At 37.1% G+C, this 72,089-nt stretch overlaps 1 protein-coding gene and 1 long non-coding RNA gene across 4 annotated transcripts in view; one reads left to right on the top strand and one right to left on the bottom strand.

Moving 5' to 3' along the window:
- Positions 1–33,922, top strand: part of LOC148677887 (uncharacterized) — a 35,206-nt gene extending 1,284 nt beyond the window's left edge. The window contains exons 2-3 of the long non-coding RNA XR_015935730.1: positions 29,795–29,847; positions 30,931–33,922. This is a non-coding gene — a long non-coding RNA (uncharacterized LOC148677887). The remainder of the gene's footprint in view (positions 1–29,794; positions 29,848–30,930) is intronic.
- Positions 33,923–43,263: 9,341 nt separating this feature from the next.
- rell1 (RELT like 1) lies at positions 43,264–71,798 on the bottom strand. 3 transcript variants are annotated; one of them, XM_088627860.1, is made up of 8 exons: positions 71,423–71,796; positions 67,781–67,978; positions 61,722–61,796; positions 56,471–56,525; positions 51,365–51,583; positions 46,654–46,810; positions 46,216–46,264; positions 43,264–46,063 (listed from the first exon to the last, which is right to left on the bottom strand). In XM_088627860.1, the coding sequence occupies exons 1-7, from the start codon at positions 71,565–71,567 to the stop codon at positions 46,238–46,240; spliced, it is 876 nt and encodes a 291-aa protein (XP_088483986.1). In that variant the 5' UTR covers positions 71,568–71,796; the 3' UTR covers positions 43,264–46,063; positions 46,216–46,237. The 3 variants fall into 3 exon arrangements, with proteins under 3 accessions (XP_088483986.1, XP_088483976.1, XP_088483990.1); XM_088627850.1 differs by having other exon boundaries at positions 43,264–46,022; positions 71,423–71,795; XM_088627864.1 differs by lacking the exon at positions 61,722–61,796 and having other exon boundaries at positions 43,264–46,022; positions 71,423–71,798.
- Positions 71,799–72,089: the final 291 nt, after the last annotated feature.

Here is a 72,089-nt window from a genome sequence, read left to right as displayed (position 1 = left end):
TAAGGTGAACAGTAATTTTTAGATATTATCAGGAATTACAGTATATGGGACATCAAGGTAACATGCTAGAGTTAAAGTACTATAAATATTTTAATATCTGTTTTGATGACTTCATGTTTTGATAACTACACTATATATTCTTTTATCAAATGTTTAAAAATTCTGTTGTATTTGTAAAAATACAATTTGTACAGTTTGTGTCAGATTTAGAGAAACACTAATGTAGGTGTAGCTAGTCTCTATATGGTATTGTAACGCATACGGCCTCCATTGCTTGCGAGGGCTGTCTTACCAGAGCGGTGACGTCACCGCCCTTCCCTGTGAATAGCAGGAACCGCTGCCGCTGGGCTATCGGGAGATTTCCCTTTGGCTCAAGAGGCTGGGTCCCTGTTGAGTGATGCCGGAGGCCTGGGTTTGAGTCCCTGACGGTGGGGGGCTGACCTGATGCGGCAGCAGCAAGGGTGCCCATGTGAACCCTGTAGCGTTACAGTATTATGGCCATCATAGTAAAACTATCTGTAAAGTCTTTGGCCCTCAACAATATAAGAAGGATGTGATTGTTCCTTGGAAGTGTCTTCACCTTATGTAAGTGACTTAGGGCCCTATTATGTCTGCTGTCTAGTCCCATGGTTCTCAAACTATGGTACATGTACCACTTGTGGTACTCGGAGCGCCCCCAGGTGGTACACCAGATGACCCTGGAAATTTGTTGTGTGCACTGAAAAATTGGGACGGGTTTTCATATTTTCTATTTTAATAAAATAATTTGTGTCAAATACGCAGCCTACGTACTACGATACATTGTACGCTAATACTTGAGTGGACACAAGAGCTACGAATGTAATGTGTGCTACGAATGTGTGCTATGAGTGTAAGTGACCAATTGTATTTTAAAAAAGCAAAGAGAGGTAGGAGAATGTGCGTGATTTTGGAACAATGCCGATCTTGTAAGCACAGGAAAGCGTGATAGATAACAGAAAAATATTTAAGGACTGTTCTAAGTTAATTTGAGAAAAATACAACAAGCGTCTCTGTGTTTTGCTCCCATGCGCATTAACTAAAAACTTATTTTAACTTCTGAGATGGACTTCTGAAACAGGGAAAAATGCAAGCTTGCAGATTGCTTGCAGATTGCTAAAGCAGGTAAGCCCCACACTACTTGTGAAGAACTTTGTTCAACGTTGGCAAAAGAGCTGACACGTATTATGTGTGGAGAAAAAGCTGCGAAGCTGCGAAGATCGACACAGTCAATCGTAGAATTATTGATATGGCGGATGATGTCAAAAGTATGCTGATAGAGCGCGTTAAGATGAGCAGATGCTTTTCACTGCAATTAGATAAGTCTGTAGATGCCTTTGATTTGGCCAATTTTCTCGTATACGTTAGATACGAGTTTGAGGGTATGTCCCATGAGGACTTTCTGTTCTGTAAGCCCCTATCAACAGGAAAGCACATATTTCAGCTCCTGAATGAATGTATCAAAGAGAATGGCATCGACTGAATAAAATGCGTCGGAGTTTGTACAGACGGTGCTAGAGCGATGACAAGCCGACACAGCTGTATATTTGCACGGATTATAGTGATTGCTCCAGATATGAAGTAGATGCACTGCAGCATCCAAGGCGAGGCCTTGGCCGTCAAGAAAATGCCTGAGGATTTAAAATCTGTTAGACTCTGTTGTGAGTTGTATCAAAGCTCGACCAATGAATTCACATCTGCTTTGCTTGACTAAACAGGCTCACCCATCTCACTGAAATGGTGCTTTTTATTGTTTATTTTTAAGTGTTGGTGTTCCTGTTGTCATTCTGTAAAGCGCTTCGAGAAGCCACCTTTAAAGGCGCTATATCAAATAAAGTTTTTTTATTACTATATTTATTATATGTGTGTGTGTGCGCACACGCTCATGTTGGTCATTGAGATTTTCTGTGGTTTTATGAGAAGATGACTTGTAGGTGGTACTAGGATGCTTTGGTTTGATCAGGGGTGGTACTTGGTCAAAAAAGTTTGAGAACCGCTGGTCTATTCTAAAGGAGGCTACACTTTTTAAATGTCAAAACCTCACAAGCATGCCAATAAAATTTTGAAACCTTGTTTCAGTGATCAATTGCAAAAGTTGAGGTTGCTAAACAAAAATATATTTCAATATTTTAAAAATATTAACACGCAGAGCATAGAAGAGAAATGCACAATGCCACATACTCAAAGTAGTACACTTTCTCATGAGTAGAGCTTTAGTGCTGTAGCAGAAGTACTCAGCCATTACTGATGGTTACATTCAATCATTCATTCTGTCTTTATAAAGCTTTGCTTTTGCAACACTGTTGCAAAGTGCTTTACTGAAAAAAAAACACGTTGAGTGAAAGACAAAATGAATAATTAAATTTATATTGGTGTTATACTGTGTGTTTAGTACTGTGTTCAATAATATCTGAATTCCCTGATCATTTAGTGATCTTTGGTATTTGTGTAAGGTGTTTGTATGGGATCTATATGACTGGTAAAGGTCATATAGTTTGTTGGGGTCGTAAAGTGTATTGGTTTGGTCTTTTGATGTATATTGGATCTACTTATGACTTGTTATGATCTTGTTGTGGCCTGACAGTACATTCACAAAAAATGTCCAGAGTGGAGGTACAAATGTGCCTTCTCAAAGAGTACTCACTGCCACTCACTTACCGACTGCAGCTATATCACTCTGCAACTTACAACTGGCAACCCATTGAAACCAAGCAGTTGTGAGCCTGGTCAGTACCTGGATAGGAGACCTCCTGGGAAATATTAAGGTTTCTGCTGGAAGAGGTGTTAGTGGGGCCAGCAGGGGGTGCTCACCCTGCGGTCCATGTGGATCCTAATTCCCCACTATGAATTGGCTTCATTACTCTGCTCTCCTCCCCACTGATAGCTGATGTATGGTGAGCGTTTTGGCGCACTATGGCTGCCGTTGCATCATCCAGGGGGATGCTGCACATTGGTGGTGGTGGAAGGAATTACCCCATTACCTGTAAAGCACTTTGAGTGGAGTGTCCAGAAAAGTGCTATATAAGTGTAAGCAATTATTATTATTATTGTTGATTTACAAACCCAACCCTTGATAGATCTGGAGTAGATCACGCCATTTTTTTGCTGTCCTCGGTGTCATTGCTACACCTGTGTGAGTTGTGTGAGCGGTATGTGTTGCAGAGTGGACTGGCTATATACTGTATATGAGGATTTCCCTAATTAGTGGTGAAGTCTGCCAGTGTACCTCTTCATGCAATGAGATCTCTGCAGAGCAGCACATTTCCGTGGATCTGGAAGTAGCAGATCTTCATGTGAAATTGTAGAGAATTTCTTTGCTGTGATATTGGGATTGTGTAATAGGAACATAACCTAAAGGCTGCACAGTTCATTTTGCTTGTATAATTGAAACCAGTGTTTGTGCTTCATTGGTTTTTGAGATGTTAGAGATTAACTTTTAAGAGAGTAATATTCTACCCCCACCTAACTTTATAGTTAAACTGAAGTGAAGGAGAAAATCTGATTGCAGGGATGCATATTTCATCCTATGGTATTTGTAGAATTATTAATAACCCCTGAGTAGTTAGAGCAAATTTAGCAGTCTTTTATCTAGTTTCTTTTTTATTTTTTACTTTACTTTGAAGAGGCATGGTACTGTTTCACTGTTGTATTTTTTCTTCACACAAAATACCATATTAGTAGGTCATCTTCTCCATTTGAAGAGAAGCTGTTTTCATTTTTATTAGTTTTTTTGGGTGCACATCCATGAGATTGAAAATACCACTAAAAAATACGAAAAAGTCATCATCAACATCCAGATCACTAAATTAAAATCTCTAAAGTTTATTTAAAATGTTGAATTTTCTTTATCATTACTGAAATGGTTTAAATTATTATTTTTGAAAAAGTGAGATTTGTAGTGAGATTTGATCGTTTTTACAAAGTGTGCCTTGGGTGGAAAAAGGTTGGAATTGTTGACTTAATAGTACACTGGAGCTGTTTGTGTTGCACAGACAAACAGATACTATGGTGAATCAAGGTTAACTATTAAACTGCTAGTATTATTGTTTTCATGTGCTAATCATATGCTAGCAACAAATAATTGGTCAAACATATGTACTTACATTATACTTTACATACAAACATACACTCATCATTTGAACGCAGAATGCGTTGCCTGTAATGCAGCATAGTACATTATGTGATTCACTGGCCAAAGATCGAGGTGGTGTGTTAGATGGTAGTGAAACGATTGTGTCATTGAATGTTTCTCTGCGTTGATCACCTTTAAATCCACTCAATATAAATTGTGGTAGTTGGCAAAAAAAATAACAGAAGCATAATGTCTCTGAACATCATAAACAATAATAATTTAGGAATATAAATATATTATACATACTGTATATGGCTGGGTAGTGGTAGATAAAATAGAAAAATACACAAAATGTTGATGTGCTCTTTCTGACTAAATTACGTTTATATACTTTATAAAAAGCTATAATATTTTAACCTTTTTTATGAATACTTGCTGTCGTTATTGCAGTACAAAAGTTACATTAGCTAGCCAATATGATAAAGAAATAAATGATTATTTTGTTTATTTCTCTTGCACATTTATTTGAACATTTCCATCGATTGTACAAGCACTTGGAAACTGTCCAATCCCAAGTTCATCAGTCATTTTCTTTTACGCTGCGGGCATTCTCCCGGTCTGGCGCCAGTCTGTGTCTTCTAGGATATAATGCCAGCGATTTTTTGTTAAATTTGGGTTTCCAGTAACGCCGCAGCAAACTCTTGTTTTTATGTCCACTATAACAGACAATCTCCTTTGCTTTTAACCAAGCGTTTAATAATTTCCTAAAATGAAAATGATTTACTTTATTTCCCTCATGGGATCAATAAAAGTATCTATCATCTATCTAAACTATGGGACAGAATTCTGGGGTCTCCCTATACCAGAGATTATGGTAGGGCTTCAGAATGGTGATTCTGGTGAATGGTGAATGGGGAAAAAAGACGTGTTGATCTGATATACATACTGTACAAGGAAGAGGATTTCTTTCAATTCGAAACATGTATTTTAAAAGTTTAATTAAGAAGTAAAAACCTTACAGCGTACATAGATTTCTAAACTGATCAGGAGGAAGAAAAATCACCTGTGTTTCGTGCATAAAAAGTGGTTATTAACTATCGAAACCTGTTTTATTTATTTTATTTTTATTTAGATTAAGAGTTCCCGTCACCCCCATTCCCATTTATATCACAAACCCGTGTTTAATTAAATGTCTTTTAACGGAAATCGTTATCTTTGTCTTCTGCATAATAATGTTCACCACTCTGTCCAGCAAATTAATAATAAACTTTATTTTATATAGCATTTTAAATGAATAAGTAATTAGATTGCTCATAAACCTAATCAATTAATTCTACATAAACACAGCGTAATTGCTCTCTGAAAATGCTTTTTCTTTTTATTTAGTCTCAGATTTCAACTATAGATCGTACACTAATTACTAGCAGTAAATACTAATGTTTTTCTCCCTCTAACCACAAAAATATTAAAAATAATGTATTGTAGCTGGGATGAACTTTTTTTCGAACGTGTTAAAGATGGCGACAATTCAGGCACCCAGAGATGGGGAGGCGTCTTTCTGCCTCCATAACTAAAATGCCAAATAGGAGTAGTTTTTAATTCAGTTTGAATTATAACCGTATGTACTGTCTTCGTATTTGGTAAAAGGGCTTTACGGAGACAAAATGTAGATAGATAGATAATACTTTATTAATCCCGTAGGGAAATTGATGATGTATTTACATTGGGTTGCTATAAGTGGAGCACTAATAAGCCCAAAGCTCTACTTATTATTTTACAAAAGAATGCACCTGACAAGCTGTATGGTATGCTTCTCAAAGCGCTTTACAGGATAACAATAACAACAACAATTTACAAGTTCTGGGAGGAAAAATATGATCAATATTAATAATAATAATGAAAATAATAAACTTTATTTTATATAGCGCCTTTAAAGGTGGCTCCTCAAAGCGCTTTACAGGATAACAACCGATGAAACAACATTGGTTGGGGGTTGAAAATACCTGTGTAACCGGTTTGTTCACAATGTACTGTAGACACAGAGTGTTACACCAAGGCATTAGCATGTTAAAGCGATTCCATTGAGGAGCCGGGCGCAATAATTGTTTTGTTCCTTGATACAGTATCTGATCTGCAAGGCCATTTGAAACAAAACAAAAACTAAAAAAAAGATATAATCTACAGACCTTTACAACATAAACATATCTTAAAACATTTACATATATTGTTAAATTATTACTTTAGATATATACTTTAGGTTACTGAAACAGCCAGTTAATAAAATCGTTGCAATTTTGTTCTTGTTTGGAGGTGGGGATATTCTGACAACAATTGATTTAAAGACAATCTGTCAAAGTGCAATGAAACAATAATTACGCTGGGTCAACGTTCCGAGGTCAAATTCTTCCGCGACAGGGGTACCTTTAAAGCGCAGACAACGGCACCCAAACATTTTGGCGCGCCCTCTCTTTAAAGCCCTGGCCAAATACGAAGACAGTACGTACAGTTATAATTCAAACTGAATTAAAAACTACTCCTGCAGAGAGTGATGAAAACCGTGCAGCGTCAGGCGAATGCACATTAATATGTTGGGCTTTTGGGTTCGGGTGGATTTGTGCCCTACAGTTCAACCTGCGGTACAGCTGTGAACTGTACATACAGTATGAACATGTGTTATTTTGAAATATAAAAAAATGTCATATACTTTAGGAGAAATTGAATATTGGTGTGTATTTTTTCTTTAAAATACCAATAACAGCAACATACAGTTTACATAAATGTTTATGTTTCTAAATTAATATAGTTTATGACCTTTATGACCTTCGTTATGCTCCTCTGCGTTTTATTCTTAGCTACTAAAATTTCCCTTTAGTGGTAAAATTCCATAAAAATATTCAATACTAAGCGGATTAAAATGTGCACAGTAAAGAGATTAAATTATTAAATCTTTTCACTAATGAACAATACACCACATTATCTTCCATGTCGCATTAACATTGGAATGTTTTTTTTTTACAAGTGTCAAAAGAAGCGATACACAACCCGTCTCCTCTATAACTGTTCAGTTTACAGAGAAATTCCGCCAGAGCCTCACAACATTGTCCAATAATACTCTTCTCGCGTCTAATTTTTAGTTAAGCAGGATTTGAGCTACAGACCATAACAGACCAAAAAACAGAATCCACCCGCGATTCGGTTGTTAACAAAACGTGTTTACAAAGAAAGTGAAATACAGTAATACTACCAGCTATATAGATACATAGATTTGGAAATTTAGATCCTTAAATGAATATCATGATTAATTTATTTAGATACGTGCTTACATATTCTCAATTATAAAACAGATAATTCCGGTCCTGGAATCTGACTGGTTGACACCTTTCTGAAGCGGTACCATAATCTCTGGTATACGGACGCCCCTGAAATTTGACTTGTTACTGTGTGATAAATTTTAAAGACGTAGATAAAAAAGTTTGGATTCTCATGTATCTGGTACAAGTATCTTTTAAAACAGTCTTGGTTGTGCTCTTGAGGATCCTTGTGATATTTTGAGCTCTGGTTGAATGATAAGTGTCGTAATTTAAATAATTTTCGTTGTTAGAAATTATGAACGCTCTGTTAAAAGCAAGGGAGTTTTTGTGTCTGTTATACTAAAAGAAAATGCCCGACGAACTAAGGATTGGACAGTTTTTCAGTGCTTGTACAATCGATGGAAATGTTCAAATAAATGTGCTAAAGAAATAAACAAAAAAAAGTAATGTATTCCTTTATCATATTGGCTAGCTAATGTCCTGTCCTTGTTAGTTAGATCAATGGAATGCTGTGTTGTTACTTTTTGTCGATGAAAAAATAAAGTCTTTTCATTTAAAATGACAAATAATTTGGACCAGCGTAATACTTTGAGTTTACAGCTTGTCCAAGGTCATTCATTATTAATAATATGAGTAATATCTTCGGTAAAGGCTTTGATGCATAAAATATTTCTGCATACTTAAAATATTTATGATAAAGTTAGGTTGTGTACTTTTGCCCAACTGAGCAATCTTGCTTTTATAAAATATACCAACTTTCTAATGACTGATGATTAACATGCTGTAATACACAGTTTAAATTTAAAAGCTCAAATGCTGTACATGAGAGTTTAAGCTTTATTGGCTCCTCCTGGCGGTTTTACAAGGTGATTCCGGATACTTTCCGGTATGACGTCAAATGACACGATACACCGCGTGATACTGCGTGATACTGCGTTTTGATGCGACACGCCCACCGGGGTATACTGCGAAATACCCCACCCATTTTGAATGGCTGCATCTGTATGCAAAACACCTGACCATATAAAGCAGAATAACACAAACTTGTTGGGTTCAACCACTCTTTAATTTGTGAAATTCTTTCTGTATTTTCGGTTTTTAGTCAGATAAGAATAAACTACATATGAAATTCTTTTGACTGGAGATGTTCTGTTCTTAATTGCTTTATCACCATAGCATGCATTATACTACATTTTTAATGTATCAGTTGAAGTGTTCTGAAGTTCCTTAAAACATAAAAATGTAACATAATACTGTATAGCAAGATGGGCAACTGATTCTTTTAATTTTGTAAAGAAAATCCAAAATAAGAAACACTGTGGCCCCGCCTAAATTAGACATTGTATGACTTTAAAATCCATTACAAAACGTGTGTTTTTATTTCTCATGATCATCTTAGAATCTTTGTGTATGCTGTAAGTCTTTTTTTTACCTTTTAATTAAACTTTTAAACACAAACACTTTAATTTTGTAAACACAACACGCTTTTCGGACAAAAATCATATTCTCCCCTCTTCCTGTGGTGTGAAGCAGATAGGCAGGTTTTTTAGGTCTTTTAGGTTATTCATTCAAATTAACCTTTCCAGGATGCTCTGAAAGAGCACAGGAGGGGTTGTTTTGTGCCAGCCAACTAGTGCATTATCACCTCACAGTTGGGTGGAAGGGAAACTGGGTGTGGGGTTTTATTTCACTCTCCAACAATACACATTCCCAATAGTCACTGATGCAGCTTTAGTAATTCCTGGTTTTAAGAGGACAATGTGATATTTTTTGTGTTTACATTGTTGTGTTGGCAAAATCATTTTAACTTATAGCATTCACAAAGATTCTAAGCTGATCATGAGGAAGAAAATTCACCCGCTTTTAGTGCATAATAAGTGGTGTTTAACTATCTAAAACCGGTTTTATAGCTTTTAAAGTCATACAATGTCTAAATTAGACATGTAATGTTTTCTTTTTTTATTTTTTTTAAAGTTTTTAAAAATCAGTTCCCCACTTTCACTTTGCTGTGACTATTGTGGGGATGTGGCATATTTGGGGTCTTGTTCAGGGTCTTTGATCTGTTTTGTGGAGCCAATATTTTTTTCTTGGTTAATGCGTGCACTTGGGGTCGTCTTAGTTTTTAGTGGTTCTTTGTATTATGGATATTACGGTTTGTATTACAGGTAATTGTGGTGCCTCTCATGGTTTAGAGGATTTTACTCTGCGCCCAACTTTGGAGCAGTTTGAAAAATGTTGTAAGGCAGATATTTTATCGATAGTGGGGTTTAGTCTCTCAGTTTACTGAAGACGTATCAGATGTTAAATTAGGGGTGGGAGACAACTTCATTCAAAAGGGTGCAGTGTGTTAACCCAAACTCTGCTAACAGCGTTAAATGAAAGCTACAGGACAGTCAGACAGATTTTAAATTCTTTAAACAAAATTAACTGTTAAAATCAGCTACTTTGCAAGCAGTTCATGACTTCTCTCATGCAAATGCATAAAAGGTTTATTTTTTATAATTTCGAAACTTGTACGATATGCCTCAGGGACTCATTCATAGTATAATGAAAACAAACCCTCTGCTGGATTACGTCCACACGCGAATCCCATGAAGTCAGATCCACAGATATACCAAAACAGTAGCGTACACGTCAATGAAATGCGGTTTGATCATATACCATAGAAATATACTGTATATACAGTATGATACCATATGGTTTTAAAGCCACTACAGTATAGTACAGTATGTGTGAAATGTTTTTAATAATCAAAATTTAAAGTGAATTTGCTGATTTCTCATTGCTGAAATTTATATTAAGACAAAATAAAGATTTTCTTAATGCGGATGTTAAACTGAAAGAGGCACAAAACAAGCTATAATAATAAACTATTTGTATATATCCTGCTAAGTAAAACATATAGTCAAAATAATTGCTCTAAAGGTTAATTTCAGGTTGAAAAGACAAGACTCATTTTGCCTCCTCTATAATTCTTCAGCTTACAGCTCGTTCTAGGTCATTTGTTATTAATATTATTAATAATATATTCTGGATTGCATTTAAATTGGAACATTTTTACAATTATAAGAAGCAATACATGCCTGTGCCTCCGCTATAACACTTCAGCTTACAGACAAATTCACCCAGAGCCACACAACATTGTCCATGCACTTCTTGTGTCTACTTTCCAGGGAGTAACCCTATAACAAAAAGGTACAGCGCATTGGTCCTTGATTATGGTTAAACAGTACATACAATGTCTGGTGGAGTTTCAACGTTCACTTGATGTCCCATCAGGGTTTGGTACCAATAAACAAGGGGAACTCCTCAGACCTGCTTGTTTGAACTAAACAATGCTCTAGCAAATAATGTACAGTATATCGCCTTCCGCAATGCTTCTAGTTCAGCAGGATTTACGCAATAACCACATTGTTTAAGTGAGGTGGCATTATCCACGTCTATATCGCTGTATGGCACAGGTTTGAGTTGGGGTGTCTGTTAATAAAACAGAGTGCCTTCCAATAATTGTAACTACGTTTTCTTTTTTCCACTTCAGCTAAATGAGGTGAATAGAAAGTCAAATCAGTCAGGATCTCTAAACGAGAGCTTTGGTCTAAAATGTTTCATGTAACAAGGGAGTAAGTCACTGGCTCACTTAAAGGTGTAACATGTCGGTCTTCACTGTCATGGTATGGTTTCAGCATATTGATAAGCTGTTTTCTAGTTACTGACAACTCTTTTATTTAACTTAAAGAATTCCGTGAAGAAATCCTTAATCACGAAACCATCTCTTATAATAATTCATCCAAATACACACATTCACGCTGGAGTTAATTTTGCCAGAAACAACCTCCCAGTGAGTCTTTGGACTGCACAGTACTGTACAGTACAATATATGGTTTAAAGTTTTAAATTTAAAGTGACACTGTTTGTTGATTACTGTTTGCTGAAATTTGGATTAAGACAAAATATAGATTGTTCAATCCAGATGTAAACCTGAAAGAGGGTCATGTCTTTCACAACAAGCTATAATAATAAACTATATATATTCGGCTATGTAAGAAACAAACAAAATGTAACACTATGATCGGGCTTTGAACCACCTGGGTGCAGCAAGCTACAGATGCAGCCATTGAAAATGCACGGTAAAACATCTACAGCCTACCACGTACATGAATGGCTGGTCAAAACGATTACCCAGCCTAACTGGGGCGTTTATAATATTGTGGCATTATTATATAGGATGGACACAGTGACTCAGGCACTTGTTGAATGAAAAACGGTGCTTTATTTTTCAGTACAGCTGAGTATCACAGACACACATTTAGATTTATTTTTCATATATAAGATATAATGATGTGTTCCTGCTTAGACATTGCACGACTTTAAAAGCTATAAAAACAAGTTTAAATAGTTAATAACCACTTTTTATGCGTGAAACAGGGGTGATTTTTCTTCCTCCTGATCAGCTTAGAAATCTGTGTACACTGTAAGGTTTTTACTTCTTAATTAAATGTTTAAAATACATGTTTCGAATAGAAAAAATCATATTCTATTGTCTTCCTGGTATATAGAACAGATCAGCAGGTCTTTTTTTCCCCAATCAGAGGCTCACCACAATTCACACTCAACCACATCACAGATCTGCCACACACATACGCCTCAGGACGGTGATGTCACTGCCTTTCATATAAATCCTTTCATATGGAAACATTTTGACACTGTGCTTAACAATCTTAGGAAGATCACAAAACAAGCCTGTTAGCCTGGTTTTTGCCTAAAAAAATCACGCCAGAGAAAGTGAAGTAGCATTAACTAGCAAAGGTGTTTTGCAGATGTAGGCATAGTACGTAATTCAGGCTTTATGGACTCTAATAATTAATAACCCTAATTAATTGAATCCCAGGTGTGAGTTCATAAAGCCTGAATTACTTACTATGCCTAGGTCTGTGAAACACCTGATCATCTACTCTAAAGATTTCAGTGCTTTGTGTATATTCTAATCGCAGTGTGGGCAGGGTGTGTGGGGACAGGTTTGGTTAAAATTGCATTGGGGATCTGCGTTCTTCACACCTCAAACATTTTCTCTGAAAGCGTTTTCTTCCCTGTTTAGCTGATCTTTTGCTGCCTACGCATGCTTACACAGCTCCTTACACAGGTAAATTAGCATACTTGACTGAAAAAGCTTTAGAGAACTTTTTTCACTTGAGTGTATGGAGGAGTGTCAGGTGTCAATGAGAGTAGACCCCCCCCCCCCCTTAGGCTGGGCAAATGATTTTTTTTTAATTTTTAAAAAAGAAATAAAAAATTAGATATAATTATATAAACATTTACTGCAATACATTAACTATGGTGGGTAGCCGCATCAGCCTGCAATGTTTCGGCTGAGAATCCTTCTTCAGTTCTTCAGGTGTGAGGGTCTTCAGCTCAAAATGAAACGCTTGGAGTTTGTAATGTAGGGGGCTCTGAATGAGTTAAACTTTAATGCAGGAAAAATGTATTTCCCAGAAACAATACTGATTCTTATGGAAACCCGTTTCTGCCAGGGAGTAAAAAAAAAATGCACTATGGTATTCTCTCCGATGCAGTGCAGTTAAAAAAATCTCTCTGATGCTGTTTCTATATTAATATTGTTTATGACCATCAGACACTTTATGCTCCTTTTCTTTTTTCCAATGGATTGAACAGTGTTGTAACAGAAAGAATAAGTTCTGGATCCCGAGATGAAGTTAAACAGATGAGTTTATTGCATGCAGGGAACAATAAAACCAAAGTCCTGTTCCCGCAAGGAACAGCAAAACCGAAGTATTGTTCAAACTGCCGGTACAAACTTTTAGTGTATATAGAATTTTCCTGCCGCTTCTGACATAGCTCAGTACTATGGTAAGGGGGGGGGTCATAGTGTTTGGCCAGTTTATATACCCTGGCCAAATGGTCAGTTAAATTACCTTCCCTGGGGGTTTCCTAGCTGGCATTTGGAATCCTTATCAGTTATCCCCTTTTCCTACCATAAACTCCAGCCTGTTGCTTAGAATTCCAGTCCTCATGCAGAAAGGACTTAGTTAACCCCTTCTTCACATCTTGTATCTTTCTTCATTCCCCCCTTATAAAATATGGGCATACGTCAGTGCAGCCTATTTTTTACACAAACAATGTCAGGGCAGATCTTTCCTTTCTAGGTGAACAGGCATGCATTGCCATAACATTGTGCATTCCACACTTATAACAAGATGTGATTAATGTCTTTGTGCAACTGATAGTTACAATTATACATTTAAACAATACTAATCCTACAAATAAAAACTTTAATAAAGTTCCACCCAAGGCCCCAAACACAGACTTTAACCAAGACCCAATTCCCCAGTTTTTGGAGTAATAGTCCTGATATTTCTGTCCCTCATTGTAAATGTGTTGGGCCAGATCTGAAATGTGCTCAGAATTATCAGGAATATATGTGCAGAATTCAGTGCCAATTACTGCACAAGTTCCTCCTTGGGCAGCCAGTACATAATCTAAGGCTAGTCGGTTCTGCATGGCTACTGTTCTGAGGGCTACCATCTCGTCATTAACAGTCTTCAGACTAGATGAGGTAGAATTTGCTAATTCCTCTAAAGTAGAGGCCATTTGAATTAATTCTCAATCTAGAAATTTCATGCTGGCCTGTGGAAATATTATACCTAAATAATACTCCCAATCAGCCAGTTTCCTTTGTGGTCTGTGGTTAGGTCCGAAGGGGCCGTGAGATTGAACACGGATATGAGGAACCACATATCCTAAATAACATGAGCCAGACCATTGGGCAGGCAACCATGGGTAGGCTCGCTTTCCACAAATGAAGTATGTTCCATTTGGCATTCCCCATGCCTCTGAAAATAAGAAGCTTATACCCAACTGTGGGGTGTGCTGATCCCATCTTGGAATTTGAATGGTAGAGGTTGATATATCTACAACGATGGTAAGGTTGCAACGACTCCATCCCACCATGTGCAATGCCATCAGTGTGCTGAAAACATGTTTCCCTCACATTCCTTATTTAGAGTAATGTATGGTGGTGTATGGCTTCTGTTATATTTAGGAGCATAAGAGCCTGTGAAGCTCGAGGGCTCTAAGCCTGTAGATATTGCAATGTTGTGCAGGTTAAAATTATGTTATGGCAACCTCCATAGTTTGTCATATTAAAATCCCTATGTCATCTCTCCAAATGATCATGCCTATGACCTCCTCGAGACGCCAAGGAATGGCCCCCGTAGGAAGTCCTCCCTGTACATATTTGGGTAATGCGGCACACACCCAGCAGGCACTTTGGTTAGTTTTCTTGGCTGTCAGATATGAGAGGCCTAAAAAGGAATTAACTCCATGTTCTCCTTTGTGGGAATGATGTTCATGAATCCCTGTGAAACATAGTCCTACAGAAACCATTAACATCATCAACAGTAATGATTTCATCCTGTGTCTGCAACTGGAGATGAGGCTCGTCAACAGTGCGAGGGGTGGATCCAGCGATCTTTCCCTTCTACTTGAACTGCAGAATCGGTCGTCAACAGGATCTGGTAGGGTCTGTCCCACCTTGGCTGAAGAACCTGTGAGGAAAATTTCCTGATCCACACCCACTCTCTTGGGATGAGGTCATGTCCTCCTTCAGGTGGCAGTCCCCACGCCTCCAGGACCTGCTCGCGGGCACCTTGGGTGGCTTCTGTCAGCAACTTGCAATACTGTAACAGAGAATCAGTTAGTATACTCAAGTCTACTCTGTCATGTCCTGGGGAGTCACTTAGTCTCATGGGGCTCCCCGTGATCACCTCAAATGGGCTCAGCCCCACATTTCAGTTTGTCCCCGCATGGATGCTATACAGTACCGCGGACAATGCATCCACCCAGGGGATTCCTCCCAGGTGGTACTTTGTCAATTCGTCTTTCAAAATTTGGTTCTCCCGTTCCACCATGCTGGAGGACTGCAGGTGATGAGGGAAATGCAGGTCCCATTTGATCCCCAGTAGGTCTGCCACCACCTGGCACACTTTTTCAGTAAAATGTGTGCCCTGGTCTGAGTCTATGTGACACGGGAGTCCCCATCGGGGAATTACTTCAGTTACAAGATATTTGGCAGTTGTCCGCACAGTCTCTTGTTTGACAGGGACAGCCTCCACCCATCTAGAAAACTGGTCCACCATCACCAGGAGGCCTGTCTTCCCTTTACAGGGTGGCATTTAACAATAGTCTATTTGCCAGTGTCTAAAGCCATCATCCAGGTGGATGCTGCACATCGGTGGTGGTGGAGGGGAGTCCCCATTACCTGTAAAGTGCTTTGAGTGGAGTGTCCAGAAAAGCGCTATATAAGTGTAAGGAATTATTATTATTATTAATTATTATGATTATTATTATTATTATGATTATTATTATTATTATCATTTTTATTATAAAGGGTCCCTCGGGTGCAGGACGTCGTAGATTAGGAGCCTGAACCGGTGGTGCTCCAGAGGCTTTCTGGCACTCTCCACAGCATCGCACCACATCAGCCGCGAAGGGTGCGAAGCCTGTCCCCACCCAGCTCTGAGCAAAGCGTTGAGTCATTTGGCTAATTCCTGGGTGCCCTGTGGAGTGTATTTGCTGTGCCAGGTAGGGCATTAGCTGCTTGGGGCAGGAGGGTCTGCTTGTTTGTTGGCACCTCCAGGTCCCATCCTTCTGCAGCCCCACATTGCGTTCCATCCAAGTCCGTTTCTCAGTCCTTGGGGTCTGGGCCTGGAGCTCGCTGAGCTGTTCCGCATAGAATGCCTGGATATTCACTGTGAAAACTGAAATAATCTGAAGAGGTCTTTCCATAAACCACTCCCTCCATTGCCCCCAGGGAGGCTCGACGTGCTGTCCAGTCTGCCAAATTATTGCCCCTGGCTTCGGGAGTGTTCTCTCTGCTGTGGCCCTTACATTTGATCACAACTACCTAATCAGCGTTCTTTACCGGAGTGCCAGCAGAGGTAAAAAAAATCCCTATTACTCCCTAACCTTCCAAAGTCATGGCATACTCCAAATGCATATCGTGAGTCTGTGTATATTGTGGTGGTCTTGCCTTTTTCCAATTTACAGGCTTCCACCAAAGCCTACCTCAAATCGCCCCCACATTGGATATCATGTTCCGTAGTCACAGCCCACCCAGCTTTTTTTTCCACAGTGGAATTTATGAATGAGGTTCCATGAAGAGGATGAGGTCTTCATTCCTGAGTGGTTGCTCAGCTAATTTGATGCCCTCATCCTCTCCCATTCTCCAAACATCACAGCTGTGTTCTAACAGATAGGCTCCTGAGGGGTCAGGTAACAACGTGGCTGGATTTAGAGCTCCTTTACGTTCAATAGCAATATTTGGAGCCTCTAACAAGACCTGCCACTTGCTCCATCGTACCGCATTAACCTGACTGACCCAATTCAGGGACATGAGGGTGTGTACCACATGTGGGCATCGACCAAGCAGTTGCTGATCTAGCACTGTGTTATTAACTGCCTGCACTGCTAGACAGACGACCTGAACGGCACGTAGACATGGTCCCCAGCCCCTTGCTACCTTGTCCAAGGATCCAGAGTAATACCCTACTGGGCGGTACCTACCCCAATCTTCCTGTGTTAGTACAGCTGTCCAAAATCTATTCTTTTCACTTACATAGAGGTAGAACGGTTGATCCGTCTGAGGAAACCCCAATGCAGAAGCCTGTAACAGAGCTTGATTTAAATAATTAAAAGCGTGTTCAGCTTCAAGGCTCCAAGTAATAGGATCAAGGGGCCTCCCTCCCCCTTTTAATAGGTCTGTGAGTGGTTTGGCCCTCTCAGAAAAAGCATCAACCCAATTTCTATTGAAATTGCACAGACCCAGAAATGATCGAAGCTCTCTCATAGTGTTGGGACTAGGGTGTATTCGGATTGCCTGGGCCCGATCTTCTGTCAATTCCCTCTTTCCCTGACTAATCTTCTGTCCCAAGTAAATTATGGTGTCTAGGCATAACTGTGCTTTGCCATAACTAGCCTTGTGCCCTTTTTTAACCAAATGGTTGAGAATAATTTGGAGGTCCTTCTTGTGGGTTTCCTCGTTGGGAGACGCGATTAAAATTCATCATCCACACATTAGATAACGACGAAGGACACCGGAGGCAACTCCCGGAGATGCCTCCGAAGTGCCATGTGATACACGGTGGGGCTGTTACAAAACCCGGTCCAAGTATATTGCCTTGAGCCAATAGTTTTTGTTTTACTGGTCGAACCCCTTCCTCTGCCTCTTTGTTGATTTTATATGGTTTTGTGTATGGTGGGGAATTCCCAGTAAATGTGGCGGGTTCCATATCCAGAAGCCCGCATTCGTCCTTATCCGTAGTCCAAATTGAATGGAATTATCTTTTAATTCCTGAAGCGCCCTCCAGGTTCGCTGCATTCCTAATTTCAGATGCGGCACTTCTCTAGCCCACCGGTCAATATCTTCCGGTTTTGGATTTGATCGTATTGGGGGGTCAGGGAAGGTAGGTGCGAGAGCGGACTCCCTCGACGAGGTGCTAGACAGAGTTAGAGTAGCGTTGTCATCACCAGCGCCAGCCCCTGCTACATCAAGTCCTTTCCCACTTCGGGTGAGAGTACAGATCTGCGGGCACCTTCCCTCTAATAGGGGAGACCCTGATCCGTCTTTATCACACTCATACCAAGTGTCATCCCAATCAGACCCCCCGTCTCCATATGGCCACTGTGGGAATTGATTCCAGTCTTTTTCGTTTCCTGCTTGTCTGTTCCCCTCTGGGAGAGCAGGATATAATTTAGTCACCGGCTGTAACACATTAACCAGTGCATTGCGACCAGGAACTAATTCTTCCTTTAGTTTCTGATTCTCCTGCACTGCCTCTTTTAGCTTTTTCTCTAGTTCCTCTTTTGCCGCAAATAAATTATCTTTCCTTTTATTTAACGCTTTTAGTTTTTCTGTAAACTCCTTTTCTTTTTTATTCCATTCTGATTTCTCTTTCACGCTAATCTGCCACCGCAGGTGTCGGCCGAGCACCAGGGCTGCAGCTAAATCCTTGTGCTTATACCAATACTCATACGCTTTCTTACAGGCATCTTCGCCCCAACTCCTTCTGACAAACACATCTTCTTCCTATATTTTCTTTCCCTTTCTGTCAACTTACACTTTTCCGATTTCGATTTTCCGATTTCCATGTTCGGTTTCTTGAAGAGTTACTTTGTCGTGTGTGAGTTAACAGATCATAGGGGGGTGCTTTCACTTGGAAATCCTGTGCATTCCTGCACTTATTCAACTAAGGGCGTCTGTTACAGTACCTCCAGATCTAAATGCCTCTCAGAGTCTTTAGAGAGGACTCACACAGCACTGTTCACAGGCAAGAAACGATTCCTTGAGAACTCCCTTCCTGGATCAGTAATTCACCATCCCTAGAACGTCAGCATTACTGCTTTTGCCCCGGGGTGGACTTACGCACTGGGCTCCAGTCAGGGCTATTCTCGGATCTCAACATCCTTTAAATCCTGCTACTTAGTGCTTTGCTCTTTTATTATGAGGTGTGTTTATGTTGGCATTATGTGTGTGTATATGTTCACAAACAAAGAAAACATAAAAACATACATATATAGATATATCATCTACTTCTCTCCTGTTCTCTTTAAAACAACAAAAACCACTCTATGCCAATCTGTGCACGATCAAGGCATAGCTCATCTCAGGACTCCTGCGCGCAATTAAGGCCAAACCAGTCCTGGATTATACATGCAATTAAAGCACCCCTCAAGCTTCATAACCCCGGCCGCAATTAAGGCCCACACCTGTTCTGAGCCTCAGAACTCCTGCGCGCAATTAAGACCAAACCAGTTCTGGATTATGTGCCTACTTAAGGCACAACTCAGTTTCAGAACTCCCGTGCACTCCTGTGCACATTTAAGGCCCAAACCAGTTCTGAGCTCTGCGGTAAAGGTCCAAACTCAAGTTCAAAATACTCCATGCGCAATTAAGCCATGTACCAATTTCGAACGCCTATACCGCAGATCACCACCTGCCAGACCAAATTCTGGCCTTACAGCCAACCACCCATTACATACACCGGTGTCTTCCCCGGGCCAGAGGTATCCTGAAACTCACGTTTATCCATCATATTGGGCGATTCTTGAAGGGAACAGAGACTTTCCAATCGGTCAGACGAGAGTCGGGACTTTTAATAAAAGAGGAGTCCTTACCTCTTAGTAATGTGCATGCTGACCGTCTCTCCTGCCGATGGGAAGTTCTGCGCCGACTATGCCAAAATTGTTGTAACAGAAAGAATAAGTTCTGGATCCCGAGATGAAGTTAAACAGATGAGTTTATTGCATGCACAATAAAGGAACAATAAAACCGAAGTCCCCATCCTGAAAGGAACAGCAAAACCGAAGTATTGTTCAAAGTGCCGGTCAAAACTTTTAGTTTGTATAGCATTTTCCTGCCGCTTCTGACGTAGCTCAGTACTATGGTAAGGGTGGGGAGGTTACGGTGTTTGACCAGTTAACAGACCCTGGCCAAATGGTCAGTTAGATTACCTTCCCTGGGGGTTTCCTAGCTGGCATCTGGAATCCTTACAGATGCAGCCATTCAAAGTGAGCGGTACAGACACGTACCGGAGGTACTTTAAAGTAAAAAATACACACCAGTATTCCATTTCTCCCTAAACATTTTAAGCATCGAAATCTTTAACTAAAGAGATACCGGAGTCAACAAGCATACTTTTAGAATTTGATTAATAGGGAATATAATATGGAATCGCGTATCTAAAGAATTTAATAACGATATGATTATATTCGTGTACTGCGACAGGGCTGTGTAGGGCTGTTTCGCCTCTCTCTTCATGCGACTGTACCAGGAAGAGGATTACTTTCTATTCGAAACGTGTATTTTAAAAGTTTAAGAAGTAAAAACCTTACAGCGTACACAGATTTCTAAACTGATCAGGATCGTTATCTTTGTCTTATGCATAATAATGTTCACCGCTCTGTCCAGCAAATTAATAATAAACTTTATTTTACAGAGCGTTTTAAACGAATAAGTAATTAGATTGCTCATTAACCTAATCACTTGCTTTTTCTTTTTATTTAGGCTCAGATTTCAACTATAGATCATATTATTAATAACCATAATAACAACCAACCAACAAAAACAACCATATAAACATAATACCAACCAAAAACATAGATAACGACCACAATACAAAATCAAATATATCAAACCATTATACTCTCGCAAATTCCTCCAATTATCATAATCCCGCCCCTTATGCAAAACCAAACCCTCCTCCCATCCCAGTTTATCCTCTTTATCATAAACAAAATCCACCTCAATTTTCAACATAAAGCATTACTGCTTACTGGGTTTTTGAGGGGGGGGGGAGGTGTCTTTCGCTGGAAATCTCGCCTGCTTCTACTTTACGAGTACAACCCCCTCTCTGCCGGAGTGCTGGCTGTGACGAATTAAACCGGTTTCACAGGTATTTTCAAAGTAGGAAGTACAGTGTTAACTGGTAGCTGGGCTCCTCAATGGAATCGCTTTAACATGCTAATGCGTTGGTGTAACAGTCCGGGAGTGGCAAGCTTCCAATGTCAACTCGACTCGATTGGAAGACAATGAACGTATTTTAGCCCTAAATGAATTAATAGCAAACATGGTTTACATAAAATACATTTTTCCAAGAAAGTTTATAATAATACGATCTGTAGTTGAAATCTGAGCCTAAATATAAAGGAAAAGCATTTTCAGAGAGCAATCACGCTGTGTTTATGTAGAAAAAGCGATTAGGTTTATGAGCAATCTAATTACCTATTCGCTTAAAACGCTATATAAAATAAAGTTTATTTAGAGATGAATGATCAGTGTCGCAGTTTAAATAATTTTCGTAGGAGGGCTTGGACAGATTCCAAGTGCATTTTTGCAATTTACGTTGCATTGTCCAATGTGCTGTTGTAATACAGTTTAGAATACAGTTAGTCTAAGCTTTATCAGCTTTATTTATGGGTTGCAATTTAGAAAAAGTCAAAAACCGCACTCAAAATGCAATTTAGAGCTTTCTGGCAAGAGGAGACACCCAAATTATAATGTAACATGCCACTGTTTGTGCATGAACAAAGTTATACTGCAATTTTCCTTAAATACGCGATTAAAAAAAATATTTTTTTTGAATCCCCGGCGGAACACACTCCATAAGAATCAGCGCTTTTATACAGTATATCGCCTTTAAACACATATATTTAAACACGCGTTTACGATTTAAATCAAAACGTGATTCAAATCAATATAAATGTTATTTTGTAACGCATAGGTGACTATTCATTGTTATTAAAAAGACTTAAATTCGATCATGTTGTGATATTTAGAAATATAAATTTGTTTGGTGCGAGTGAGGTTTTATTTAATCTCTGACCAAGGGAAACGTTTCATTTTTTCTAAGAAATGTTTGTTAAAAAATAAAGTCATAGTTCCATGGGATTCAATCACAGACCATGTGACATGGGAGTCAGGAAACTAACACACAGCGCCACCAGATTTGATAACGCTATAAAAACGCTATAAAATAATGTGACTAGGCACAGAACAAGTTTACAGCACAGTACAATAATAAATGCTGACCATGACTTTAGAAGCCTAAATTACCTTACACTCAATTTAAACACAAGCTGTCTTTAGCCCTCTAAGCTGGTTCATACAGAAATGTAGAGATCCAGGCTCAGAACATACAGCTTCATTAGTGAATACATATGCATGACAACTAGAGAAGACGTTTTACAGAGGATGGATTTTTAGAAACATCCCATCAGTGACATCACTGAAGTCAACTCCTAGGTACTGTAACTGTCGTGTGGATAGTTTCACAAGAATCAGACAAAGGTTTAAGCATCGCTTGTTCTAAATAAAACTGCAAAAAAAAACAACAACCCATAATGTACTTCTTTGCGGCTCTGTTTGCCCAAATCATATATTCACAACGTGAAATTTAGAAAATAATATTACGTAACCAAAATCCGCAATATGGAAACAAAACCTGTGTAATTGTTGATAGATGATGTACTCGTAACATTTTTACAAGACGAACTACAACATTAAAAAAATTACTTGTATGTACTTGATATCTCTAATCAATCCACGGCGACATTGTTAAAGCAGAGTCCCAGCACAAAACGAAACTAAAACGCCCTGGGCATACCGTTTCCCGCTTCTTATTAGTTGCTCAAAAGTAATTTGAACGTATGAAATGCATAATATAAACCTAGAAACATATGTTTATGTTCCTAAATCAATCTCTTTTTTGAGCATGTGAAAGGCATGGTGAATCGATTCTCAAAAATTACTGTACTTTGCATGATTGGAAACAAATGCGTGATTGCGAAATGCTGTGGTGTTACTTTTACAAAGACGGTCAATGAAAAAAAGAATGTTGACCAGGGCAATACTTTGAGTTTACACTTACAGCTTGTCCAAGGTCATTCATTATTAATACTATTAGTAATATCTTCGTTAAAGACTTTGTTAAAGACTTTGATGGCCACAGCTGAGAGGTTGAGCTTTATTAGCTCCACCTTGCGGAAATTCCGGATACTATTATTTTGCTTGTCGTATTATAGGATAATTTACAGTAACTAGCGGTATTTACCGGTAACTCGCGGTATTTACGGGTAACTTGCGGTAGACTGCGTACAGCGTACCGGAAAATAATGCGGTATCGCCCGCGCATTTTGAATGGCTGCATCTGTATCTGTTATCCCCTTTTCCTGCCATAAACTCAAGCCTGTTGCTTAGAACCCCTTCTTCACATCTTGTATCATTCTTTACAGGGAGAGGCATTTCATGGTGTACTTTTCACTGATGAAACAACAGTGGCTTTGGAACAGTTTTCAACCATGTCGTTTTATAAAAAGGGGAGATATGTGAACAAGCAAAACCCAAAACAAACATGTATGCCATACGGCATACGCATTACTGAAGCAAAAAGTTCAGCCTTTGTCACTAATGTAACCACTAAATAAAGACATAAATATAGAAATCCCTACATCAGAAACTGTATATGGCTGGTATTGGTATTTTAAAGAAAAAATACACACCAGTATTCCACTTTCTCCCTAAACATTTTAAGCATCAAAGTCTTACATATGGTTATTTCGTAAACACATTATTATATAGGACGGACACAGTGACTCACGGTGATTTATTTTTCAGTACAGAGAATGACACACACACACGCACACACTTTTTCATTGACAAAAAGTAACGCCACACTCTCGTTTAAAGCACAACATCCCTTCCCGTTAAAAGGAGGAGACACTTTACACTTTAACTCTTTAGTTCACAGAGAAATTTCACCAGAGCCTCTTCGCAGTGACGTTAAGCAAACCCAAATCATAGTGTAACCTGTTCAGTTGTAGTTCTTTTGGTTTCACGGAGGGCTTCTCAGATAGTTGGGCGTTCAGGTAGATTGCCAGATGAAAGAATTAGTAAATATATTTTGTTAAAGCAAGTCAGTGTTTTGTGACACAAAGAAGACATATTGTGGCATTAATATATAGGACGGACACAGTGACTCAGACACTCGAAAAAGGGCACTTTATTTTTCGGTACAGCTGGTACAGCACCCAAACAAACGCAAATGTGTTTTTAATAAAATGGTTTTATTCATTCATAATCTGACTCACATAACTCACATTCCTGAATGCCCCGGCTGTATATCACTATAGGAAGCATAACAGCTTAGCCTCCAATTACCCAGACTGTAAGCACAGGAATAAAGCTTTGTTTGATTTCTGAAACCCTTTTTTATGTCCAGTTTTAATTCAGGTAAGGGTCAACTATATACACGATACTGCTGACAGCAGGAAAATTCCTATACTTGACTCAGCAGCGTCTTAAAAACAGCACCCATGGTGTTCAAACCGATTTTTTTTACACAGAAGACTGACACAGCTTCGCGTTGTGAATCTGTTTTTCTAAGAAAACGTGTCCTTGGGGGAAGGTGGAGTGTGTGTCTTTCATTGGAAGACTTGCCCTGTTCTACTTTGAAAATACCTGTGAAACCAGTTTGTTTACACACAATGTAGACACAGAGACTCAGACAGTGGAGTGAAATTCGGCACAGGCGGCACTCCGGGGGAGAGGGAGAGAGAGAGATGAAAACTGTGCAGTGCCAGGCGAATGCACAATATTAATGTAGGGCTTTCGGGATCACGTGGATTTGTGCCCTACACCCTGTGGTACCGCTGTGTACATACAGTATGAACATGTTGTGATATTTAGAAATATAAAAAAGTCAATAGAGTGTCCATAATATTGCTATTTTAGTTTTTTCAAAGAAATGTTTGTGGCGATAACTGGATTTGAACACCCAACCTCTCACTTATAAGTCAGTCACTTAAACCATCACACCACTGACGCAGTCATGTGACTACCATTTGTTTGTGTTACAGTGCATGAATATAATTATATCGTTATTAATTTCTTTAGATGCGTGATTCCATTTTATATTCCCTATTAATCAAATTCTGAAAGTATGCTTTTGTCTACTCCGATAACGAGCGTATTTGCAGAAAAGGTTAAAACGATCGCTTTTCACAAAGTATATAAACATACAGTTATATGGTCAGAAGGAGCATGTAAAAATGTTTCCGAAATAACCACATGTAAGACTACCAATACCAGCAATATACAGTTTACATAATATGTTTATGTTCCTAAATTAATATCGTTCATGAGCATGTGAAAGGCATGGTGAATCGGAGATTCTCAAAACTTACTTTGTATGATTGGAAACGAATACGTCTCAACTAAAAACTGTGGTGTTACTTTTTGTCAATGAAAAAATAGTATTTTCGTTTACAAAGACGGTTACAAAGAATGTGGACAAGGGTAATACTTTGAGTTTACAGCTTGTCCAAGATCATTCATTATTAATACTATTAGTAATGTCTAATAATTTAAAATATTTATGATAAAGGCAGGTTGTGTACTTTTGCCCAACTGAGCAATCTTGCTTTCATAAAATATACCAACTTTTTAATGTATGATGATTAACATTCTGTAATACACAGTTTAAATTTAAAAGCTCAAATGCTGTACATGAGAGGTTAAGCTTTATTAGCTCCTCCTGGTGGTTTTACAAGGTGATTCTGGATACTATTAACATAATTAAATTTGCAAATGGTAATTTGCGGTAAGACGTGAAATGACACGTTATACCGCGTTTGGACATGACACGCCCACTGGGTTATACAGCAGCATACCCCGCTTGTTTTGAATGGCTGCATCTGTATGTGTGTGTATGTGTTCATGTGGATACCTCACGAGTGCCAGGTGATCTGGAAACGGAGTCTCCCAGTCACAAAAACAGTTTAAATTTAAAAGTCTAAAGAGTATACAACTTAAATTATTAATTGAATAAAGATTGTCCCTCAGCAGTGATTGGGATTCAAAACTGGGTGTTTTCTGGTGACAACTCAAATGATGTACATGAGAGGTTAAGCTTTATTAGCTCCACCAGGCGGTTTTACAAGGTGATTCTGGATACCATTAACATAATCTAATTTGCATCCGGTAAAATGCTGTATGACGCGGAATGACGCGTTTCGATGTGACACTCCACCGTGTTATACCGCGGCGTACCCCACTCGTTTTGAACGGCTGCATCTGTATCACAAAATGTTCAATAAATAGAAAATATGAATGAGCAAATGTGAATATTATTTAAACTCCTATTTTTGAGACAGGATGCTTCAGATGTCAATAACTCCACCATCAAATGGCACAGAACCTTCAAACCACAGGCATTTTAAAGATTGCAATTTGTGAAAATTTTTCTACAACTTTAATGTAAAGAATATCTAGTACCTGGTTCAAAGCTCATCCCAGGTGTAAGCGAGTTCACAAAGCCAGAAATACTATCCTTACATCTGGGAAACACAATATTTGTGTAAATTCCAATTGCAGCGGGGCAGGGTGTGTGGGGAAACATTTAGGCTGCCATTGAATTGGGGCTCTTTACACCTGAAACTGTTTTTTCTGAAAACGTTTTCTTTCCTCTTTACCTGATCTTCAGCAGCATACGCATGCATGTTCTTGACTGAGAAGGCTTTAGAGAACTTTACAACTGTTTTTATTTTCAATCAATTGTTAATATGACGTTTACATTGGCGTTTTTATTAATTTTTCACTTAAGCGTATGGAGGAGTGTCAGATGTCAGGGAGAGCCCTCCACGGACAAACTGACAAAGCAATTTGGAAGGGTTAACCGGCCATTGCAAAAGGTGTAACTGCAGCAGCCACATATAAATAAAAAATAAACCTTTTTTTTGTCCTGATGGTAATTGTAACAAATTTGATTTTGTTTTTATTTCAAAACCATGATCTTGACATGCAGGTGTGAAGTAGAGTCAACATTAAAGAAGCTGCAGGAATTTCTGGCAGGTATTGGTCACTCCTTGCATGTGATAACTGTCAGAAAGCTGAAGATGAAGAGGAATTTCACCTTCCAACATGATAATGATCGACTCCAAGCACACAACCAAGTCAACCAAGGAATGGCTTCACAAAAAGGAAGATCGAAGTCTTGGAATGGCCCAGTCAGAGCCCAGACCTCAATCCCATAGAAAACCTGTGGAATGACCTAAAGAGGGCTGTGCACAGGAGATCCTCTGACAATATAATGGAGCTTGAACTTTTTTCAGAAAGAGTGGGATAAAATTGCAAAGTTCAGGTGTGCAAAGTTGATAGAGACAAAGACTTACTTGTGATTATTCAGAAAGACTTACTGCTGTAATAAATGCAAAAGTTTTTTTAATTTAAATTATTTTTCCTAATAATTATCTATTTGTTTTTCTTCTGAATTTTGTTGGTTGCAAGGTTACATTAAATGATTTATCTTGATTTCTGGCTTTTTTATATCCACTGTATAATAAAACTGTAAAATAAACTCTTTGTATATATCCAACTGAGGCATGCATTTTGGATGGCTGGATTATAACATTCGCTAGACTGAAGTCTGTGCATCATTTAAAAAAATATAACAATACAATTAGCAGAGAACAGAGTACAGCTAATAATCTCTGTATTTGGATCACAGCTATTAATAATTTATATTGGTGTAGAATGTTGTAGATTCTGGTGTACTTTGTAAACTAGTTATGTTTTCAGAGATTGACCAAATAGGATTGAGCAAATACTGACATGAAATTTTAAATGATTTAGATAGAATTCAAGACTGGCCAACTTCAGTTACATGACATTTAACACAGACAAATGCATAGATTTACATGCAATGTGCTATAAAATATAGATGCAAAATTGAAAACATTGAACTTGAGGCAACAAAGACCTAATCAGGTCTTTGGGATATCATCCACAACTTTAAGACATAAGGGGACGTAAAAAAGGCAAACAGAATATAAGGATATACTGTACTGGACTTCAGGTGTAAACTTTAAATCAGGGGATGTTATGTTAAATTAATACAATGTACTACCAAGACCTTATTTGCTGCTCTGGAATCATAAACACGGAACCAGATACTAGCTTCTTTATCTCAAAGGGAGCAATTTATAGTGTGTTTCATTTCTTAATTTGGTTCCAGTACAACAATTTTTTTATTTCACTGCCACCCCTGAGTTGAGGTTATCAGCCAATTTAATTTAAAAATAAAGTTTTTTGTGCCACAATTGGGTGGTGTTTTTTTGTAAACTTTAGTCCCTTATACATAATTCTGTTAGTCATGATCAACTATGGAATATAAAGCCTACAACATATTCCACAGAAAAATTGACTTATATTTTAAGGTTGGGATCTAAGGTTGATATAGCTGCACACTGGACCTTCCAGCTGTGTAGCTCTTGTCACATAACTCCAGTAGTGAAAGCGTGCATGCATAGCTGCTAAGTCATTAGTGTAAGCTACACTAAAATGCATTGTAAATTTCTATCTGTAGGTAGTTTAATGATGATATTGTGTGTAAGTTATAAAATGGTTAATGATAACTAACCAAGAAAAAAAGGAAATGATTATATCATTTGTTTTGTTTTGTGTGTTGCTTTGCATGTTGAGTACTATTAATGTGACAGGGATTATGAAAACAGACATATAAAAAGGATGATGAAGCTACCACCCCTCAGCTCATGATGGCATTGGTACTGTTGTTATTTTGTTAGAGAACCACCAGTAGAGAGCTACAGTATATGATTGATGTAGACTAGTCCTGCAAACGAACCATCATGACACCTCAAAACAAGCTTATAAAGAGCAGACTGGTCTCTAGAATAACAGAAGATCATCATTCTAGTGGACTCCTGGCCTGTCACCTATCATATATTATCTCTCATTTTTGACAACATAACATTTCTCAATAATTCTGAAAAATCAAAAACTGAAATATGTAAATTACATACATATTTATGTTTGGAAAGCCTAAATTAGTTCAGGTTAGTTACTTTGACAGTTGAATGTCCTCTGAGTGCAATAATAGGTAATAATAGTGGAACAGATCATCTCAGAATGAATACATCCACAACAGGACATTACTGGGAAGGTGTTAATACTTCTACAAGGTTATTAATAAACATTTGTGGTGGAAACTGTTTACATCAGTATTGCTGAAATTCTACTGAAAGCTAGTATGGTATAGGTATGGCATTTAGAAGTAAAGGATCAGTAAAAAATGTTCTTACCTTGTTTACTCATATCTTTGTAACTGTGAAGAAGCAGTTAAAGGACTATACCAGAGGGTCACAGATTCAAATGTTAAACTGCGGATACTGCTGTTGTCCCCTTGAGCTAGTTTTGTACTCAAACTGCTTTAATAAATGCCCTGCTTTAATAAATATTGTGTCAATTTTTACAAATAAGAATTAGTTTTAATCTGGTTCATTAAAGGATTAAATAAAAAATAAAATAATGTAACATAGGAAATACCCTTCCTTACATTTATTGTAAACTTTTTTCACAGAGTTTAGATTCTATTTATTTCATAAATAGAATTCTTGCATTGTGAAGGTTATTCAGTGAACATTATTGCCAAAACTTTCAGTGTTTCTCAAAACAGAGTAAGGAAATGTATGCAAATGCAAGAACAAGCAGAGCAAGTACATTTAGTTTGCAAGGATCAGAGAGGAGTGTCAGGTACTTGCTTGGCTTCTCTTATTTATGGTTTGATCAGAATGTTTAATGGTGTGTGATATAGCTGCTTTATTTTTGTGTCAAAATCATTGTTGAAGGTCCAGGAATGAAAACAAAGCTATAACGTATGTGAAACCCTGACTTTTGCATTGCCTTTAAATGGTAAGAACCATAGCCAAGCACTATGGCTGCATTTTAGTGTCCCAATTGTGCTGCAGGATTTGTATGTGTACATTATCTCACAGAAAATACTAATTCACCATTGTCTTTTTGCAGCTTGAGTACACAGTTGGCCAGATGGGGTGTAGATGCTGTAGAATGATAAAAAGGTGAGAAGAGGAAAATACTAAATGCATTTTAATACTAAAAATGAATCACTATGTATGAAAAAATATTCCACTTACATCTGCAAAATACTTTCTGTTAAAATATTAAGGAGACATAGCCTTTAAATTAATTAAAGTAAAAAGTAAAGACTATCCAGGAATTTTAAACTAGATTTACAAAATGTGGCACAACATTTTTACTGGTGCATTTCTATTTCAATGAACAACCTCATTATTTTCTAGAGCTTTCTGGAGTTTTTTGTTGTTTTTTTTTATTAGATAGTAAAAAATTAGACCAGACCAATATAACCCTGTTGGCTGTAGAACTATTAGCCCTGTTTGAATTAGTTTCATACAGCAAATTAAATCATTAAATGTTACATGAAAAATTAGAGGGTGAAAGTGTTGTACTGCTTTCCATATGAAAAATGACTACTGTTTTAAAAATTTTATAAAAGGTGTTCGGGGACTTCTGATACTGAAATTATTTTTGTGGAGCCTTATTCAAGTTTAAACTGGTGTTGAAAGACACCAGTGTTCTCCTGTTCCCATTTAATGGTGAATTGCATCTAAATGGTTAAAACATATTTAGCATTGATGCTTTATCCATATTAAAATAAACTAAAACATGCAATTTTTATTTTTTTTTAAAATACAACTATTGAAGCATGAAACCTAGGTTTTATACATATATGTCATCAGAGCCATTCCACAGTCCTCATAAATTAAGAGATATTTCCTTCTCAAGACTCCCATCATCCAAGTTATGATTCTTCTTGATAACAAACTTTTACATAAAGGCTTGAGAGGGGAGCTGAATCAGCACAAGCTGGAAAATGTTACAGCTGTTGCTCAATGATCAAAACATTCTTTCATTCTAAGCTGGAAAATTAATGGTAACTCTTCTTTTCTTATGACTGTTCTTTCACATTCTAAATTCATATATTCAACTTACAAAAAGTGTTTGAAAGTTTTCACATAAAACGAATGATAGAACAGCAAGCAAAGGGTCTCTTTGTGTCCAGGAGACATTGTACTGTAAGTGTGTGTACGCTTTTAATTAACCTTTTTTTCTGGATTTTGCAGCTACATGTATGATCCTTCTGTTCCTGTTGATGTCCATAGCCGAAGAAGTCATATACACAATGTTATTAACCAACAACAGCCTGCTGAGATTGATAACTCCAGAACAATTCAGAAATTCAACAAGTCAGACCTCATTTACCATAAGGATGAAATGGAAAAAGCAGTGAGAAGTACGGAAAATGAGAAAAACCAAATTAATCACGTTCATATAATTTCTATTAATGGACAGTTGTGTTGTGGCAGGGAAGAATTGGATTTAAAAACATCTACAAGTGATAAAGGGATGTATATTATAGAAACTGAAGAATCTCAGAAATCCGCCATTTCAAATAACATAGGGCCCACTAACTATTCCCCTATGGGTAATTTTCCATTGAATAGTAGTAACACAATCCAGCCTGCACAGAGTGACCATTTAGAAATTCAAGAATGTGAAATGCAAATGGCACCTACAGGATTTCAAACAAATGCAAAAGAAGCTTCAGATGGATCTATTCAGGAAAAAAATAATATTTCATCTTGCAATTTCCAAATAAAATTGAAAAACATTTTAACAGAAAGTGACTTTGATGCAAGAAATTGCCATTCAAATGTGCATGATTTTTTAGATGACAAAATAGATGCCAAAAGTGATATTTCATACACTTCTGAAGAGGCAAATACAGGCATAGCTAGTATCTATTCAGAAGACACCAAACTAGGGCAGAATGAAGCAGATGGAGAAGATCCAGTTTCTTCAATTGCTGTCTACGAAGAATCAGATGGAGAGGCAGGATTGCCTGGTCACTATGATAGCATTATAGATTCAGAGGTGGCAGAGGCACTTGCAGCTTTAGATGCTGCAACTGCTGAAGAGGATGATGAGTGGAAATAAGATCTTGTTGCTGGAGTTGTGGATGTGGAAGATTTATTTTTATGTGTCATATCAGGCCTATTGGGGTTATTTTAGATCTGTGACTTCAAAATCAAACCTTGCGATGTTTTCTAAGCATTTCATGGACAATCGTTTTCAATAGCAAACACATGCTTATATATGAGAAATGTATTTAAATATAATGAAGAGTTATATTTTTATTTATAATGTTTCAAATAATTTTCTTGAAATGAATGGTTTGATTTGTACAAAGGAATTGATTTGGGAAGAAAACATTTTGGATTGTTGAATGTATCTTTGTTCAGGGCACTAATGTCCTGAGGTTCTGTATTACAGATCTTTTGAAGTCAAACAGAATATTGCACAAAGACCTTTATTTTTCTTCACATATTGCTGATATTTTTCCTAGTAACACAGTTTCCACTTAACATCCAATTCAATCCAAATTGAACTATTTATCTGATTATATTATTCACATACATGTACAGTATATTGATATTGATTTCAATGATGGAATGATAGATACTCATTCATGCTGTGATGTGCCTAGAAATGCTAACTGAGCATTCTGTATACAATATATTTGGTTCAAATATTCATATTTCATATATCAAGTGTTCAAATATTTATTTTAGAATAGAAAAGGAAAACTGTAAATATAGCGTTAAGATATAGGACTCAGTTTTGGGGGGTTTTCTTACATATTGTGTTGTATCACAAAGGGTTATGATCTAGTCATACTGGAATTAAATGTTTTAATATTGCAACATTTAAACAACAATAGCACAAAATATTCAGTAGTACATACTAATGTGAAAACAGATGCTTCTTTTGAACCATTCCACTTTTAGAAGATTGTTTAGTACAGCTCAATTTTAGTAGTGGTAGTACCAAAACAATGAAATTGGACTGTGTAGCAGGTTTCATGGTGGTGCAGTGGTAAGCATTGCTGCCTTGTAGTGCTGGGGCCCTAAATTCAATTCTAGATCTGGGGTGCTATCTGTATGGAGTTTGTATGCACTCCCCATGTTTTGGTGGTTTCCTCCAGGTGCTCCAGTTTATTTCCACAGTCCAAAGACAGATTAATTAGGTAGCAAAGGAACAAATAATAGGTTTATTCCAGGCTGAAAAGAGAAGAAAGAAAACACAATGTTTCGGCTGTGACACCCAAAGAAGGCTCCACAGCCAAAACGTTGTGTTTTCTTTCTTCTCTTTTCAGCATGGAATAAACCTATAACTTGTTCCTTTGGAGCCTACGCAGGCTGACGCAGCTACCCACCTGGATTAGTTAGGTTAATTAGCTTCTAGAAAATTGGTCCTAGCTGTGAGTGTGTGTTTTTGTCTGTCTGCCCTGCGGAAAAGGGATCAATGCTCAATTTGGTAGCTTCTATGTTGTTGCTCATCTCTATACTGATTCCATAGCAGAAATCTTTTTTGTATGGTGGTGATCAATATTGTATACAGATGAGGTAAATGGCGCCTTACTTGTGTGTTTTTTTAAATTACCGATTTAAATTATTTGCTTTTAACAATATATCCTTACATTTTGTTTGCATTTTTTAATGCTTCCAACATTGTCTATTTCCAACATGACTCACATCACTGTACTTTTAACTGTTCTGTAACTGTTACATTAAATCAAAAAGATGTGAAGTCTGAGGGAAAATGTTATACAGTAATAATAATTGCTTTCACTTATATAGCACTTTTCTCTACACTCTACTCAAGCGCTTTACAGGTAGTGGGGACTCCCCTCCACCACCACCAATGTGCTGAATCTACCTGGATGTGACAGCATCCATAGTGCGCCAGTATGCTCACCCCACATCAGCTATCAGTTGGGAGGAGAACAGAGTTATACACAATATTAACTTCTAGAGCTTAATAAGCAACATTGTTTGCCTTGACCTTGTAATTAAAAGGTGAGAGAAACAATATTTTAATAGAACCTCAAACTGAACAGGATGGCATCTGTATTATTATCAAAACTGAAAGGTAAGCGAGAGTTCCAAGACTACATGTTGCTTTTTGCAAGGTAAAATATGTGTTGAGCCTTTCCTCTGGACCTCTGAATTGCTTCTCAACAAGCTGCCTCTGCAATAAACAATAAAGAAGTTTCCACTTGGTTCTTTATTCAAAGAATTAAAAAATTACTTTGGAATTCAATCAAATTGGACATCATTGGAATGGGATAATGCATTTGCAAGGCATTGTACATAATTATTTTGTAACTTTTCAAATCTACATTTTTTCCTAAGTAAAAGAATGTCAATGGTATTTGATTTGAAACACAACAGTAATTCCTTACATCGTGGACATGCAATTGACATACAAGCAGTTCATATTTGGGATTCAAAAGTTCCCCCTTCCATTAGATATAAGACAATAACAATGAAATATTACAATTTGCGTTTTGCACTTTTATGAACTATTTCATTATGACTGTCATCTTATTTCCTTTGGCGAATGCTCTAATAGACATGTCCTCAGTAGTTTTTACATGGAAATAAACCAAACATTTGCAAGGCAATGTTGTAACTAAAACCCTGTGATCCAAACATGTCAACACTGTTGAGCAACCCAGATGTTTTTAAGAAATTACTGATTTGATGGTTCTATATTTCTTTAACATTCAAAACCGTGCTCCATAATGTACATGTTTTCAGAAGTGGCAAGGACTATTAAAACAAGATAATGTTTGATAATAATAAAGATAATAAGCTTTTAGTGGATATATAACCCATAAAATGCTAACTTTATCAAAAAAGTATGCAACAAGGAATATCTCTTTATTACTAAAGGGAAATCTTGCTTTCAAGATTTTACCTAGAAGTGCATTAGATTTGCTTCAGAATGGTATCCTGTATTAAACATCAACCAGATCAAAAATGGTTGTGTGCAAATTATCTATAAGAATATACATGAGAATGTATTGTATGTATAAGAAAATAAGAACCTGATATTTATATATTTATACCTGACATTTTATGTTGCTAGAACATATTAAGTTTTTATCATTCAAAGGTACAAAGATGTTCTGTATGTAACTTATTGTGAATTGTTTTTGGAGAAAACAGATACAATTATGTAGAAAAGGGTTAAGTACAATTATTGTGAGATGTATATTTAACAACAAAACCCAAGTTTTGAACCACCTAGTAGCTGAAGTCTTAGCTTCACACTTTATTGCATCTATGATTGAACTTTTGAATATTAAACCAAAAAGAAATTGCATAAAATGTGTTAAAGGTGACAACAAAACAGGAGTAAAAACATGTTACCTTGGGAAACTGCATGGCTGTCAAAGTGACTGACTCTGGTAAACCAGCAGTACAGTCCCATGGTACAAATATATATCTTTGCTTCTGTACGTCATATAGAAAGGTTGTGTGTGGGGTACAGGTAGTGAAGAAAAATTTCAAGCCATAATAATGGGGAGCTAGGCCTGTCCAGTGTTTTTATACATAATTTTAAGCACTTTGATGCTATTTGGTTAATTAACAAAAGAGACTTGTGTGGAAGACCTTGCTTTCAATATAGTTGGTGTTTCTCATTTACCTAGATACTTCCATTTTGTGCACCTTCTGTAGTATTTGAGATAGCAGAAGGATGTATTTATGATGACAATGAGAATAAGGGTGTTTTAGCATGCTGTGCAAACAAGCCAAAACATCAAAATAATGTTCACTTAAATCAACACTATAAGCAAATATTTGCAGAGCATGTATGCCATCATTTACTGAATGAGGAGTGTGATGTTTACATTTACTTCAATTTTTAACCTTCCTTTGGTATAAGAGGTGATATGTTGTTTCCAAAAAATACTTTTAAACCTTATTTATTGTTTCTTTCCTCCCCTTACATATACCAATGTTATCAACAAATTAAAGGAATTCTGTTGTGTCTATTTAATGTATTTTTGCACTTTTAAAATAAATTTAATTTTGCAATCAGTCCCCATTTTAGGTAATTGTAGCAGAAAAGTCTGACATTTGAAATCAACATATGCAAAAAGTTCAGTTTATAATGTTTTTCTATACAATGGTGTAAAAAAGTAAGTACACCCCATTAAAAGGTTTGTCTTGTTTTACATTTTTGGACAAAGGGATTTGTGATCATCATTTCAACAATACAGATAAAGGTTATCTAATATATAAAAATTACATTGAAAAATCACATTTGTACTATTTGAATCAATAGAAATGCAATTTCCTTGTGCGGAAACAGTTAGTACTCCCCTACCTTTATCATTGCATCAAAGGCCTAAAATCAGAATCAGGTGCACCAAAACAGGTGCAAATGATTAGAACATCATTAGTAAGGTGGAGGGCACTGCCTTATATGAATGTCAGAAACCTGTGGTCTGGTTTGGTCTTAGCAATTGAGATGTGTGGCTACACCATGCCAAGATCAAAAGAGCTCTCTGAGGTCCTCAGAAGAAAGAGTGTTGATGCCTATGAGTCTGGGAAGGGTTTTAAAACCATCTCCAAGCAATTTGTAGTCAATCACTCCACTGTCCAAAAGATCATCTACAAATGGAGAACATTTCAAACTACTGGCAATCTATCCAGGCCAGGTCATCCCACCAAATTCAGTCCAAGAACTGACCGAAAGTTGCTGCAGGAGTCTCCAAGAACCCCAGGATAACATCAAAGGATTTACAGGCAAGTCTTGCCTCAGTCAATATCAAAGTGCATGAGTCAACCATCCCAAATAGACTGCACAACTTTGCCCTACAAGCAAGGTCAGGAAGAAAGAAGCATCTGCTCTCAAAAAAGAATATAGATGCATGACTGAAGTTTATCAGACAACTATTGGAACAATGTGCTTTGGAGGGATGAGACAAAGGTAGAGCTGTTTGGCCACAATGCCAAAAGAACCTCATACCAACTGTAAAGCATGGTGGTGGAAGCATTATGGTTTGGGGCTGCTTTTCTGCCTCAGGGCCTGGCCAGCTTGCAATCATAGAGTCAACCAGGAATTCCACATTGTACCAGAGAGTACTTGAGGAGAATGTGAGGTCATCTGTCAAAAAGCTGAAGCTGAACTGGAAGTGGACCTTGCAACAAGACAATGACCCAAAACACTCATGCACATCCACAAAAGAATGGCTCAAAAAGAAAAAATGGGGGGTTATGGAATTGCCAAGTCAAAGCCCAGATCTTTACCCCATAGAAAGTGGGGACTTGAAGAGGGCAGTACATGTAAGCAAGCCCTCAAACATCACACAGTTGAAAGTTCTGTAAGGAGGAGTGGGCAAAAATATATCCAAGTCGATGTAGGAGACTGATAGACAATTAAAAGAAACACCTACAAGAAGTGATTTCTGCCAAGGAGGCAACACCAGCTATTGAAGAAAGGGAGTGTACTTATTTTTTCCACAGCAGACAATTGCATTTCTGACTTTTTTGTTGAATAAATGATTGCAAAGTATAATTTTCATTGTTATTTGTTAAATTAGGTTACCTTTATCTATCAATATTGTTGAAATGAAGATCAATTATCCATACATGCAAATATGTTGAAAAACACACACCTTTTCATTGGGTGTACTTACTTTTTCACAGCACTGTTTATAATGATTTTGATATTGGGTTTTATAGTGAGTTAAATTTTCATATATTTTTTATTTACCAATATACAGTAGTGTATATATGCTATTTACAGTATATATAAATGTTTGGAGGTGGTGTCAAATTTTATTTTGCTGAAATACTATTAAAAAGGTTGACTGCAGGATAATCTATATATTCATCGTAAATACATCCCTCTCTTACTACAAGAATATTATGTTAAAATATTTTTGACAATAAAATGTTTAATTAAAACCATATTTAAATATTTAACATATACATGCATTGCTGTCCTGTTGAGACCAGGACTGTCTGAAACAGATGTTGAATTCCACAAAGTGGAAACTGTATTTCTCACTGTCTGACCAATTACCACTTTCTTTATTATTGGTTTTAGGTAGGTGTTCTTTATCAGGGCGATGGCATTTGAATTAATCACATTTAGGGGATCCTGACTTCCAGAGTTTATGCAATATTTGGAATTCAATAACGCTCCAGACATCTCTATAACTTTATGAGAGTCAGCCAAAGCAGTATTAAGAAGTAAAATAATAACTTTCACATCCCCCCAAAAAATTAAGAGAGGCTAAATGTATAGATCTGGAAAAACAGATCAATATATTAGAAAAACAACATAAAAACCAATTAACTCCTGACTGTCTAAGCCAATTGAATATAGCAAGGAGAGAACTAGAAACTGTACTCTTGGAAAATCAACTCATGCTTCCTAAAGCAAAGATCTTATGAATATTGAAATAAAGCTAGCCGACTACTACCATTTCAACTTAAAAAAACAAAGGGGATCAACATTTGTACAAAAAATTAAAGGAGATAAATCATTTCATATAAACCACATGAAATATCAGAAGCCTTTGGTACATTTTATCAGAAACTTTACACAAGAGTAGACACCTGTACTCCTATTTGGGAAATATTAATTTTCCAAAATTAGATGCCTCCACCTCTAAAGCAATAAATGAATGTACTGTATTACAAAAGAAGAAACTGAACAAACCGTAAAAAATTAAATAATAATAAAAGTCCTGGCTCAGATGGCTACACAAATGAATTTTATAAATCCCATACTGCCACAATATTGGAGAGAAACCATAATTTCAGTTATTCACAAGGAAGGTAAAGATTTAACAAACTGTGCATCTTATAGGCCTATTGCCCTATTTAACACAGATACTTAAGTACTTAACACTGTAAAGTACTAACCACAATATTGGCAAGGAGACTGGTGCCAGTTATAACAACACTTACACACCCAGATCAAACAGGATTTACCATAGGACATCATCTCTCTGACAACATCCGTAGGCTTTTGAACAATGTCTCATTCAAAAACCCAGTTGATACCATGTATGGCATTATCTTTGGATGCAGAAAAGGCATTTGATCAGGTGTCATGGAAATTCCTTCTTAAAATATCAGAAAAATACAGATTTGGCCCAAATTTTTATATAGTGGATCTGTTGCCTGTACTCAGCCAGGCAAGTGATGGTGCAGGTTAATGGGAATCTCTCGCATTTTTTCCAGTAAGATAGAGGCATTAGGCAAGGTTGCCTTTCCCCACTATTATTTGCCCTCAGTATAGCGCTCCTGGCGCAACTAATAAGAGACAACAAAGATATCACTGGAGTGTGGATCACTGGAGAAGAAAATAAACATCCTCTGTATGCCGATGATGTTCTTGTATATATACACCTCTTTCCTTAAAGTCCCTCCCTAAATTGATACTGCAGCTCATAACATTTGGTTTTTATTCAGGGTATAAGGTAAACATAGATAAACTCAGTTGACCACAGCCCATATAAAGTTCTCATTTTCTTTTAAATGGCCTATCAATGGCATTACGTACTTGGGGACTGTAATACCTACCAATCTCAATAAAATATATGAAGCCAATTATACCTGTCTGATAGGGAAAATAAAAGGAGACTTAAGTCATTGGTCTATATTGCCGTTTCCTTGATGGGTAGAGTGGATATGTGAATATATTGCCAAAACTTCTGTTCCTCTTTCAGACACTGCCGATCACCCCTCCAAAATCAATCTACTTACTGCTGGATAGACTAATACCTAGATTCATCTGGCAGAGTAAACAACCTCAAGTTCAAGTTCAAGTTTGTCATTTCAGCCATACAGAAGTATACAGTGGAACAAAATATAATTCCTCCTCATCCACAGTGCAAATACAGGCAGGACAGACAGGACACTGACATAGACATTGTAGACAGGATACACATATTGCAAAGTGCAGATAGTGCAAATTACAAGGTAAATACATAATACAATATACACAACACACTGGGGGGATTTAAACCCTATTTCTGGAATTGGGGCAGGTGCAAGTAGATTCCAGGGTGTTGAGGAGCCTGTGGGAAGAAGCTTTTACAGAGCTAGCCCGTACACTGCGATATCTTTTCCCAGATGTTAGAAGGGCAAAGAGTTTATGGGAGGGGTCATCTACTATACTGGAGGTCCCGTGTAAACAGCGTTTGTGATAGGTGACAGAAATGGAAGGGTGGGAGGCTCTAATGATCTTTTCAGCTGTTTCCACAATTCGTTGCAGGGTCTTGCGGTCTGAAGCGTTTTCCCAAACCAAACAGTGATACAGCTGGTCTAGGTGCTCTCAATGGTGCTTCTGTAGAAAGTGGTAAGAATGGGCGGAAGAAGGGGTTCGCCCTCCTCAGGAAATAGAGATACTGCTGTGCTTTCTTGGCTAGGGAGGTGGTATTGAAGACCCAAGTGAGGTCATCTGTAATGTGTACACCTAGAAACTTGCTGCTTCTGTCTCCACAGGTATACAGTGGAGAGTGATCAGCATGGGCCCTCCTGAAGTCAATGAGTATCTCTTTTACTTTGTTTACATTAAGAGATAGGTTGTTGTTTGTCCACCAGTCTGCTAGTTGTTCCTCCTCCTCTCTGTATGGTGCCTCATCGTTGTCACTAATGAGGCCCACCAGAAAACATGATGATGCAGTTTGAACTGTGCTTGGCAGTACAGTCATGAGTCATCAATGTGAACAGAAGTGTACTGAGCACACAGCCCTGGGGGGGTTCTGGTGCTCACTGTGATGGTGCTGGAGATGTTATTACTGATCCAGACTGTCTGAGGTCTCTTGGTCAGAAAGTCCAGAATCCAGTTACAGAGGGAGGTGTTAAGGTTAAGCAAACTCAATTTTACTGTCAGCTTCTGGGGGATGATTTTATTAAATGCTGAACTGAAGTCAATGAACAGCATTCTTACATAAGAGTCTTTCTTTTCCAGGTGAGACAGGGCCAGGTGAAGGGTAAGAGATACAGCATCATCAGTAGACCGGTTGGGGCGGTATGCAAACTGAAGGGGGGGGGGGGAAGGGGTAGGGAGTCTGGACTTGATGTGGCTCATGACTAGCCTCTCGAAGCACTTCATAATAATTGGTGTGAGTGCATTGAGGCAGAACATGGCTGACTTCTTCAACACTGTTATAATAGTGGTGGATTTGAAGCATATGTGGATGACCGCCTGGCACAAGGAGAAATTAAAAATATCTGTGAGGACGTCGGCTAGCTGTACTGCACATTCCTTGAGCACGCGCCTAGGTATATTATTGGGTCCAGCAGCCTTACGTGGATTAACTTTGGGTAGTGTCCTCCTTACAGTAGCTGCAGACAGGCAAAGCACCTGATCATCGGGTGGAAGTGTGGTTTTCCTCGCAGGCACAACGTTCATTGCTTCAAATAGTGCATAGAAGTTGTTCAGCACATCTGGGAGGGAGGCATCACCGTCACTGACATGTAGTCCTGTAATCAGTAAAAGTCTGGATGACCTGCCACATGCGCTGCATGTCTCTGGTGTCCAGGAAGTGACCGTGGATTTTTTGTGCATAGGTGTGCTTTGCCTCCCTGATGGCACGGGACAGGTTGGCCCTCGGAGTCCTGAGGGCTGCCTTGTCGCCTGATCTGACTGCAGCACCACAGGTTCTTAGCAATGCATGGACTTCTGCAGTCAGCCATGGCTTCTGGTTGGCCCTTGTGATGATGGATTTGGAGACAGTGACGTTATCTATACACTTACTGATGTAGACAGTCACAGATACTGCATACTCCTCTAAGTTGATGAGATGCTCATAGGTAGCAGGCAGCCTGAATATATTCCAGTCTGTGTGTGCAAAACAGTCCTGTAATGCTGAGATGGCTCCATCTGGCCATACTCTGATCTGTTTTTACAACCGGTTTGGCATGTTTGAGGAGCGGTCTATATGCTGGGATTAGCAAAACAGAGATGTAGTCCGAGTAGCCGAGGTGGGGGCAGGGAACAGCCTTGTATACATCACTGATGTTTAAATAAACTAATTCTAGTGTGTTCACCCCTCTGGTTGCAAAGTTAACATATTGATCAGGATAACTGACTTAAGAGCTGCGTGATTGAAGTCCCTGGCAACAATGACAAAGCCATCAGGATGAGCAGTTTGCAGATGGCTGATGGCCCCATAAGGGACTCATAGCTCCTCTTTGGAGTCAGCACTGGACGGGATGTACACAGCCACAATAATAACCGCAGTAAATTCCCTTGGTAAATAGTGGGGCCGACGCTTAACCATAATAAATTCCACTAGCGGTGAGCAGTAACTAGAGACTACTGCAGCATTTCCGCTCCATTTTTTGTTTGTATAAACACACAAATCACCTCCGCAAGACTTACTGGTCTCTGAAACGTTCCTGTCCATGCAGAAGGAAGTCAGTCCATCTAGCTGAATGGACATATCCAGAATATTGTCTTTTATCCATGTTTCAGTAAAAATACAAAAGCAGCATTCCTTCACCTCTCGCTGAGCAGACAGTTGCAATCTTCGGTAGTACAGCTTGTTGGCCAGAGAACAGGCTGTCTCCTCATTTGGACACCTGCAACAGGTTGCGCCGCTGTCCCGGGACCTGATGCGCTCAGTAAGCCAAGGCTACCTAGCTTCTCCTTCAGCTTCTGTCAGAATACTCAGCGGGTAGTTCTTGCATTGTTTTTCAATTTCCAGCAGGGTCAGGCGATTGGAAACGTTTGAAAAAAAAATTGGACAACATTTTGCTCCAGATTGCAGATGAAGAATTTCTTTGAAAGATGGAAACCACTTATAGACAAGGTAGAGGACCATGGGACAAATTAATATAACTTAAATCTCACTGGAAAACTGTAAAAGTAACCAAAGGTATCAAAATGGTTCTTTCCCCAAATCAATAGAAATATGAAAGTATGTAAAATAAAATATTGTAGGTCACAGCAATATTATCAAGCTCATCTGTATATCTTATGTTTTCTTTTGTTTGTTTTTAGCGATTATTTTGTTTGTAATATGACTGAATTCAATGGTGATCAATAATATCATTTGCATTTCTAGTGAAAATGTACCTACATGAGAATTTAATATGAGATATCTATTAGTATATGTACACAAGAATGTTTTGGAAATCTTTGTAACTTTTTGGTTTTGGGCTTGCAAATGGAAAGAAAAAAAAAATACGCTTCAAAAAAGACTAGTTCCCACCAAAACAAATTCAAGAAAACCTAGTCTATTACATTTCTGATTTTAGAACTTCTGTAATGTTGTATGAATTATTCCCCCATTCTGGACTGCTTTTCTCCTGAAACAAGTTGAAAAGAAAATCACCCTTGTCCTTCAATATAAACATTTGCCATGAACAATCTCAAGAACAACATTATAGTTCATAATTACAGACAGGAAATGAAATTAAGACAGAAAATGAAGAGGCCAGAAACTTGTAATAAACTTTGTTTTATGCAAAGTTACAGAGTTGTACTAATGTTGTTTTGAATATCATTTGTTAACTGGAAGAACCAGCCAGTGACTAAAGTGAAACTCAGCGAGGCAAAGGAAACTCACCACGTGGTATTTAATTATTTTAATGTATAAATATTGTGTTCTTCAAAAAGTTTATCAATACAGTTTAATGAAAACAACCAATAAATGCATAGGCAAAAGTCATAAGGTGTCCAGGCAAATTTGTAGTTTTTTAAGTGTACAACAATTTTAATTCACATATTACAATTTTATTCATTTAAAGGGATATATAATTTTTACATATATATACTTATACTATAACCTTGGCTTTTCAAAGTTTTCCTTCAGAAGAACAAAGCTGCTAAAAATGACCACACCCAAATATTTTATGGTAATAAAAATTAGTACTTTTGCTTCCTTTTCATTATAACAAATGAACCGTCAGCACTTTAGACTTAGACTAACTAACGTTTGCCCTAGTGAAACCTGTACCACCAAAACAGAACATGATTATATGAGGCTGCAGTTATTACAAAACGAATGTTAAAATATGACATTTACATGTTTTTAAAATGAATACTTATATGATTATATTCCTGTATATATTACATATATAATACAAAATCCATAAACAATAATTTTAGTTACAAAGCTAAAAGAAAATTGAAACCACTGAATAGATTCCATTATGAACAAGGATTGACATTTAGTAGCTGGTTGTAGTAAGATGAAGCATAGAGTACTTTTCCATCTAATCTGAAGCATGTAAAAAAATACCTTTGTAGTTTCAACTTTCCTTTGTTTATGTATATACCAACACTTTATAGCTTTACTCTGTATCCATTTTTTTTGTCATAAGCATGACAGCACTTAAATTTGCATATTGTTTTAGTTACCGAGTTCGATATTATCTGTCTGAAATACGCACACAAGACAAAGCATTTTCCTGAAACAGATTAAGCAGTGAATATATCTATAGTAATTAAATAGAAATGGGGAACAAGTATAAACTGATGGCCTTTATAATTAAAAAAATGAAAAACAGCAACAGATTTGACACAACTATAACAAATAGACAATTATAATACTCCCAACAGTAATTGCTGGAAAATATTAAAGACATTAAAATATACTTTGCAAAATAGTTTTCCTTTTAAAGCAAGTAACCAGTTCAAATATTTTCAACTTGACTTTTCTTGAATAATCAGTTGTCTAAGCACTGTCATGTAGGTTTATATATAATATTCATGGAATCAAATCAAAGGTCAGAGATACCAGAATACACTTTGCAGTGCCTCTGAATTAAAATAAATGTAATGCAAGACAAAAAATGTGAGATATGCACCATGAATAATTTCACAAATTACATTAATGATCGGCAATGATTAAAACCTTTTTTTAAAACCATTATTAATTCTCCCTACAGTGCACATCAGAGAACAAGTGACAAACTCTGGAAAGCTATTACGTTTTCTACGATGTCTACAGCTTGCAGTGTTAAACAGGTGCTTTTCTTGATCACCTTTTCCCACAAAAACAGAAGCAGATCAAAAGCTCACACCATTGTGAAGTAATATTGTAAAATATGTATTTTTTACAAAATAAATTTACCTAGACTCTTTTTGAGGAAAAGCATTATTAAAAAAAAGAGCTAAAAGTTTCCTTGGTTCTGCTAGTGATGATACACCTTGTTTTGTTATTCGGAAGTAGTTATAAGGTCAAATTAAGAACAGACATATAAGGATATGAATCTAATATGAGCAATGTGTAGGTGAGTTCTATATTCCTTTTTATGAACATTTAAGAATTTCAACTAAATCAAGTAAATTCAAACTCTTCAAATAAAATTCTTAAGCATAATTCAATAGCATTTTATAAGACTGATCAAATTCAAATACAGTATTACTAGTAAACTGACTATTTTAAAAACTTTTATACTTATATCTGTTACTTTTCACTAGAAAAGAAAATGTAGCTTACACATGACAGCTTTTAGCTTGTTTGGCTAAATGGAATCATGGCTGAAATATCAAACTACTTTCTAAAATAAGTTCCACTACTCCAGTGATCACATTGTATTTTAGCAGCAATTATTACGTCTTAGAAAAAATGGAAGTGCATAATTCCACACAATTTTTATATTGGCTCTACACTACTGTATCAGACAAAACAAAATAATTAACTTTAAACAATGAAGAAATGCTGTTATAATGATGATGTTAATGTTTACCTATATCAAAAACTGTTCCTAGGGACCAAGAACTTGAAAGATCATATATCTGAACTAATGTTATTCCTTTCAATTAACTGTTTTAAGTAAAATTATTTCAACACAACCAAATTTAAAAACAAGAACTGCACTAGCTGATCGCAGTCATTACAAAATAGCAGATATTCTGGCAAAACCACTTCAGAATGAGAAAACTCGGAACACGAGTTCTAGCGTGTGTTTTCAAGCACTTTTATGTTCTTTAGTGATATTCTGACAGGATTCGGCATTTTAGTTTGTCTCCACCTTGAAATAGTTTTTGGTGGTCATAAAAGTGAAAAAATTTCCCCTAGGGGTAGGTGGATGCTTTTTTTATACTCTCTGATGTTCTCCTCAGGTGACATCCTTTTATCACTGAGGCTGGCATAGTGTCAAAGAAAAAATGCAAACTAGTGAAAGGTTGGAAGGGAACTTTTATCCAAATTTATCCACTTGGTTCTAAAAGGAGATGCTCACAAGTCAGAGGCTTATATTACGTAGGGGTTTAACAATGTGGATCTGAAGATTCAAAATGTACTCCGTGTTTTAAACATAAATCTTCTTTCTTCTGTACTGTGCATGGCAGCAATTTTCTTTATCGTAAGGATCACAAACATCTGAGGAAAAATATTTTGAGAAGAAATACTCAGAAGAGTATCTAGAAAAAAATGAAATTACAGCAACATAAATTGTGTAAAATAGTCGCTTTTGCTTTTTAAACAGGTCAGTTTAAGTAATGTGCGCAGTACAGGTAAATAAGACAAAACTATACCACCACACAATTTGAGGCTTAAAGACAAAAAAACCTACCTTAAATCTTTATTAGCATGAGCTAGCATCTGGGAGTATTATTTTTCTCCTGCAAAGTCAAAATTTGAAATAAATATGATGTCTTACATTCTGCCTACTATATTCAACTGACTTGATAATATAGGATGCTGATAAAACAAGATGATTTGAAGAATTTTATTCTCAATGAGAGGTACACTAACCAAAATAAATTAATATAAAGTAAAAACTGAATTATTTTCTACTCATGATTAATTACCGATACGCATTCTGCAGTTATAAACCATAATATACAAAGCTATTGTTACAAAAATCAGAATTCACTTATCTGCCTACCAGGAAAAGACCTTCAGACCCAAATTTTATTATTCCTTTGTAGCATATTAAAATATCAGGATCTTCTGAACATCATCACATGTTTTGTGCATCTATGATAAGAGTCCTAGGAGCTCCCCTCACCTGCGTCTCTGAGGTAGTTCTACTCTTTGATTCATCTTTTGCTGGTGTTCCAGGATCACCCTTTGAACCCTTTAAAGGGAGTTTCCCATCTTCCGATTCAGACAACAATGATTTCCTTTCTTTCTGGGCCTTGTGCTCTGGTTTTGTCACTCTGAATCTAAACAGGGAACAGAGATACAGATATACTTGTAAATAGTGTATGTAGGTTACAAACTCCAGGCTTATTGCTATATAATTTATATATCATTTCTTTGACAACTTCAAAGCACAGATAAAAAAAAGCCTTCTCATACCATGAGAACACAATAAAGGTGACAAACTATATGCAACCATTTGGTCCATCTAGCCTATTTAGTAGTTAATTGCAATATTACAATTCCAAGCATACAGATAATTGATCCTAGGATAAGTCTTGCATTACACATAATATAATTAATTTACCAGATTCGCTTATTGACAGAACAGTACAAAGAAACCCCATGGAAGTCAGTTACCAACATATGTCCCCAATGAGAAGTCCAGCAGCAGTATTCTATGAAACCAGCTCTGGCCAGTGACCTGGTGTGGTGCCTTACATCACTCCAAGGAACAGGAATGAAACTCTGTGTGGTATTTTGATGGCACTTAGACAACTCCTCAAATCCTTGAACACCTAAACAACATGGTTTCTGTTCCACCACTTCTTGAATAATCCAAGTCCAATATCAGGTAGGGGGGGAGGAAGATGATGCTGGAGCCTTCCTCACTTACTCCCTGTAGAATCTTTGGTGTGTGTGTCCTCTCTTGGGTCCAACTTTTCCAAAATCTGTTCCACAAAACTCTTCTTCCCCAAAGGTCCCATTTCTGTACTGATGAGGGTTTTTAATCTCTTTGAAACAAAGGGCTTCTTACTCTTTGATGGGAGTGTGGGGGGGGGGGGGGGGGGGAGATGCTTTGGTGTTTCCTCCAGTAAGTTGCTGGCCAAATAAAGCCAAGTGTGCTGATACATTGTTTGATCAGTTCCTGTCCTCTGGCCTTATTCTCAATTAAGGTGCTAAAGTAGTTTGACTGGCCCTCTAGTGTCTGAGTCACAAGGGCCTTTGATCACTGCAGGAATTCCAAGAAAAAGGCATCAAACTGAATCAACACCAAGGTGTCACTGGCCCAAACCTGATAAAATGAAGGAATAAAAATGTACTTTTCAAAGGAGGACTGAAATCTAGGTATAAAACACTGGAAACTTGTCTTCCAAGTGCAGTGTTTATATGGTCAGGACCCAGAATAGAACCAATGTTTCAGGAAAACCTCTAAGCATTCAAAACATAGTCCAAGTTTTATTCTATTATTTTAATACTACTACTAGTCATAATAATAATAATAATAATAATAATAATAATAATAATTGGTCACTCTTATGTAATACTTTTTATTTCAAAGGAGCTCAAAGCATTTTACAAAATAGAGCCAACACAATTCAACTAGCACTGATGTGCTGTACCCACATGCAGCCATAATATGCTTGCAGTCCACATGCAGTGCCTTTCCAAAGTATTCAGAGAGGTCCTATGGTGTCCCACAAATCCATGCATTTTCTCATCATTTCATCCAATTCAGGGTCATGGGAGGGTCATCTTGGCAAGTAATGGGCACAAGGCAGGGTACACCAGGTGGGACACCAGTACATTGTAGTGCACACACTCAAGCCAGAGTCAATTAATCTACCCATGTTTTTGGACTATGGGAGGAAACTCATGCAAACATGGGGAGAACATGCAAACCCCACACAGGTAACGTCCCAGGAATTGAACCCAGGGACCCAGCACTGTGAGGCAGCAATGCTAACCACTTCATCATGCTATCCGGGACAAGTCATACTTCTCTAAATACAGACGATGGTATTGAATAACAAGCCTCTATATCAAATGAATGATTAAATAAAAAACGTACACCTAATACCTAAATACCTAATTTATGAATGAGCCTTAATTATCTTTGTGGCGATTTATCAGATTCAGTTCAGTACAAATAACATGTTACCTGCAAAGTGGGAAAAACAAATCATTAAAATTAAATTGTCTATTACTAAAATGATAAATGTAATTTTTAACCAACATATTTGACAACAGCATAATTAATATATATATATAATGTCCTGATATATGGTTATTTTAAAGGTTTCTATAAATTTAACCTATGGTATCTTGTTCCTGCTTTGGTGGACTGTTAAGACTTGTACCCTTAAAAGAACTGCTTTAGAAAATTAGAAAAGTTTTGGTACCTGGAGGTATACCATATTTTCTAAGCTTATCAATAAATATTATTGTATGTAGTCTTTATCACTAAACAGTATTAATTTAAAATATCTGTAAAACCGTGTCCAAATAAAATAATTATTGGTTATTAAATATAACAAGTAGAAATGAGAAGTGCTTTAATTGACACATTACATCAATCTACAGCACAGTATGGTAAATATATTTAACATTAAAAGTTAAAACAGCTACAACCACTCCTTGACGTTCTTCAGAGCATCTACCATTTTCATTCTGAATTATCCAATCATATTTCTTTTGTTTAGCTTCATCGATCTATTGTAGCACTATCTGATTTTATGTTTTACCAAGTTCAAGTTCATTTCAATTATACTGTTGTAACAGACAAATGAGTTCTGGATCCCGAGATGAAGTGTAAACAACTGAGTTTATTGCATGCAAGGAATAATAAGACCAAAGTATTGTTCGGAATATAGGTACATAAGGTCCAGTTTATACAGCAAACTTCAGCCGTTTCCGACACAAATTGTTACCATGGCAATGGGGGGAGGTCACCTGTGTTTGGACATTCCCAAGACCTTGACCACTTTGAATGGCTGGTTTTATCTTTTCTTAGTTAGGGGGTCTCTATCTTGTACTTGGAATCTCTTATTAGTTAACTCCCATCCCTGCCATAACTCAAAAGTGCTTAAGCATGGAATGTCTTGTGTCACAAGAAGTCTTTGTGCGGAAAGAAATCAGTTAACCCCCTTTTCACATCTTGTATGCTATTTAGCTAGCACACAGATGGTAAACAGTACAAAAAAAACCAACAATACAATTGTACTAGAGAAGAAAGGCAGAGACAACAGGCAATGTGCAAAATAACATCAGATGGACAAAATCATACATTAATAGAATGAAATAAAGGATAGAAAATTATGGGGAGTGAGATTCTTGACATGTGAGGTAGAGGTAGATTTCAATGTGTGTTTGAGTTTTAATAAAGAGAGATGGCACTGTGAGGGTTCAGATCGTAGGTGAGAGAGGCTGGGAGTTTAATAGTTTGATAGCACAGGGGTAAAAACTGTCTCTCAGTCTGGTAGTCCGGGCCAGAATGCTCCGGTACCATTTTCCAGATTGTAGAGGGTCAAACAGTCTGTAGCTGGGGTGATTTGGGTCTTTGATGATGCTTAGAGCTTTCCTCAAGCACCGTCTGTCATAAATGTCCTGGATGGATGGGAGAAAAACCTCAGTGATGGATTGGGCAGTTTTCACCACCCACTGTAGGGCTTTGCGGTCAGCAATACTGCAGTTGCTATACCACACTGTGATGCAAAACTTCAAACCGAGCATAGAAGGTGTTGAGCTCGTTAGGCAGGGAGGCATCACGGGCAGGTGCACAGATGTTCTTCCTTTTGTAGTCTGTAAGGGCCTGTATACCTTGCCACATGCACCTTGGGTGGTGAAGTGTTCCAATAATTCCTGTTTGAGTATGTTTTTTGCATGTTTAAAACCATTCTTTAGATTGATCCTGGCTGACTTTAGTTCTGATTTATTTCCTGATTTGAATGCTGCATCCCTTGCTTTAATTAAGATGCGAACCTCACTGTTCATCCATGGTTTCTGGTTAGGAAAAGTTCTTATGTCTTTTGTGAGTATACCATCATCAGCACATTTCCTGATGTAGCTATTGACTGATGATGCATATTCCTGTATGTCGGTGTGATTCCTGTGTGGCTGCCTCTTTAAACACATCCCAGTCAGTGCATTCAAAACAGTCCTGCAGGACTGATTCAGCTTCTTCAGGCCACACTTTCACCGTTCTGACCACTGGTTTCACTCGCCTGTGCAGCTGTCTGTATGCGGGGAGGAGAAATGGAGTGATGTGGTCTGAGTTTCCACGGGGGGGGAGTGGTACGGCCTTGTAAGCATTCTGAATCTTAGTGTAAACGTGGTCCAGAGTGTTTTCTCCTCTTGTTGGGAAGGAGACATGCTGATGGTATTACCCAGGACTGAAATCTGAAATATCTGAGGTAATTCTGAACAAATTTCTTCAGTGCAACATCCAAATTAATATTCACACTCACTGGGTACATTTTCAAACATCCTGTCTGAGAAGATTAGACAAGCTGTCTCAAAGCAACAGGAGCATAACCCTGTGGACTTTTATCTATTAAAATGTGGCATCTCAATAGGAGCCCTTCTATGCAAATGAAATCTCAGGATTCCTATACTGCATATGTTGAATTGCAAAAAAGTTCTTAAAACCTACAAAACTTATAACTATGAAAGACTAAGAATCAAAACAATGGATGAAAAATATATCTTTTATAAGATGAAACATTTATATCTGTATGTTCTAAATCAGATTTATATTCCCTTCCCTTTTTTACATGCATACCTTAGCAGTTAACTCAACACATGGAAAGAAGCCAAATTAACAAAGCACCTGAGGAGGTGTAAATTAAAGCTCTTACCTCCCCACAGAGAGAACTGTAATTTCTCCAGTTTGACTTCTCCTGGCCTCTTTTACCTTGCTGGACTGACGCATTAAGGGCCATTTCTTCTGATTACAGCGAGTACAGATATTCTTCTCTGCCACTCCACCGATAGTATGCAAATGGTTACCATAGCAGGTGTGCTTCGTAGGGCTAGCAGGGGACACCGGTGTAGCAGGAGAACTTGGTGTCATAGGGCTGTAAAATAACAACAATTCAGTAGCATTTATACATTACAATGGAACCATAAAGTCTAATTATTAAAAACACATGCTCATTTTCAGGAACCCAGTTCACTCTTCTCAAGTATAGCAGACTACTACATTTTGTGAAAAAAAGTTCTTATATACTTAGAATATTCACAGTGATAGTCCCCTATGTTATTCAGTGCAATCTCTTCGGTGCCACCATACAGAATCTAAAAATATGTTCTACAGCTTGTTAGCATGCTAGACTTCACTGATCAAGCTTACTGATGTAAAAGTGGCTTCACAAAGTGCTTTACAGTACATAAAAAAAAGAAACATGAAAAATACACAATGAATATACAAATATCTGGATTCAAATAATATACTTGAGAAATGCCAACCTGTTTCCACCCAGGCTACAGCACTGAAACTGCATTAGCAAGAGTTAAAAATGAGATTCTGTTAGCAACTGACGCAGGGAATGCAACAGTGCTTGTGCTTCTAGATCTCAGTGCTGCCTTTGACACGGTTGACCACTGTATTTTGTCAAATAGGTTAGGTTGGCCTAAGTGGAACCGTCCTTAAGTGGTTTACCTTCTATTTAACTAACCATTTTCACTATGTTCAAATATCTAATAATGATCCACCCACCCACACCCTGGTACACCTTGCAGAAATGGTTCTCACACTGAATGCATTCTCATTAAATAACCTTTTTAAACAGGTTAGTGGAGTCGCCATGGGCACCAGAATGGGACCCAGCTATGCCAATATTTTTGTCGGTTGGGTAGAAGAAAGCTTCTTTGTTTTCTACACTACCTTTGTCCCTGACCTCTACAAGCGATACATTGATAACTGTGTCGGTGCCGCCACATGCTCCAACGACCAGCTTGAGTACTTCCTGCATCATTTCACCAACTTCCACCTGTCCCTCAAATATACAGTTAACGTATCCTCCATTACTCTTCTGTTTCTAGACATCAACTTCTCCATTAACTACCCCCAACTCTCTACTTCGGTCTACTACAAACCCACTGATTCAAACAACTATCTCCTGTATAGCTCATTTCACCCAAAACACACTAAAAACTCTCTCCTTTTTTCACAGTTCCTTCGGCTATGATGACTCTGCAACAATTATATTGATTTCCAGAATCAAGCGCTCAAAATGTACTCTTTTTTTCATCAATAGAGAATACCCTAACAGTGCTATTGACAGGGCCCTTGCCCGAGCCAAAAACACCCCCCGGACCATCAACTCAAGCAGGAACTCCCGCCGTAACAACCACATTCCTTTCGTGCTTCCCTACCACCCCAACACTCTATCCTCAGGGCTATTAACGACAACTTTTCCATCCTTCAGAATGATCCCTCCATTTGGGCCCTCTTTTCTGACCTTTCTGACTCTCTTGCAGTAAATGCCCAGCCATCTACATTGGGGAAACAGGAAGGAGACTCAGAGACCGCTTCAGAGCACATGTTAGCGCTGTGAAGATAAAAGATTTCTCCAAGCCTACTGTTTCTCATTTCACCTCTCATGGCCATGGTCACACTAATCTCTCCGTCTGTGTTCTCAAAAATGGTTTTCCTAACTCCCACATCAGAAAGACTACAGAAACTAAAATTAACCAGCAGCTAGGATCACACCTTTCCCCTTCTCTCAATGACAGACTCATTTTCTTCTAAATTCCCTCTATTTATTGTTGGTTTCATTTCACACCTCTCTTCACCTATCCTGACTTCACACTACCTGATTAGCCACTCTGTCTGTCCCCTCCCGCCACTCCTCTCTACCAGCTTTTGTTCTCCTACGCTACATTACCTTTGCTTACTGCCCTGTCTTTCTCACACCTGAAGAAGGCTCCATGGCCGAAATGTTGTGTTTTCTTTCTTCTCTTTTCAGCATGGAATAAACCTATTACCTGTTCCTTTGCATTGTACTACTTTGTCACTCTCACCAGTCAAATATGGGGTACCACAGAGATCAGTGCTGGGACCAGTATTGTTTTCAATGTACATGTTGCCACTAGGTAGGATAATATGAATGCATAATATTAACTTTCATTCCTATGCTGATGACACTCAAATATACATTTCATTTACACCTAACAACAACTCATCAATTGTCACTTTTGCTAATTGCATTAATGAAGTAAAGTCTTGGATGTGTGAAAGCTTTTTGTCACTCAACTCTGATAAAACTGAGGTTCTGTTGTTTGGGGGCAACAGTGTGGAAAGGACTGCTATAATCTTAGCACTCAACTCTGAGGGTTTAAAATTATGCCTGAAAGATTCGGTACATAACCTAGGCGTCATCTGTGTGTCTCCGTGTTGGCCTTCCAGTTAGATACATCTGTTCTGACCAAACTATCGTATTCTCCTCCCCACATGACCGGATGATCTGAGTTGTATGCTGCATCATTGCCATGGAAGAAGGACATTTATGGGACTACAGAGATCTGCATGGAGTACTAACACACAGAAGACATGATGGAGGCTTAATACTCCACACTTAGTACTTTTTTAAAATTGTATAATGTTAGCATGCCCAGAGAGGTTGGGCAGCCAGGTGACTTTGGACCCCTAGAGGTTTTTTTCTCTTTTTTGTTTTTTTTTGGCAGTTTTTGGTTCCTCTCCTCCGTTGTCTTCTGACTTTTTCTCTATCTGTATTGTAACGTCATGTATTTTCACAAAGCTTTGTTAAGTGCCTTGTGGCAACCTTGTTGTGAAAGGCACTATGTAAAAATAAATTGAATTAAATTGGACAAATGAGGTTGTAGAAGGGGGTAAAGAATGTAAGAGCAAAGGGGCACACAGTTAAGTAAAAGCCCTTCTAAAAATGAAGGTTTTGAGTCTTGATTTGAAACACCTCAGAGAAGGTGACTCTGTGATATCCTTTGAGATAGAGGGCATAGCTTTGGGGCATAGCAGGAGAACGCCCTGTCACCTATAGAGTGTAGACAGGATAGAGAGACAGATAGGAGACCACAATTTGGGGAATTAAGGCTGCAAGATGGGAGTAAGATGGTAATAGGTCAGGTAGATACTGAGGGTCTAAGCCATGCAGGGCCTTATAGGTAGCAACGAGGATTTTGAAGTCGACACAAAACCTGATAGGAAGCCAGTTTAAGGGCACCAGGATAGGACTTATCTGATCACTTTCACAAGATCTGGTCATGATTCTGGCTGACTAATTCTGGACAAACTGTAGTTTGTTCAAAGTGGATTTAGATCCACCAACAAGTAGAGCTTTGCAGTAGTCAAAACAGAAAGTGTGGACCAGCTTCTCAGCAACAGTTAGCGGCAACATTGGTATTATTTCTGAGGTTGAAGAAAGGTGATTTGACAATATGTTTCACATGTGGTTCAAATGTCAAGGCTGGATCAAATATAACACCAAGCTCTTACATGTAGACTGAAGCTCAAGTACAGTACAGTCCACATATAGGTTTACTGCATTGGCTTTAGATAATTGGTGGGTGTGCCAATAAGCATGACTTCAGTCCTGGTGCAGCCTAGATGAAGGACATTTTGAGTAATCCATGTTTTTATGTCAGAAATACAATTAGAGAGAGCAGAGACAGCTACATCAGTGTCAGGTTTGGAATGGACATAGATTTGAGTATCATCAGCATATAAATGATCATTTAGACCATGTGATCTTCATAGCTGACCAAGTGGGAACATGTAAATACTGAGGGGTGCCCAATATCCAGTCCTGTGGAACACCAGATGTAACAAGACCAATTTCAGAGCTACAAACCACCAAGAGAAACAAAGTGACAGCAATCAGTAAAGTAAGACTTGAACTATTTAAGAGCAGTATAGGACACTCCAAATACAATCTCAAGACAAAAAGTAAGATATCATGGTTAACAATGTCAAAAAGCAGCACTGAAGTCTAGAAGAATATTCAATACAATAAAATCATACTTGTTATTAAAAATAAAACATAGAAATATTGTAACAACTTTTTAACTGCCCATAAGCAGTTATACAAGAACATAATTTTATGCTATTACTGTTCATGTCAGGTGTAGACATCAGAGTCTTCAGAGTGCTACTACTCAGAAAACCTAACATAAAGAATACATGACTGGGCTACGTTCAGTGGTTTCCCAAAAGTTACAAAACTTTTTGTAATAGTACAGTTATCAAGTAACTTTCATATTGAAAAGTGCAGTTAGTGGACAGCAATAACTTTAGACTTGGATGAGGCTACATCACAAAACACACTTCTAAATTTCTATATTGCTATATTGCATAATTACATATTCTTAAATACTTCCGTCAAACTAGGAGAAATATCAACAGCACCCTATTCTATACTTATTTATATACTTAACTCTCCAGGAAATTAATTTGCAAGTGAGAAGAGAATGAAAATACTACCACCTTGTGGACAAATATTATCACCAAAAAGTCTTCACATTTCCTACTGCTTCTTTTCATTCAGATCCAAGTCAAAAAGCATTATTGCATTTGAAAAGGACATTTCTAGTCCAGGTGATTAGGAACACTTTGTTTTTAATTTAGAAGTGATTTACAGTATTTCCCATCATCCATTTGGATCTTGTTAAACTATAATATGTAAAAAAGCTAAAAATAATTAACATACTCTTACAAAAGTATATTATTGGTGATATGAGCTATAAAGCATCATCAGATCACTGATTTATAAATAATGCATCATAATCTGGTTTAAACTACTGAAAATATACTGTAAGTGTGTGTGAAAGTCTAACAGTATAACTTTTAAAAGTTTTATGATAACAGAGTTCATTTCTACAAAAGCTTTCATTCTTTGTATCTTTCCCTGAAGTCTCGATCTTAAGTTCAAGCTACAGCTAAGTGAATACAGAAAGAGATGCAGCTAAGTGAATACAGAAACTCTTACCTTTCAGGATCAATGCTGTTATCGTCGAACATAGCATTTAATGCCTCTGAGTTCGCTATGAAGAAAGTAAAATGAGCACGTTTAAATAATCAGGTACAGAAAAAGAAGAAAAATGAATTTTACCACTACCAAATAAAACAGAACTACATGTCATAGCTAGGTTCCTTTTTCTGGACTGAGGAACAAAAGAAAATAAAGTAAAAAAAATAAATGGGTTATAAAAAAAATTAGTTCTAAACTAGCATAAAAACAAATGAATGCATGTATTTTATGTATTTTCAAAATTTAGTGCATAAATTTGTACATCTCTTTGTTGCAGTACATATCACTAAACAACTATGATGCAGCACCTAAATTTCCCTCTTTCCAGCTGCAAGCTGCAAGAGGAATTACAGTTAATAATGTATCAGATTATCATTAATCAAAATAATATATTACTAAAAAGAAAAATGTAAATAATTTTACCAATACTAAAAGGTTCATGATGTATATACATCTGCCTGCACAACATTTTAAACATTTATCCACTTTTCACAAAGTTTAATTTTAAAACTAAATTTAAATATACAAATATTTTTCACAGCAATCTTGATATTGATGGTAAAAGGGTAAACAAAACTGACACTGAGAAAACTGAAGAGGTGCAATTGCTGAGACTTTGAAAATGTTAAATAAATCACCTCTGCTTTTTGAGAGACCCTATGGTACTTCGTCACCAAGTATGAAAATAAAGCTACATGAAACTGTGCTCAACTTGTAAAGTGACTCAAAAAAAGCTTTGAGCACTTAGTGTATTGAGTGTAACTGGTGGGTGAGTTAATTATTTGATTTGATTAAGATTTAAGTGTCTTGTATTTCTAATTTTATTTTGTATATCAAGTAAAAATCTTCAACCAGAATGTCCCATAAAAACTGCAAAATGTATTTTCTTAACCTACACTAAATTTCTTTTCACTGTCATATCATATATTTCTTCCAATCCTTCTTCAAAACCCTGTTTCTTGGCTCTTACTACACCCTTTCAGTGTCAGACACAAAACAAAACAGGACACAGAGCTGAACACAGTTCTGTAACCAATAATCTCTGGATTCTTGAAAGTGACTCATTAATCCATTTTACTTCCAATTCACCAATACCATCTTAATTGCTAAAGCAATAGGAAGAATGTCAGATGTTTTTCTGCACTTATGAACAAATATGAAGTAATAGCATCAGGATGTAAAAGACAATTTACATGGCACATTCATAGGTAATGGAAAGCACTCACACTCACAGGAAAGTTCATGTTACACATGTCCAAAGAGATAGAAACATATTCCTTTAATTTGATCTTTGTTAAAATATCTATCATGTTCTGAAATTAAGAATTAAAAATGTACAGTACATATAGCTGAGTAAATTTCTCTTCCTCTCTTACATATTTCTATTTAGTAAAATACAGCTAGTGGACAAAAAATGTAAACACCTTGGTAAATGAGGGATGCCAATTACAAGGTGTCCCCATTTAGAGGCAGGGTGAGGGACCACAAAATTGAGATGCAAAATTAAACACTAATTGGGAAATTTTCTCAGTAGGAAATAATGTAATTAAAGGAGGATAGGAACCATGATAGAATCATGCAGATGGCACCCTAAATGGGATGATTTTCCCATAATGTATAATGGAACAGACAGTAATGCAGTGTTTCAATTACTGTATGCACAGTAAAGTTAATCCATTTGAAACCATTAGATGTTTCATGAAAATGTCTTAAAAATATAAATACAAAATTGTTTTGTCATCCCTTAAACAGTATAGAGATTACATAAAACGTAATTAATATCTTTTTAAAGAATTATGTACAAATTATCATTGAAATGTCAATATTAAGCTTACAAAGTTCATTATCCATTTTTGTCAACTATTTTATTCAATACGAGGTTGCAGCAGAGCCTGAACACAGAAAGCAACAGCCAAAGAGTGGGATACACCCTGGAAGAACACCAGTCCATTGTAGGGCGCACACACCCACGCCGGGAACAATATTCCCAGAAAGCAATTAACTTACCAGTATATGTTTGGACTGTAGAAGGAAACTGGAGCACCCAGAGGAACCCACACATACACAGGAAGGCCATACAAACTTCACACAGGTAACACCCCAGGTCCAGAATTGACCCAAGGAACCCAGTTCTGCAAGGCAGCAATGCTAACCCACTGCACCACTATGCCACCAAAACTAAATCATAAGAAAGGAAATTGTTTTTTTATAACTATCAGTACTATGACTTAATGTTCACAGTTTTCTATTTAGCTTTGTCACATCTAATTTTGTATGAATACCAAGATTAATTAACCATTAACCATTTTATTAATTATTAAGATTAACCATTTTTTAAGCATAAATCACTAATCACTTGAAGTTCTCTTTCCACACATGATTTTAATGATGGCAAATGTATTTTAGGTAACAGGAATAAAAAGCTTGAATACATGAAAGGGGGACCCTGAAGTGTTACTGGGGATGCTCTGAGTGGTCATGTCATAGTTCCGATAGTGGCGCATGGCGTAAAATTCAAACATAATTCCAAGAAATAACAAGTAACTCGGTGAACAATGTTAGTTGGTGGATTTTTAACATCAAATACTTCAATTGATCAGCAATGTCCGTGTAAAACAACATTGAACAGGGAGACACTGAATGGTGACCGCCTGTATACTGAAAGCAAAAGCTTTCATACATGTGTAGTTCATGCATTAACTAAGCAAATAATATTCCAGCACCCTTAGGATCATACATTAAAATGCTTGACAGATACTATAATTATGGCTAGCATGGCAGAAAAGGAGTCCATGATGGCTGCGATGGAGGGGTAGGTGGTTCAGAGTAGGAGTTGATTGTGCTTGGAATGGAAATTTACCTATGCATTAGCAAAGTAATATTAGATTGCTTTTATAAAATCAGCTGAAACAACAAAAATAAGTTGTTTTTTCAGGTAAAGAATAGAATGTGCATTTTAAGACGGTTAATGGCCAGCATATATTTTGTCAAAAGCAAATGGGAAAGAAAATGGACTATGTACTGTAGTATAAGACTGGAAGAGGTTACTGCTGACATGCTGGCCCCCAGGGCTCTGCGGGACATGATAGCATTGAGGTGGCAGCCGGCCTCTTCTACACCCACCAGTCTCTGAGTGCCAGTTGCCACGGATGCCAACTAACAGGAGATCCAGATTGTCGCGGTAATTCAGAGGTGTACTTAGGAACTGTTCGGACTCGGTTCTGGGCTCTGTTCTAGAGTTCTAAACACTCAGTCTCCCAGGCTTTGTACTCTGTATCCTTAGCTTTGTTTTGTGTTCTGTGCCTTGCTTTGAATTTCTGACCTCACTGTTTTCCCGGCCATGATTACTGGATCTTTCCCTGGCCTGTTTTCATTTTTTATCCATATACATACTTTCCATCCATATACAACCTGGATCACCAACTATAAGAAAAATATGCAGAGGGGCAGACTCTAAAGTATTTTTGTTTAACATGCGTTCTGGTGGGAACAAGTGAAAAATCATAAAATTAAGCTTTTTCCAAGATGTAGGTAAACAAAGAAAGCTAAAAGAGTGATATGTGACAAGAGGCCTAGTAAAATGAAGAGCAAACAAGTTAGAACAGGAAGAAGAGTACTCATTGTTCTTTTTAAGAGAATTTCAGGGACAAGTGACAAATTGAGGGGACTAGAAAGAAAAGATTTAAAGAAGACAAGGTTTGGAAGTGAATACAACAGAAGGAAAGTTGCAGAAAGAACAGTATTAAATAAAAACATAGGTAAGACTCAGTACATTTGTTAAGAGATAAGTAATTTGTTAAGAGGGTAAAATTTTAAGAGAGTCTTGAAAGTCTCTAGTTCCATTTAAAAGAAACTATTATTCCACAATGCAGAGTACTACATGGCCGGTATTTACAATACAGTATGATATTTGTGATTTAAACAAATTAACACAAGCAGTTTTTGGGGATTTAAGTGTTGGATGAGTTATTGCAGGATGAAAGACTAGAGATCTAGATAGGAAAAAGATAATTTGGGGAAAGCTGAGGAATACACTGATAACAAGATCACTTCCTAATAGGGTTAGGCATACTTTTGACAAAATGACAGTAGATGTATAGACTGCAGAGGAAGATGATGAAGTTTACAGACTGTATGTTTACATAGATACTGAAATGAGGATTGTATTTTAGATTTTGTGTAGTTGCTAGCATTGAACTGTGTGTTGGATGCACATGAACTGAAGGAATAGGCAAACATGCTGATCTTCAGAGCCAGCATCTTAAGATGTTTTAATTTAGAGGCAATTTGTTTTAATAAATAACTAGGCATGGATACTGATGTGCAAGAGAGGTGGAAAGGCTGTTTCCTTAAGCCAGCACTATAAAATAATTTATCCTCAGTGTGATGCTGCCATCTCACAGTGGGTTTCTAACGCTGTGTATAGTTCCATCAACACGGTGCCTTTACTTCCATCCATTTTCTAATCTCTTTATCCAGTATAGAGGATTTGGATCCTATCCCAGCAAGCAATGGACGCAAGGCAGAATATACCCTGGACATAGTGCCAGTCCATCACAGGACATATGTGTATGAATATAATTATATCGTTATCAATTTATTTAGATACACGATTCCATATTATATTCCCTATTAATCAAATTCTAAAAAGTATGTGTTTTTTTACTGCAATAACGAGCGTAAGTATTCACAGAAAAGGTTAAAACATTATAACTTTTTACAAAGTAAGTAAACTTAATATAGTCAGAAGGAGAATGCAAAAACTTTCCAAAATAACCACAGTATGTAACCGAATGAAAGACTTTGATGCTTAAAATTTTTAGGGAAGAAAGCGGAATACCGGTGTGTATTTTTTATTTAAACTACCAATACTAACCATATACAGTTTACATAATATTTTTATGTTCCTAAATTAATAGTTTATTACCTTTTTATGCTCAGCTACTAAAATAACCCTTTAGTTGTAAAATTCCATATAAATATTCAATATTTAGAGGATTAAAACAAGCACAGTAAAGAGATTAAATGATTAAATTGTTTCACTAACAACCAATGCACCACGAGTGCCCCTCTCAGTCATTTTGGCCAGCCAAACCACATACTGCAGTACATTGCTGTGAACTGTGGGTAATTTCGCACAGTACAGGGTTGTACCGTGCATTTTGAATTGCTGCATCTGTATAAATGCTAGAAAAAGTATTTTACCTACCTTCATTCTTCATAATGTAGTCTACAATTTGTCCAACTGTATCAACATTGCATTCACTGAAGGTATCATTCATATCTGTAAAAAATATTGATGAAGTGTCAAAACGTAAAAATTTCAATTAAAATTCTGAATGAACACTAAATAATTCACATAGAATTTTGGGTTTACTTTTAAAATAATGCATTGCTGTATAATTAGTACATAATCAATTAATCTAATATTCCTTAAAGCTTGTACAAAACTTTCCAATTCTCCTTCTAAAGTATTTGTTAATATGCCATGATTATATCGGCATATTGGAAAACCTATCTAGTTTACTAATTATATCAGAATCTACATCATTGATAAAAACTTTGAATATCTTCGGTTCCAATGCATATCCCTGCGGAATTTCAATAAATATATCGCCCCACTTTTAGCATTCATCCATTATCTGCACTCTCCATTTGCTACTACCCTATTCACATTTCAAACAAATAATAATAATAATAATTGCTTACACTTATATAGCGTTTTTCTGGACACTCCACTAAAAGCGCTTTACAGGTAATGGGGACTCCCCTCCACCACCACCAATGTGCAGCATCTATGATGATGCGACAGCAGCCATAGTGCGCCAGAACGCTCAACACACATCAGCTATTAGTGGGGAGGAGAGCAGAGTAATGAAGCCAATTCATAAATGGGGATTATTAGGAGGCCATGATTGGTAAGGGCCAATGGGAAATTTGGCCAGGACGCTGGGGTTACAACCCTACACTTTTCGAGAAACGCCATGGGATTTTTAATGACCACAGAGAGTCAGGACCTTGGTTTTACGTCTCATCCGAAGGACGGCACCTGTTTACAGTATAGTGTCCTCGTCACTATACTGGGGCATTAGGACCCACATGGACCGCAGGATGAGCGCCCCCTGCTGGCCCCACTAACACCTCTTCCAGCAGCAACCTTAGATTTTCCCAGGTCTCCCATCCAGGTACTGACCAGGCTCACACCTGCTTAGAGTGATATGGCTGCTGGCCAAACACATTTCCCTGTGCTACCATCTATCAATCACCTGTGATTAACCAGAAAATTAACCTTGTATGAAGAAATGTATGAAGGCATTATGAAAACTGAAATACAACATACCATATGTTCTGTCTGTAACTATGTAACTATTAGTATTGCTGTTTGTTTAAAGAACCCTAAGAAGGTTAAGCAAGTCAAATTATGTACTGTACAATTGGTAGGATAACATTGCGCCCATGTATCTATTAATATTGGCTGTATTCTAAACTACACACATATAACCCAAGAATGCTAACTGACACACGCTCCTTTAGATTTTATTTTTCCCCCAAAAGAGGAATGTTATGATATTCTTCTGTTGTTAAAGTCATTGCTACCTTGGATGGGTCAATGTTATTGCATATTAGGCAATATTGTTCACAAATGAACATACTATCTCGTAAAAATGCAAAACGTTTTTTTGTTTAAATGCAATACTATGCGTTTCAAATTCAATTTGTTCTCCTGGCGCTAATAAGCTTTCATAAACTTGTTCTGCATTTCAGGTGAGATCTGTTTTAACTGTTACCATCCATTCTCCACTAATTCAATATCTATGTTATCATATTGTAGTAGCAAAGCTTATTAAAAATACAGGAATTAAGTTTGCTGCTCCCTTGCCAGTCCCTCTGTCCTTCATCTCAGTGGTGCTGGATACAGAGAGGCCATTCCATTTGGTTCACATTTAAGGTGTTTTTCTAGATGATTGAGCTTCCTGATGAGGAACAACTCCCAAGGCTGAAATTCTCCAGCTACCCTAATAAATGGTCATCTCTGGTGCTTTACTGTCTGGGAGATTCCAAGGGAGAGTCTCATCCTAGGTTGTTTACAACCCTAATGTCAGAGAGCATGGTTACTCATCTTCCATCTCAATCAGCCAATCAGGAACTGGTAGGGCAGCGTAACCCCACGTGGGTCTCGAATGACCACGGAACTTTCAACCAATGAACAACCGTAGTTCCTCCAGGTAAAACAGGCAGCACAGGGCTCCTCCGTGCCCCTCCTGGACTCTTTTTTTCAGACTCGGCTTGGAAACCATGTAACGGCCAGTGTGACTGAGTGTCAGGACTTTACTTTATTCTAAGAATCGAGAACGGAGGTCTAGAATGTAAGAATTTAGATACAACAGGTAACACCTGGCTTGTGCCAACATTTCCAGCTTCAAAGCAAAGGGATGTTTGGTTGAGATATAGGGCTTTCAGATTCACTGATCAAAGCAATCGTAAAGTTTACCGTAGTTAATGAAGTTCTGGGTAAATAATTAAATGTCAATCAACAGTCCAGAAAGACACCAAATAAGAGAATGGTGAAACAGAGGGGAAAAAAAGACAACAGACAAGATGACAAGAACAATATCGGAGGAGAGAGTTCCTTGTTCTAGATCACCTGGGAAGACCAGATTGAAGCTAAGTATTTGGACCTTGTTAAGAGGACTTGCTATTCTGCAAATTTTTAGGGAACTCTTAATTTCCCATGTAAAGAATCTCCCAGTTAAAAATGACCTCACCTGATTAGTGGGTGCATTTTTAAAATATGGAGTTTTTTAGATAGGAAGGTTACCATTTGGTGGCATCTGAGTTTGCATAGAGAGATTTTTCTGCAGGTTGTATTCTATACAGTTTAGAACGCAACTTCTCTTATTCTTGGCTTTTGTTGACTAAATATATAAGAGGCCTCTGGGGCACCTTAATTCTAATATTTTACATATGGTAACTTATGTGTTGTATAAGCTGTGTGTTGTTAAGTGTGTGTGTTGTCACTGTTAAATAATATTTAACTAAATGCACCTTTATTATTACTGTGCCAAAGAACCAAGAATTTGTGTGTGTTTAACTACACCAACCACTCACGTATATTCTTGGCAAAATCTTTAGAAGTTGGGTGTTATGATTATTTATTTTACTTATTGATTAATTGACTTTGTCAGTTCCTGATGTTCTCCATTTCCATACCCCCCTATTTGTAAATATATACAGCAAATAAATTAGAAATACATTTTAAATAATTTATAAAAACTGAACATTTTCATACTTAAACTATAAAACACAATATTCACAGAAAAAATAAAAGTAATAAAATAACTTGAGTGCTTCTCACAAATGTTTGCTTTAAGGATTACCCACAATTTGAAATGAAAAAGTGCACGATAAATGCACTGAAGTTCAAGATAAATAAACAGATGGAACCATTCAGATTGTGTGTTGGATGTATTTCAGTATGCAGCAGCATACTGAAATATCATTCAGGACACTAAACTTTATACAGGCCAAAGAAGATCAATAGGTGGCACTTGTGGTGTTAATAATAATGTGTTTCACTACTGATATTCTTTAAATCAGCTTAACAGGGAATATTAATATGGAATTGTGTAACTAAAGGGAAACTTTGGTATCTAAAACTAAAAATAACCCAAGTATACTAACACTTCTAAACATCAATAACAATATTAATTTAATAATAAATAATGAAAATATTATACATGTAAAGCAGGGAGTTATACATAAAAATAGCATAAAAGGTACACAACAATATTCCACCTTCTTCATAATCATTTCCTGCATCAACATCTTTAACTCAGTCAATTTGTTGTGGTTATTTTAGAAGTGTTGACATACTCCTTTAACTACATCTGGTGAAGTGGAAAATCATTTACAGATCAGTGTGCCAAAATTGGTGGCTCAGTGGGTTATTTTCCCGTAAATTGTATAATACCACTTAAAATACGATAACAAATATTTATATTTGCCTTTATGGAGTATTTTCTAAAGGTTTGGACCACATTAAAATGTTTCCTGTATTCTCTTTTTGGTGTATACAATTTTGTAGGGGTTCCACATAATTTACTTTTGTTCTTAGAACATTATTAAACAATGAAAGGAAGTGCAAAGGAAAAGAACATTAGTTCTTGCATGAATATAAACAGCTGTACTTATTAAAGCAGCTTCAAAAAAGGTTTTTTCAAACTAAGAATATATAACAGTGAAACATATTGGTTCTACAAAATCTAATCACAGCACACATTTCATTTCTGCTGTGAAAAATACCTTCAGAAGAGAGATCTGTTTTTTTTCAGCTATAGTTAGCATGAAATTAACAATTTGAATCAAGACAGTGAACAATATAGAAAAAACATTATAGAATATGAAGAAAGTAAGAAACAAGATGTGAAAAGATGTTACAATATGCCAAGAGGAATCTCTTGTGGAGATATTTTAAACTAAGTTGTTTTTTTTTCCATAAGAAAGCTTTTCCTGGAAGATAACATTTAAAGAAACAGGGAAGTGTACATCTCCTTGTATTTATTATCATCTTTGCTTAGATTGCTTTACTCTTGTCTAGAAAAACATAATGACTCACAATGTATTATGCAGAAAATATTTATTACTGGTGTCACTGAAATCTGATTTAGAAATAATTTAGTGAATGAAATGGTTGCAACAAAATGCCCCCTCTGTAGGTGAGCTCTTACTAATTGAGAAGGAATGTTACACAACCATGGGGCTATTTGTATTACACATGAACAACACATCTTAATGGAGAGTCTATTTTTAATATGTATAAATATTATTTAATTACTTCATAAATTACTTAGAAGCATAATATTTATACATCGCAAACAAAGCACAGTACTGCCTCTATGCAGGCAGGTGAACACAAATGATCAAAGGGAATATCCTGGGTTAATAATAATAATATAGACGAAACAGAGAGGAGAGGCAGAAACTGAACATAAGAAAGAACAACTGATCAGAATAAGTTTCTTTTACTTGGCACTGTCTTGGAGACCATATTATATCTTAGTAATATGAACCTTATTTATTTGGGGAAATTCTGATTTCCTTATCTGTGGGAACCAAAAACGGATAAGGAAATCAAAATCGAAAAATTCTCTCCTAGTTCGTTATGCATTTTTAGAACAGGGAAATAGATTCTCATTCACTTTGAAACATTCAGATTTTAGAAAGGGAAATTTAGCACTGAGTTGTACTCTGTTAATTTAGGAACCAGGGCATATCTCCTGTTGGAATCTTTAGGCGTTATATAGGATTTCAGATTGGTTAGCAGTCTGGGTCTTAAGAAAATAAGACTGAAATACAATGTTCTATAAAGAGCATTCTGTTTTATGTTGTTTCCTTTAGTATGCGTTATTGTTAATAAAAAAACTGTCCTAGTTTGCCTCTCATTTATTATTCTTTCATCAGAGCTGTGCCAGAGAATAAAGAAATCATGCGCCAGCACTAACAGGCCTCAAGTTACATCAGTAATGATTAAATGATTAAATGATTAAAAGTAGGGGCTTTTAATCATTTATTTTAATTATTGTTTATCCTGCTGTATTTTCTATTTTCATTACACCTCATATGTTATTTTATGATTGCTCAAACAAAGCACTGTAATTAGCATACATATAATACAGAATAGAAGCAAAATGTGCTAAAAAAATCACACCACATTGAATAGTTGAAATCAAGAGTAAAACTAAATTTGACAATAAAAGCTCTGCTGGGAACATAATACTTTAGCATTGTGATGTTGTATACAAGAGTTCACCCCTTCCGTGGATCTTGGGAGTAAGAAGACATAAATCAGCCATAACCTGCCAATCTCAAATTAACAGCAGAATTGTATTCATATAATGAATCCTTAAAAACTAGAGCTAAGCTATTCATTCCATTAAATGTGAACAGGAGAACCATGAAGTCCATATGATTTCAGTGGGAGGAAGTGCACTTTACGAGCTATGTATTGATGCGGAGTATTTTCAGCTTTCAGATGAGCTGTTTTACTGAAAACTACTGTAACATATTGGAAAGTATTTCCTGACCTAATCAAAGATTCTCAAAAAGGCTTTTATAATTGTAGATATTCCTCCGATATTATTTAACAATTAATACATCCTACAGTTTCATCCCAAGATAATTTAGATCATTTTTAAGCTCTTTTGACTTTTTAATTGTAAGAATCTTTTTAAAACAAGAATATCTACAACTTAAATCAGAATGCCTCACCTCCCATAGTGTCAGGATCTTTTTCAATTTCAGTTTCTTCTTCAGAGTCTGTGGTGCAACGATATCCTTTACGTTTTAAAACATGGCAGATCAGGACCCCAAACAGGCCCAGGAGGAAGAAGATCGGCACCAACACAAAAGCAACATATTCAGGGTTGTTTTGGGCATTTTCCTCCTTTATTCCATCCGTTGAATTTGCTAGAAAAAAAGAAGAACCATCAAAAAAAATCTATAGTAAGTTTTTCAATAACAAAGCCTTTCTACCAAAATGAAATGCATCTTTTTTATTTACTTTTCTAATTTACAAAAACACTATTTCTCGGCATATTGTTAAAACAGGCTACGCTATTGTAAAGCTTCAATTGATATTAAATTCTCTAACAAATAAAACCCAGACATTCTCTCCAGTAGTCATAGATCTGTGACTCCATTTTCTAACCACTTTAACCAATACAGGGTCACTTTATCTAGGCAATATCAGTCCATTGCAGGGCACACACAGACAGACATACACGCTCAAACTCACACCAGGGCCAGATTTCCCAAAAGCTATCAAACCAGCCAGTATGTCTTTGGACTGTGGGAGAAAACCATAGCAACCGGAGGAAACCCATATAAACACAAGGAGAACATACAGTACTCGTTGATAGAACACCAAGTCTGGAAGACAGGGCACCAGCACTGCAAGGAAGCAATGCCAACCATTGCGCCACTGTGGTGCTCTACAGCTTGATCTTAGATCTTAAATTGGTCACAGTAATCATTGTCACTGAGAGTAAATAAGTCTGTATTATGTAGGGATTTCACAAATCTACCAACACATGTGCTTTGTTTCAAATAAGGAAGCGAGTTATACCAGTTCAACAAGGTGAGTTCCTTTCCAGAGATGTACTGAATTTCATTATAGTCAACTCATGAGCAATCAGCAAAGTTCTTGGTTTAATCATGTGTAAAACATTCCACAAGGCAGGTGCTGACAGGCGAAAAGTACATGTGAAATAAAAACCAATTGGAAACATTTTATACAAAAGTTCTTCTTTTTTTTTTACATAGATCACTTTACCGCATTCAGAAAAGGCTATGAATTTCTCTTTTTTCCTATCCCTGGACAGATAGTAAAAAAACACACATATTTAAAAAGTGGATTTTCAATTAATGAAAAACTAATGGCTGCTTAAGCTTCAATTGCTTCTGGTAAGAGTACAATAAGAATTCTATTACGTCCATAACCTTGCAACAATATTAATCCCAGAATTGGATTTGAAATGAAACAATGACTATGAGGTTAAAATGCAGAATGTCATCTTAAGAGCCAGTCTATGTCAGGAATAAAAAACGGCAGCTTCACTGCACTTCCATTGATAAACCTGAGTAATGTTCAATTTCTCAGGAACAAAGTTGATGAACTACATGCAAGTGTCAACTACCTCCATGAGTAAAGGGGATGCTGGTCTACTGGCATTTACAGAAACTTGGCTCACAGACTCAGATTTGAACACGGACCTGATTATGTGATGGTTTTAGCACCACCCTCAGGCTGGACCAAGACCGCACAGTAATAGGAAAAAAACACTGGTGGAGGGATTTGTCTGTAAATCAACAAAAGATGGTGCAACAACATCACAGTGTGAGAGAAGCTCTGTTTGCCCAATGCTGAGTTGCTGTTGTAGTGACAGAGCCTACTCTTTCACTTACAGTAATTAAAGGTTATTAAAAACCCCAACCTGGGGCCTTTCTTTAAATGCAGCAGAATATTGTAAAGCTGTATCAATCGTGTAAATTTTATGATAGCACAAATGTGCTCCATTAAGTTTCCAGGCTGGTTTCATCCCAAAACCACAGGTCAAAGGTCAATATCCAAAGGAAAATCCACCAATTGGGGATCTGTAGGGTGGGTACCAGAACCAAACCTGATGGCATCTAGGCTAATAACCAATTTGTGATACACCCCATATAAACTGCAACCCAGTTCATTTTCACCACTTAACCACCGACTCTCCAATCTCTCTCCATCTAAACTGGCAAACTAACTTTTCCAACCACGTGACTGCAAACTTTTCTCCAAGAAGCCAAACACAAGGTTTCAGTTACTCTTTTCAGGATGGAATAAACCTTCACTTGTTCCCATATAGGTAAATGGTTTGAATTTAGAATCAAGGGATGTCATGCAAAAATTGTACACTGTGCTAGTAAATCCTCCTGTAGAATACAGTGTGAAATTTTGATCAACACATTACCAGAAAAAGATACTGTACTGTGTTGATCTGGAAGCAGCTGTGGGAAGAGATACTTCCCAGAATTAAATGTTTATTATGCTAAAAGAATTTAAACATTTTAAACCCAGTTGACATGTGAAGAACGTGCAGTGAAACAAAAACAAGAGATGATGAATGGAAAATTTACAGTCTGGTTACAGGCACATATTTTACATAGAAGGTTGGAACAACCATGTTGTCGAAGACAACAACCTGGACTCTTTCAAGAAACAGGCATATGAAATCATCAGATTACTTAGCTACCAGCAACCAACTGAGCTACAAGGACCAAACAAATGTCCTTCTCTTGTACCTTATGTTCATATGAATATCAGCCCCATGTCCTTTTTTCCTCAGTCAAAAATAAGGATTTCAAATTTAACTTTATTAGGCCAAAAATGTATTAATAATATGGGGGAGGCTCCATCTCATCCATATCATAAGGCATTTACATACACATCTCACATGCTGTAAACTTAGTGCAATGTGCTGGGCATTAGTCTTGAGCCTAAGTGTGCGATTCTGTTTTGCTTTGCCTTGTTTAATGCTCACCAGATACAAACTCATAAAGCCAAACTATCTTTCCTCTCCACATTAGGTATTACTGTTAATACTTATTGATAAACTGGTCTCTGATTAAATAAAAATAACAAGGATTATTAGTGCGTCAAATGCAAAATAAGACGTTAGTGTCCAGTTCAATTTAAATTATGATTTAAAAATCCTGTGAAAAATGAGGATTCATCTCTCAATTTCAGAACCACTTGGCCAGAAAACGGTAGAAACATCAGATCAGTGATTATGGTAACGTTAACCACGCAAATACCAACGCGTAAAACACCGTTTAACTTAGAATCATTAAAAGAACACAAATTTAAAACAAAATACAAAGAACGACTTTCGTGCACTCTTGTTTAGCGACACATTCCACCTAAGAAGCACAAAGTTAAAACATTATACCTCATGTCCACCTTTTCTTAAGTTTACTTAGTGCCCAGCCTCAACTCATGAACTCAACTAACGCTTTTTAAGTTATAGTTTTAAGAATTGTTGATGTAACAAAGTTTAAATAAGTTATAGGTAGCTGCAGATCGGACACAGTTTACGGAGTCTTTATGTCCATTCAAGTTAAGTATTTACTTTTGTTACAAGACAGCAGTCTGTTCCAAGAACAAATATCGTTTTTGTTTTCCTGTTTTTTCAGGGACCACTCAGACCGAAAACATTTACGTATCGCTCAACTGACTAGAGCTCTGCGAAAACTACGTTTGACAGAAGATACTTAAAGGAGGGCTTCCCAACAATGAAGTTTAGGCTATACTGAGTGACGTAAAAATTAAATGCGTTCTCTACTTTCAACAAACACGATATCCTTAAAAAAACTTACCAGAAACATGCAGTTGTCTCAAACTTTCCGTTGTAGTTAAGTCAGCCATGAAACACACTGCCCAAGTTTCTTGTGATTGTGGCGGATTTCTGGGGCTGAGTAAAACCAGCGGCCTTTGTTTGACGTAACGAGTCGTATTATTCATGCAAAAGTGACGTTTCGCAGTATTTCCTCATTCTAACCGGCTCATGCTGCACTTCGGAATACCCTGATCTTATTAAAGCTGTAGCCATTCCTATTTTCTATTAAATTAAATGATTAAAAACTAAAATGTTTTAAATAAAGAATAAATTATTAGTATTATTCCTAACCGCTTCTTCCAATTCAGGGTCACGGGGGAGGTGATACATTTTCGTCCCCTAAGAACAGAACCGATGGGATAACTCCCGTGTGTACTTATGGTTCCTGGAGAGTTACGTCAATGGTATGAGGCGGGGAGCCCTGATAAAGTTGAAGTCCACTACTGTTATTCGTAGTGGTGATGTTTTGGGTGAGGTTTATCGTCGTAAGAATGGAGTACGCTTTCTTCAAAAAAAATATTTTTTTTTTTCTAAGCCACTCTTCTTAATGGTAGAAATGGGAAAAAAAATCAGAGGGTGAGGGGGTATTTAAATGTGAAGTCTTCTAAAAACAATATTTCTCAATTTAAAAAAATCTCCGTTATCAA

The sequence above is a fragment of the Lepisosteus platostomus genome, chromosome 1, assembly GCF_059453375.1.
Source record: "Lepisosteus platostomus isolate fLepPlt1 chromosome 1, fLepPlt1.hap1, whole genome shotgun sequence".
In the NCBI taxonomy this organism is placed as follows: domain Eukaryota; kingdom Metazoa; phylum Chordata; class Actinopteri; order Semionotiformes; family Lepisosteidae; genus Lepisosteus; species Lepisosteus platostomus.
This window is presented reverse-complemented; position numbering and strand designations above follow the sequence as displayed.

What these genes read in the sequence shown, in the direction of transcription:
- rell1 (XM_088627860.1), bottom strand. Translation starts at nt 71,567, where the DNA reads ATGAATAATACGACTCGTTACGTCAAACAAAGGCCGCTGGTTTTACTC. An exon ending in GAGACAACTGCATGTTTCTG is followed by an intron (nt 67,979 to 71,422) that starts GTAAGTTTTTTT and finishes CTTTTTTTCTAG; the next exon opens with CAAATTCAACGGATGGAATA. An exon ending in AACAGCATTGATCCTGAAAG is followed by an intron (nt 51,584 to 56,470) that starts GTAAGAGTTTCT and finishes GTTATTTTACAG; the next exon opens with CCCTATGACACCAAGTTCTC.